The following is a 66,297-nucleotide window of genomic DNA, read 5'->3' on the forward strand; positions in this document are numbered from 1 at the left end:
CCAGGTATGTCCTGTACACAAAAAGCAGGACAAATCCAACCCAGCCAATTACCGCCCCATCAGTCTACTTTCGATCATCAGTTAAGTGATGGAAGGGATCATCAACAGTGCTATCAAGTGGCACTAACTTAGCAATAACCTGCTCACTGACACCCAGTTTGGTTCCGCCAGGGCCACTCAGCTTCTGACCTCATTACAGCCTTGGTTCAAACATGGACAACAGAGCTGAACTCCAGAGGTGAGGTGAGTGTGACAGCCGTTGATATCAAGGCCGCACGTGACCGAGTGTGGCATCAAGGATCCCTAGAAAAACTGGAGTCAATGGGAATCAGGGGGAAAACTCTCCGCTGGTTGGAGTCATACCGAGCACAAAGCAAGATGGTTATGGTTGTGGTTGTGGGAGGTCAGTTATCTCAGCTCCAGGACATCACTGCAGGAGTTCCTCAGGGTAGTGTCCTCGGCCAAACCATCTTCAGCTGCTTCATCAATGACCTTCCTTTCATCATAAGGTCAGAAGTGGGGATGTTCGCTGATGATTGCACAATGTTCAGCACCATTCGTGACTCCTCAGATACTGAAGCAGTCCATGTCCAAATGCAGCAAGACCTGGACAATATCCAGGCTTGGGCTGACAAGTGGTAAGTAATATTCACGCCACACAAGTGTCAGGCAATGACCATCTCCAACAAGAGAAAATCTAACCATCGCCCCTTGACATTCAATGGCATTACCATTACTGAATCCCCCACTATCAACATCCTGGGGGTTATCATTGACCAGAAACTGAACTGGTCTAGCCACATAAATACAGTGGCTACAAGAGCAGGTCAGAGGCTGGGAATCATGCGATGAGTAACTCACCTCCTGACTCCCCAAAGCCTGCCCACCATCTACAAGGCACAAGTCAGGAGTGGGATGGAATACTCTCCACTTGCCTGGATGAGTGCAGCTCCCACAACACTCAAGAAGCTCGACTCCATCCAGGACAAAGCAGCCCCGCTTGATCGGCACCACATCCACATTCACTACCTCCACAACCAACGCACAGTAGCAGCAGTGTGTGTACCATCTACAAGATGCACTGCAGGAATTCACCAAGGCTCCTTAGACAGCACCTTCCAAACCCATGACCACTACCATCTAGAAAGACAAGGGCACATGGGAACACCACCACCTGGAAGTTCACCCTCCAAGCCACTCAGCATCATGACTTGGAAATATATTGGCTATTCCTTCAGTGTCGCTGGGTCAAAATCCTGGAATTCCCTTCCTAACAGCACTGCGGGTGTACCTACACCACATGGACTGCAGTGGTTCAAGAAGACAGCTCACCCACCACCTTCTGAAGGGCAATTAGGGATGGGTAATAAATCTGGCCCAGCCAGCGACACCCATATCCTATGCATTAATAAAAAAAGAAAAAAAACATTATTCCCCATATTCCAAATTTCTGCCAACTCACATAACCTATCCATATTGCTCTTCAGACTCTTTGTATGTTCCTTACAACTTGCGTCCCTACTATCTTTGTATTGACCACACATTTGGCTACAATAGAGTTGGTCCCATCATGCAAGTCATTTTATAGATCATAAATAGATCAAATGCCTTTTTGGAAATCCAAACACATTACATCCACTGATTCCACCCCATTTGTTACATCCTCAAAGAACTGCACTAAATTTGTCAAGCTTGAGTTCCCTTTCACAAAACCATGTTGACTCTGCCTGATTGTATTATGATGTTCTAAATGTCCTCCTACCCCTATAATAATGGATTCCAGCATTTTCCAATGACAGATGTTAGACTAACTGGCCTACAGTTTCCTGCTTTCTGACTCATAGGAACATGGGAGCAGGAGTTTTTGACCCTTCAAGCCTGCTCTGCCATTCAACTAGATCATGGCTGACCTACAACAATGATATTTTCCCACACTATCCCCATATCCCTTGATATCCTTAATACCTAGAAACGTATTGATCTGCCTTGAGCACACTCAATGACTGACCCGCCACAGCTCTCTGGAGTAGAGAATTCCAAAAATTCACCACCTTCTGTGTGAAGAAATTCCTCCTCATCTTGGTCCTAAATGGCCGACCCTTATTCTAAGACTGTGTCCCCTGGTTCGAAAACCACCCCCCACCCCTCCACCCCTCCACCAACAGCTGGGGGAAACATCCTTCCTGCAATTACCCTGTCGAGCCCTGTAAGAATTTTGTAAACTTCAACGAGGTCACCTCTCAATCTGCTAAGCTGTAGAGAATACAGGCCCAGTCTCCTCAATCCCTCCTGATAGGACAGTCCCACCATCCCAGGGATTAGCCATTGTTGCACTCCCTCTATGTACGCAATACTCCAGATGTAGTCTGACCAAGGATCTGTACAACTGCAGCCAGACTTGGTTTACTCCTGCCCTCAAATCTTCTTGCAATAAAGACCAACATACCCTTTGCCTTCCTCGTTGCTTGTTGCACCTGCATGTTAACTTTCAGTGACTTCTGAATAAGAATACCCAAGTCCTTTTGGACATCAATACTTCCCAATCTCTTATCATTTAAGAAATACACTATTTCTCTTTTTCCTACCAAAATGGATAACTTCATATTTTTCCACATTATATGTCATCTGCCATGCTCTTGCCCACTCACTTAGAGTGTCTAAACCCCTTTGCATCCTCCTCACGTTTCCACTAAGTTTTGTGCTATCAGCAAACTTGGAAATATTAAATTTGGTGCCCACATTCAGATCATTGATAAAGATCGTGAATAGCTGGGGTCCCAGCACTGAGCCTTGTGATATCCCACTAGTCACAACTTGCCAACCTGAGAATGACCCGTTTATTCCTACTCTCTGCTTTCTGCCCATTAACCAATCCTCAGTCCATGCCAGTATATTCCCCAATCCCATGTGCTCTAATTTTGCTTACTAACCTCTTTTGTGGGACTTAATCAAAAGCCTTCTGAAAACCAAATACATTACATCCACTGACTCTCCCTTATCTATTCTGCCCGTTATATCCTCAAAAACTTGAACTGATTTGTCAAATATGATTTCTCTTTCAATAAATCCAATCCATATTAAGTCTGCCCAATCCTCTCATTATTTTCTAAGTGTCCAGTTATCACATCCTTTGAAATAGATTTTAGCATTTCCCCTGTGACTGGTGGCAGTCTCCCTGCTTTCTTGAACAGAAGTGCTACATTTTCAGTTTTCCAATCTGCTGGGACCAGAATCTGTGGAATTTTGTAAAATTACAATCAATTCTTCCACTATTTCTTTTAAGACTCTTGGATGCAGATGGTCAGATCGAGGGTATGTGTCAGCCTCAAGTCCCATTCCTTTTTCTCTAGCGATGCTGATTTTTCTAAGTTCCTCACTCTCTTTTGCCTCTTAAGGAAATCAATCCCAGCTTCTCCAATCTATCCTTGTAACTAAAGTCCCTCTTCCCTGGAACCATTCTTGTAAATCTTTCCTGCACCCTGTCTCATGCTTTCATATCCTTCCTAAAACATGGGGCCCAGAATTGGACATAACACTCCAGTTGAGGCTGGACCAGTGTTTTATAAAGGTTCACCACAACATCCTTGCTTTTGTGAACCCTGCCTCTATATATAAAGTCCAGGATACCATAGGCCTTATTAACCACTTTGCTAACCTACTCTTTCACCTTCAACAATTTGTGCATATACCCCCCAGGTCCTTCTGCTCCTCTTTAGAATTGTATGTTTTATTTTAAATCGCATCTCCTTGTTCTTCATGCCAAAATGCATCATTTCACACTTCTCTGCATTAAATTGCATCTTCCGCACGTACCCCACTGTCCCCCCTCCTTTCTACCAGCCTGCCCATGTCCCTTGAAGTCTACCACTGTCCTTCTCACAGTTCACAGCATTTCCAAGTTTGTGCCAACTGCAAATATTGAGTGCCTGTTCCATGGAGAAGCAGGTAGATAAGGAAGAGGACAGTGTAGATTCAAACCCACAAAGGTAAAAGGATGGCTGCTGGAGCCCCTCCCCTCCCTGATGGGAGCTCAACAGAAACCAAATAAAATCCACAGCAAATCATCCAGTATGTTCTTTCCCAGCGATTCACAGCATAACTGAGCTGTACTGACCAGGAGGGTTTTGGATTTCACGTCAGATCTCTGCAGTTAGCTGATCTCAGCTGGGACAATTCTTAAGGCACTAATATTGTGCTCATTGCCTTCACATTACAGAGGGATGAAACCTTCTGATTTCTATCCAGGAACCCTACTGGTGGCTGGGTACATGATCTGTCAGCACTCAGAGCCTAAAGAATGGTCACTTCGAAAGATATTGGATGACAAGCAGATGAACCATATCCTGGCAACACCCGACAATTCCTGGTGAGAGCCAGCGATTATCAGTGATTGCTGGTGAGTGCCTGTGATTAAGGTTGACTGTAGGTGATAGCCAGTATTTGTCGGTGATAGCTGGTGTGTGCCAGTGATTGTCAGTGATTGTTGGTGAGTACTAGTAATTGCTGGTGAGTGCCAGTGATTGACGGTGATTGCCAGTAATTGTCGATGATCGCTGGTGTATGCCAGTGATTGTTGGTGAGTGCCAGTGATTGCTGGTGATTGCTAGTAATTATCAGTGATTGTTGGTGAGTAGCAGTGATTGCTAGTGAGTGCCAGTGATTGACGGTGATTGCCATGAGAACCCGGATTGTTGTTTAATTCTGGTGAGAAGCACTGATCTTGGTAATTGTTGGTGAGAACCATTGATCAGCAGTGAGGCAAGTAGAGACAAATTGAGTTAGTGACAGGCAGTTGAGCAAGTTTGAGTTGAGGAGAGGCAGTTTGAGCTGGTGAGGGGTAAGCAGAGCTGGTAAGAGGCAGTTTGAGCTGGTGAGGGGTAAGCAGAGCTGGTAAGAGGCAGTTTGAGCTGGTGAGGGGTAAGCAGAGCTGGTAAGAGGCAGTTTGAGCTGGTGCCTTCAGCAGAGGGGAGGAGAAAATCAGTTAAAATAAAACTCTTCCCAAAGGCTAAAGCAAAATCCTGCAGAGCTGGAAATCTGAAATGAAGTCAGAAAATGCCAGAAACACGTGGCAGAGAGAAAGACATTTCGGGACAGTGACATTTCGTCAGGACTGATAATGGAAGGTCATTGGCCTCAGGCATTAACTGTATTTCTCTCTCCACAGATGCTGTCAGACCTGCTGAGTATTTCCAGCATTTTCTATTTTTATCTCTGAAGTACTGGTCCTTTCCCCGAGACTGCACTTTGTAAGATTTAGTATTACCAGTTGGGGGAAGTATAAGCATACTTCCTGAGACTTGCTCAGCTCTGGGTCTAAATGTGACTCCACATTTGAAACATGGCTAGCTGACAGCCAACCATCAAGGAACCGGATCTGTTGAGACTTTCTCTGATGTCAGGACTGAGGCCCACCCTCTCTGGGAGAACAGAACACTGGAAACAAATTGTTTTTGAATTATTTACCGCGAAACACCCAACATGGACAAAATGTACCATCGATTTGCCTCTCCTGATGAAAGCATCAGAATCGTAATATAATACCAGCAACATAAGCTTCCCTGGAGTCTCAGTGAATTGATGTAGTCTGGTCACACACACCTGGTAGTTCCCATATAGTGTCTGCCATCTCTCTTCGGTTAACTGATTTCATCTGGGGAGCTGTTGGAACAGCATCTGGGTATGGGAGAAAGGAAATTAGCCAGGGTTCCTGATCCCTCCCCAAGGATCCCTGCTATAGTATGTGTATAGATGGTGAGGACATCAAGGATAGCGTTCAGCTTACCACCCTGGTATGTACTGTCTTAATCTCACAGTTTCCACTCTCCAGGCCAGTTATCTGTGCTCAATGTTCTCTCCTCTGTGCCTGCTGGGCCTATTATAGAACCCTCCTTCTCACCACAGATGAGGTTATCTCAGTTCAGACCAAGAATGAGTGTGGGCATTGCGTCTGCTCCCAGTTATCAGGGAGCTTAGTCTTTGCTGCAAAGGACGTTCCAGGATTTTGACGAAATGATGGTGAAGGAATGATGATATATGTCCAAGTTCCAATGGTGTGTGACTTCGAGGGGAACATGGAGGTGACTAAGTGACTACGTTCCCTTGTGCCTGCTGCCCCTTGCCCCTCTAGGTGCTAGAGATCACAGATTTGGGAGGTGCTGACAAAGAAATTTCTGGGATGAAGAGGCAAGCTCTACAGATAAGGGGGCTCCAATGAATGAAGAGTTATTTTCTAGCTCAATTAACTGCACTTGACTCAAGCAACACTGTGTCTCTGAGAGAAAAGATTGTGGGTGATAGCCAAGAACTTAAGACCATAAGACATAGGAGCAGAAATTAGGCCATTCGGCCCATCGAGTCTGCTCTGCCATTCAATCATGGCTGATAAGTTTCTCAACCACATTCTCCCGCCTTCTCCCCGTAACCTTTGATCCCCTTACTAATCAAGAACCTATCTATCTCGCTCTTAAATACCCTCAATGACCTGGCCTCCACAGCCTTCTGTGGCAATGAATTCCATAGATTCACCACTCTCTGGCTAAAGAAGTTTCTCCTCATCTCTGTTCTAAAAGGTCTTCCCTTTACTCTGAGGCTGTGCCCTCGGGTCCTAGTCTCTCCTACTAATGGAAACATCTTCCCCATTATCCAGACCTTTCAGTATTCTGTAAGTTTCAATCAGATCCCCCCTCAACCTTCTAAACTCCAGCCAGTATAGACCCAGAGTCCTGAAAAGTTCCTCATACATTAAGCCTTTCATTCCTGGGATCGTTCTCGTGAACCTCCTCTGAACCCTCTCCAGGGCCAGCACATCCTTCCTGAGATACGGGGCCCAAAATTGCTCACAATATTCTAAATGTGGTCTGACCAGAGCCTTATAAAGCCTCAGCAGCACATCCCTGCTTTTATATTCTAGTCCTCTAGAAATAAATGCCAACATTGCATTTGCCTTCCTAACTATCGACTCAACCTGCAAGTTAACCTTAAGAGAATCCTGGACTAGGACTCCCAAGTCCCTTTGCACTCCAGATTTCTGAATTCTCTCCCCATTTAGAAAATAGTCCATGCCTCTATTCTTCCTACCAAAGTGCATGACCTCACACTTCCCCACGTTGTATTCCATCTGCCACTTCTTTGCCCATTCTCCTAACCTGTCCAAATCCTTCTGCAGCCTCCCCACCTCCTCAATACTACCTGTCCCTCCACCTATCTTTGTATCATCTGCAAAGTTAGCCAGGGTGCCCTCAGTTCCTTCATCTAGATCATTAATGTATAAAGTGAAAAGTTGTGGTCCCAACACTGACCCCTGCGGAACTCCACTAGTCACCGGCCGCCATCCTGAGAAGGACCCCCTTATCCCCACTCTCTGCCTCCTGCCAGACAGCCTATCTTCTATCCATGCTAGTACCTTGCCTCTAACACCATGGGCTCTTATCTTACTGAGCAGCCTCCTGTGCGGCACCTTGTCAAAGGCCTTCTGGAAGTCCAAGTAGATAACATCCATTAGCTCTCCTTTGTCTAACCTACTTGTTACCTCCTCAAAGAATTCTAACAGATTTGTCAGGCATGACCTCCCCTTGATGAAACCATGCTGACTTTGCCCTATTTTACCATGCACTTCCAAGTATTCTGAAATCTCATCCTTAATAATGGACTCTAAAATCTTACCAACGACCGAGGTCAGGTTAATCGGCCTGTAATTTCCTGTCTTTTGCCTCACTCCCTTCTTAAACAGGGGGGTTACATTAGCGATTTTCCAGTCCTCTGGGACCCTCCCTGATTCCTGAAAGATCACCACTAACGCCTCCACTATCTCTTCAGCTATCTCCTTCACAACTCTGGGTGTAATCCATCTGGTCCAGGTGATTTATCCACCTTCAGACCTTTCAGTTTTCCTAGCACCTTCTCCTTGGTAATGGCCACCATACTCACCTCTGCCCCCCGACTCTCTTGAACTTTGGGGAACTTCCACTGTGAAGACTGATGCAAAGTACCTATTCAGTTCCTCCGCCATTTCTTTGTTCCCCACTACTACTTCTCCAGTGTCATTTTCCAGCGGCCCAATGTCCACTTTTGCCTCTCTCTTACCCTTTATATATCTAAAAAAAAACTCTTGCAATCTTCTTTTATATTACTGGCTAGTTTACCCTCATATTTAATCTTCTCCCTCCTTATTTCTTTTTTAGTTGTCCTCTGTTGGTCTTTGTAGGCTTCCCAATCCCCTGGTTTCCCACTGCTCTTCGCCGCATTGTATGCTTTCTCTTTAGCTTTTATGCTGTCCCTGACTTCCCTTGTCAGCCATGGTTGCCTCGTCCTCCCTTTAGTATGCTTCTTCTTCCTAGGGATGAATTTTTGCTGTGTCTCACAAATTATTCCCAGAAACTCCTGCCATTGCTGTTCCACTGTCTTTCCTGCTAGGCTCATCTCCCAGTCAATTCTGGCCAGCTCCTCCCTCATGCCTCTGTAGTTGCCTTTATTCAACTGTAATACTGTTACATCTGATTCCAGCTTTTTCCTCTCAAATTGCAGGGTAAATTCTATCATATTATGGTCACTTCCTCCTAAGGGATCCTTCACCTTAAGCTCTCTTATCAAATCTGCCTCATTACACATCACTAAATCTAGAATTGCCTGTTCCCTAGTGGGCTCCACCACAAGCTGCTTCAAAAAGCCATCTCGTAGACATTCCACAAATTCCTTTTCTTGGGATCCACTACTAACCTGATTTTCCCTGTCTACCTGCATATTGAAATCCCCCATGTTCACGGTAACCTTGCCTTTCTTACACACCTTTTCTATCTCCTGGTGTATCTTGTGCCCCACATCCTGACTACTGTTCGGAGGCCTGTACATAACTCCCATTATGGTTTTTTTACCTTTGCGGTTCCTCAACTCTACCCACACAGATTCTACACCATCTGACCCTACGTCATTTCTTGCTATCGATTTAATTTCATTTCTTACTAACAAAGCAACCCCAACCCCTCTGCCAACCTGCCTATCTTTTCGATAGGATGTATATCCTTGGATATTTAGCTCCCAGTCCTGATCCCCTTGCAGCCATGTCTCCGTGATGCCCACCACATCATACCTGCCAATTTCAATCTGCGCCACAAGCTCATTTACCTTATTTCATATACTGCGTGCATTCAGATACAACACCTTCAGTCCTGTATTTCCTGTCCCCTTTCTCATTGTTGTCCCTTTATCTGATGTGCTTGAAGTTAGATTCCTAGCTCTTTCCAAACACTCTGTCCTATTTTGTGTTCTGGAGACTTTAATAGCCTCTCCTGGGCTCTCCGTTCTTTTCAGTTTTTTCATAATTTTCCATGAAGTTGAATCCACCCCCCACCTGCTAACCTGCTGCTTTGTTTCCCATTAGTTATACTTCTTGGAGTTTTACCCTTCCCTGCCCCCCACTTTCTAGTTTAAAGTCCTGTTGACCACCCTATTTACCCTTTTCACTAGAATATTGGTCCCAGATCGGTTCAGTTGGAGACCATCCCAACGGTACAGATCCCTCCTGTTCCAATACTGATGCCAGTGCCCCACAAGATAGAACCCCTCTTTCCCACACCACTCCTTTAGTCACGTGTTTATTTCCCTTATTCACACGTCCCTATGCCAATTTGCACGTGGCTCGGGTAGTAATCCAGAGATTATAACCCTTGAGGACCTGTTCTTTAATTTAGTTCCTAGTTCCTGATAATCCCCAAACAGGTCCTCTTTCCTAGTCTTACCGATGTTATTTGTCCCGACGTGAACCACAACAACTGGATCCTCCCCCTCCCTCTCCAAAATCCTTTCAAGCCGGTCAGAGATGTCCCTCACTCTGGCACTGGGCAGGCAACATACCATGCGGGACTCTCGATCCTGCTTACAAAGGAAGCTATCAATTCCCCTAATTATAGAATCCCCTACAACTACCACGTGTCTTTTTGCTCCCCACTCTTGAATGGCCTCCTGTACCACGGTGCTGTGGTCAGCTGTCTCATCCTCCCTACAGCCCTCTTCCTCATCCACACAGGGAGCAAGTACCTCGTACCTGCTGGACAAGGTCAAGAGCTGAGGCTCCTCTGTTCCTGAAACAGGATCCCTCTACCTGCCTCACTTGCAGTCACACCCTGCTGACCCTGACCACTGACCGAACTTGAGGTACTTAATCTACCGGGTGTGACCGCCTCCTGAAACAAAGCGTCCAGGTAACTCTCCCCCTCCCGGATGTGCCGCAGTGTCCGGAGCTCGGACTCCAGCTCATCAATTCTGAGCCGGATTTCCTCCAGCAACAAACACTTGCTGCAGATGTGGTCACTGCGGCTCGCAATGGGATCTGCCTGCTCCCACATCATACAGCTACAGCACATCACCTGCCCAGCCATCTCGACTTAGATAATTCATTTATTCATTAGCTTTGCAGTGTTCTTTTTTCAAATTTGGTGCAGATTTCCTATCAAGCAATGAGGTCACAGCTTTCCTGTGATGTCACTTTTTCAGTTTTGGCTTCAGTTACTCTGTGCCCCGAGGTCACCGCTCCAGTGCTCCTCCCTCTGAGTCTGCTCCCTGGAGACAAGGCTGCCAATCCCCGAGGTGAGCTAGATTTATACACACCACTCCGGTGCTCCTCACTTCGAGTCTGCTCCCTGGAGACAAGTCCGCCAAACCCCGAGGTGATCTAGATTTATAATCACCGCTCTGGTGCTCTCTGTTGGATGCTCTTGCTCCTGTTGAGTGCAAAAGTCCTTCTCCTCGATTCCCTCCTGAGTCACAGTGGCTCTGGTGACTCCTCCCAGAATGCTTCAGTCACTTCTCACCTGTGCCCTCTGTTGGATCCACATATCCTTGCTCACCCCAGTAAGTGAGGGAGTTCCACATTTTCAAAGGTGTTATCTTTTGGATGGACAGTAAACCGATGTCTCCTCCATCCCTCAAATCAATAAAAAAGATCACATGGCCTTATTCAAAAAGAACAACAGGTCCTCCTGGTGTTGTGTCCAACATTCATCTCAACAAACATCACCATTTTATTTTTGCTGGTCTAGGTTGCTATATTAGCTGATAAAATGACAAGCATTTCCCTTCAAATTTACTTCACTGGCTGTAAGGTGTATTGGCAAGACTGAAGAAAGTGAGAGTTGCTTCTGCTACCCATGGATCCACAGACCTGATACTCAGCTGTATTGTAACCAATTGAACTACAGATAGAGTGCAGCCTATAAACAGCGAGTGGTGCAATTCTGCCTGTTTTGTGTCCCTGCATTCTGGAGTGGGTATGATTCTGGTGTGGGTCTGTTCTTGGTATTTGCCTGTTCTTGGTGTGGAGCTGTTCCTGGTGTGCGGCTGCCCCTGGTGTGGGGCTGTTCCTGGGGTGGGGCTGTTCCTGGTGTGTGCCTGTTCCTGGTGTGTGCCTGTACTTGGTGTGGGTCTGTTCCTGGTGTGGGGCTGTTCCTGGGGTGCGTCTGTTCCTGGTGTGTGCCTGTTCCTGGTGTGTGCCTGTACTTGGTGTGGGTCTGTTCCTGGTATGTGCCTGTTCCTCGTGTGGGGCTGTTCCTGGAGTGTGCCTGTACTTGGTGTGGGTCTGCTCCTGGAGTGTGCCTGTATTTGGTGTGGGTCTGCTCCTGGTGTGTGCCTGTACTTGGTGTGGGTCTGTTCCTGGTGTGTGCCTGTACTTGGTGTGGGTCTGTTACTGGTGTGTGCCTGTACTTGGTGTGGGTCTGTTCCTGGTGTGTGCCTGTACTTGGTGTGGGTCTGCTCCTGGTGTGTGCCTGTACTTGGTGTGGGTCTGTTCCCGGTGTGTGCCTGTTCTTGCTGGGGGTCTGCTCCTGGTGTGTGCCTGTACTTGGTGTGGGTCTGTTCCTGGTGTGTGCCTGTTCCTGGTGCGGGGCTGTTCCTGGTGTGTGCCTGTTCTTGGTGTGAGTCTGTTTCTGGTGAGGGTCTGTTCCTGGTTTGGGTCTGTTCCCAGTTTGGGTCTGTTCCTGGTTTGGGTCTGTTCCTGGTTTGGGTCTTTCCTGGTGAGGGACTGTTCCTGGTTTGGGTCTGTTCCTGGTTTGGGTCTGTTCCTGGTGAGGGTCTGTTCCTGGTTTGGGTCTGTTCCTGGTGAGGGTCTGTTCCTGGTTTGGGTCTGTTCCTGGTTTGGGTCAGTTACTGGTTTGGGTCTGTTCCTGGTTTGGGTCTGTTCCTGGTTTGGGTCTGTTCCTGGTTTGGGTCAGTTACTGGTGAGGGTCTGTTCCTGGTGAGGGTCTGTTCCTGGTGAGGGTCTGTTCCTGGTTTGGGTCTGTTCCTGGTGAGGGTCTGTCACTGGTGAGGATCTGTTCCTGGTTTGGGTCTTTCCTGGTGAGGGTCAGATCCTGCTTTGGGTCTGTTCCTGGTGAGGGTCAGTTCCTGGTGAGGGTCTGTTCCTGGTGAGGGTCTGTTCTTGGTTTGGGTCTCTTCCTGGTGAGGGTCTCTTCCTGGTGAGGGTCTATTCCTGGTGAGGGTCTGATCCTGTTGAGCGTCTGTTCCTGGTGAGGGTCAGATCCTGCTTTGGTTCTGTTCCGGGTTTGGGTCTGTTCCTGGTGTGTGTCTGTTCCTGATTTGGGTCTGTTCCTGGTGAGGGTCTGTTCCTGGTTGGGTCTGTTCCTGGTGAGGGTCAGTTGCAGGTTTGGGTCTGTTCCTGGTTTGGGTCTGTTCCAGCTGAGTGTCTGTTCCTGGTTTGGGTCTGTTCATGGATTTGGTCTGTTCCTGGTTTGAGTCTGTTCCTGGTGAGGGTCTGTTCCTGGTTTGGGTCTGTTCCTGGTGAGGGTCTGTTCTTGGTTTGTGTCAGTTCCTGGTGAGGGACCGTTGATGGTGAGGGTCTGTTCCTGGTGAGGGTCTGTTCCTCGTTGGGTCTGTTCCTGGTTTCGGTCTGTTCCTAGTGAGGTTCTGATCCTGGTTTCGGTCAGTTCCTGCTGTGGGTCTGTTCCAGGTGTGTGTCTGTTCCTGGTTTGGGTCTGTTCCTGGTTTGGGTCTGTTCCTGGTTTGGGTCTGTTCCTGTGAGGGTCTGTACCTGGTTTGGGTCTGTTCCTGGTGAGGGTTCTTTCCTGGTTTGGGTCTGGTCCTGGTGAGGGTCTGTTCCTGGTGAGGGTCTGTTCCTGGTTTGGGTCTGTTCCTGGTGAGGGTCTGTTCCTGGTCAGGGTCTATTCCTGCTGAGGGTCTGTTCCTGGTGAGGGTCAGATCCTGCTTTGGGTCTGTTCCTGGTTTGGGTCTGTTCCTGGTGTGGGTCTGTTCCTGGTGAGCGTCTGTTCCTGGTTTGGGACTGGTCCTGTTGAGGGTCTGTTCCTGGTGAGGGTCTGTTCCTGGTTTGGGTCTGTTCCTGGTTTGGGTCTGTTCCTGGTGAGGGTCAGTTGCAGGTTTGGGTCTGTTCCTGGTTTGGGTCTGTTCCTGGTTTGTGTCTGTTCATGGATTTGGTCTCTTCCTGGTTTGAGACAGTTCCTGGTGAGGGTCTGTTCCTGGTTTGGGTCGGTTCCTGGTTTGGGTCTGTTCTTGGTTTGGGTCTGTTCCTGGTTTGGTTATGGTCCTGTTGAGGGTCTGTTCCTGGTGAGGGTCTGTTCCTGGTTTGGGTCTGTTCCTGGTGAGGGTCTGTTCCTGGTGAGGGTCTGTTCCTGGTGAGGGTCTGATCCTGGTTTGGGCCTGTTCCTGGTGAGGGTCTGTCACTGGTGAGGGTCTGTTCTTGGTTTGGGTCTGTTCCTGGTGAGGGTCTCTTCCTGGTGAGGGTCTATTCCTGGTGAGGGTCTGTTCCTGGTTTGGGTCTGTTCCTGGTGAGGGTCTCTTCCTGGTGAGGGTCTATTCCTGGTGAGGGTCTGATCCTGTTGAGCGTCTTTTCCTGGTGAGGGTCAGATCCTTCTTTGGGTCTGTTCCTGGTTTGGGTCTGTTCCTGGTGTGTGTCTGTTGCTGGTTTGGGTCTGTTCCTGGTTTGGGTCTGTTCCTGGTGAGGGTCTGTTCCTGGTTTGGGTCTGGTCCTGTTGAGGGTCTGTTCCTGGTGAGGGTCTGATCCTGGTTTCGGTCTGTTCCTGATTTGGGTCTGTTCCTGGTTTTTGTCTGTTCCTGGTGAGGGTCTGTTCCTGGTTTGGGTCTACTCCTGGTTTGGGTCTGTTCCTGCTTTGGGTCTGTTCCTCACGAGGGTCTGTTCCAGGCGAGGTTCTGTTCCTGGTGAGGGTGTGTTCCTGGTTAGGGTCTGTTCCTGGTTTGGGTCTGTTCCTGGTGAGGGACTGTACCTGGTTTGGGTCTGTTCCTGGTGAGGGTTCTTTCCTGGTTTGGGTCTGTTCCTGGTGAGGGTCAGTTCCTGGTGAGGGTCAGTTCCTGGTTTGGGTCTGTTACTGGTTTGGGTCTGTTCCTGGTGAGGTTCTGTTCCTGGTGAGGGTCTGTTCCTGGTGAGGGTCAGTTCCTGGTTTGGGTCTGTTACTGGTTTGGGTCTGTTCCTGGTGAGGGTCTGTTCCTGGTTTGGATCTGTTCCTGGTGTGTGTCTGTTGCTGGTTTGGGTCTGTTCCTGGTTTGGGTCTGTTCCTGGTTTGGGTCTGTTCCTGGTGAGGGTCTGTTCCTGGTTTGGGTCTGTTCCTGGTGAGGGTCTGTTCCTGGTTTGGGACTGTTCCTGGTGAGGGTCTGTTCCTGGTTTGGGTCTGTTCCTGGTTTGGGTCTGTTCCTGGTTTGGGACTGTTCCTGGTGAGGGTCTGTCACTGGTGAGGGTGTGTTCTTGGTTTGGGTCTCTTCCTGGTGAGGGTGTCTTCCTGGTGAGGGTCTATTCCTGGTGATGGTCTGATCCTGTTGAGGGTCTGTTCCTGGTGAGGGTCAGATCCTGCTTTGGGTCTGTTCCTGGTTTGGGTCTGTTCCTGGTGTGGCTCTGTGCCTGGTTTGGGTCTGTTCCTGGTTTGGGTCTGTTCCTGGTGAGGGTCAGTTGCAGGTTTGGGTCTGTTCCTGGTTTGGGTCTGTTCCTGGTGAGTGTCTGTTCCTGCTTTGGGTCTGTTCCTGGTGAGGGTCTGTTCCTGGTGATGGTCTTTCCTGGTGAGGGTCTGTTCCTGGTGAGGGTCTGTTCCTGGTGAGGGTCTGTTCTTGGTTTGGGTCTCTTCCTGGTGAGGGTCTCTTCCTGGTGAGGGTCTATTCCTGGTGAGTTTCTGATCCTGTTGAGCGTCTGTTCCTGGTGAGGGTCAGATCCTGTTTTGGTTCTGTTCCGGGTTTGGGTCTGTTCCTGGTGTGTGTCTGTTCCTGATTTGGGTCTGTTCATGGTGAGGGTCTGTTCCTGGTTTGGGTCTGTTCCTGGTGAGGGTCAGTTGCAGGTTTGGGTCTGTTCCTGGTTTGGGTCTGTTCCTGCTGAGTGTCTGTTCCTGGTTTGGGTCTGTTCATGGATTTGGTCTGTTCCTGGTTTGGGTCTGTTCCTAGTGAGGTTCTGATCCTGGTTTGGGTCAGTTCCTGGTTTGGGTCTGTACCTGGTTTGGGTCTGTTCCTGGTGAGGGTTCTTTCCTGGTTTGGGTCTGTTCCTGGTGAGGGTCTGTTCCTGGTGAGGGTCTGTTCCTGGTTTGGGTCTGGTCCTGGTGAGGGTCTGTTCCTGGTCAGGGTCTATTCCTGCTGAGGGTCTGTTCCTGGTGAGGGTCAGATCCTGCTTTGGGTCTGTTCCTGGTTTGGGTCTGTTCCTGGTGTGGGTCTGTTCCTGGTGAGCGTCTGTTCCTGGTTTGGGACTGGTCCTGTTGAGGGTCTGTTCCTGGTGAGGGTCTGTTCCTGGTTTGGGTCTGTTCCTGGTGAGGGTCAGTTGCAGGTTTGGGTCTGTTCCTGGTTTGGGTCTGTTCCTGGTTTGCGTCTGTTCCTGCTGAGTGTCTGTTCCTGGTTTGTGTCTGTTCATGGATTTGGTCTCTTCCTGGTTTGAGTCTGTTCCTGGTGAGGGTCTGTTCCTGGTTTGGGTCGGTTCCTGGTGAGGGTCTGTTCTTGGTTTGGGTCTGTTCCTGGTTTGGTTCTGGTCCTGTTGAGGGTCTGTTCCTGGTGAGGGTCTGTTCCTGGTTTGGGTCTGTTCCTGGTGAGGGTCTGTTCCTGGTGAGGGTCTGATCCTGGTTTGGGACTGTTCCTGGTAAGGGTCTGTCACTGGTGAGGGTCTGTTCTTGGTTTGGGTCTGTTCCTGGTTTGGGTCTGTTCCTGGTTTGGGTCTGTTCCTGTTTTGGGTCTGTTCCTGGTTTGGGACTGTTCCTGGTGAGGGTCTGTCACTGGTGAGGGTCTGTTCTTGGTTTGGGTCTCTTCCTGGTGAGGGTGTCTTCCTGGTGAGGGTCTATTCCTGGTGAGGGTCTGATCCTGTTGAGGGTCTGTTCCTGGTGAGGGTCAGATCCTGCTTTGGGTCTGTTCCTGGTTTGGGTCTGTTCCTGGTGTGGGTCTGTTCCTGGTTTGGGTCTGTTCCTGGTGTGGGTCTGTTCCTGGTGAGGGTCTGTTCCTGGTTTGGGTCTGTTCCTGGTGAGGGTCAGTTGCAGGTTTGGGTCTGTTCCTGGTTTGGGTCTGTTCCTGGTGAGGGTCTGTTCCTGCTTTGGGACTGTTCCTGGTGAGGGTCTGTTCCTTGTGAGGGTCTTTCCTGGTGAGGGTCTGTTCCTGGTGAGGGTCAGATCCTGCTTTGGTTCTGTTCCTGGTTTGGGTCTGTTCCTGGTGAGGATCTGTTCTTGGTGATGGTCTGTTCTTGGTTTGGGTCTCTTCCTGGTGAGGGTCTCTTCCTGGTGAGGGTCTATTCCTGGTGAGGGTCTGATCCTGTTGAGCGTCTGTTCCTGGTGAGGATCAGATCCTGCTTTGGTTCTGTTCCGGGTTTGGGTCTGTTCCTGGTGTGTGTTTGTTCCTGATTTGGGTCTGTTCCTGGTGAGGGTCTGTTCCTGGTTTGGGTCTGTTCCTGGTGCGGATCAGTTGCAGGTTTGGGTCTGTTCCTGGTTTGGGTCTGTTCCTGCTGAGTGTCTGTTCCTGGTTTGGGTCTGTTCATGGATTTGGTCTGTTCCTGGTTTGGGTCTGTTCCTGGTGAGGGTCAGTTGCAGGTTTGGGTCTGTTCCTGGTTTGGGTCTGTTCCTGGTTTGGGTCTGTTCCTGGTTTGTGTCTGTTCATGGATTTGGTCTCTTCCTGGTTTGAGACAGTTCCTGGTGAGGGTCTGTTCCTGGTTTGGGTCGGTTCCTGGTTTGGGTCTGTTCTTGGCTTGGGTCTGTTCCTGGTTTGGTTCTGGTCCTGTTGAGGGTCTGTTCCTGGTGAGGGTCTGTTCCTGGTTTGGGTCTGTTCCTGGTGAGGGTCTGTTCCTGGTGAGGGTCTGTTCCTGGTGAGGGTCTGATCCTGGTTTGGGCCTGTTCCTGGTGAGGGTCTGTCACTGGTGAGGGTCTGTTCTTGGTTTGGGTCTGTTCCTGGTGAGGGTCTCTTCCTGGTGAGGGTCTATTCCTGGTGAGGGTCTGTTCCTGGTTTGGGTCTGTTCCTGGTGAGGGTCTCTTCCTGGTGAGGGTCTATTCCTGGTGAGGGTCTGATCCTGTTGAGCGTCTTTTCCTGTTGAGGGACAGATCCTTCTTTGGGTCTGTTCCTGGTTTGGGTCTGTTCCTGGTGTGTGTCTGTTGCTGGTTTGGGTCTGTTCCTGGTTTGGGTCTGTTCCTGGTGAGGGTCTGTTCCTGGTTTGGGTCTGTTCCTGGTTTGGGTCTGTTCCTGGTTTGGGACTGTTCCTGGTGAGGGTCTGTCACTGGTGAGGGTGTGTTCTTGGTTTGGGTCTCTTCCTGGTGAGGGTGTCTTCCTGGTGAGGGTCTATTCCTGGTGATGGTCTGATCCTGTTGAGGGTCTGTTCCTGGTGAGGGTCAGATCCTGCTTTGGGTCTGTTCCTGGTTTGGGTCTGTTCCTGGTGTGGCTCTGTGCCTGGTTTGGGTCTGTTCCTGGTTTGGGTCTGTTCCTGGTGAGGGTCTGTTCCTGGTGATGGTCTTTCCTGGTGAGGGTCTGTTCCTGGTGAGGGTCTGTTCCTGGTGAGGGTCTGTTCCTGGTGAGGGTCTGTTCTTGGTTTGGGTCTCTTCCTGGTGAGGGTCTCTTCCTGGTGAGGGTCTATTCCTGGTGAGTTTCTGATCCTGTTGAGCGTCTGTTCCTGGTGAGGGTCAGATCCTGTTTTGGTTCTGTTCCGGGTTTGGGTCTGTTCCTGGTGTGTGTCTGTTCCTGATTTGGGTCTGTTCATGGTGAGGGTCTGTTCCTGGTTTGGGTCTGTTCCTGGTGAGGGTCAGTTGCAGGTTTGGGTCTGTTCCTGGTTTGGGTCTGTTCCTGCTGAGTGTCTGTTCCTGGTTTGGGTCTGTTCATGGATTTGGTCTGTTCCTGGTTTGGGTCTGTTCCTGGTGAGGTTCTGATCCTGGTTTGGGTCAGTTCCTGGTTTGGGTCTGTACCTGGTTTGGGTCTGTTCCTGGTGAGGGTTCTTTCCTGGTTTGGGTCTGTTCCTGGTGAGGGTCTGTTCCTGGTGAGGGTCTGTTCCTGGTTTGGGTCTGTTCCTGGTGAGGGTCTGTTCCTGGTCAGGGTCTATTCCTGCTGAGGGTCTGTTCCTGGTGAGGGTCAGATCCTGCTTTGGGTCTGTTCCTGGTTTGGGTCTGTTCCTGGTGTGGGTCTGTTCCTGGTGAGCGTCTGTTCCTGGTTTGGGACTGGTCCTGTTGAGGGTCTGTTCCTGGTGAGGGTCTGTTCCTGGTTTGGGTCTGTTCCTGGTGAGGGTCAGTTGCAGGTTTGGGTCTGTTCCTGGTTTGGGTCTGTTCCTGGTTTGCGTCTGTTCCTGCTGAGTGTCTGTTCCTGGTTTGTGTCTGTTCATGGATTTGGTCTCTTCCTGGTTTGAGTCTGTTCCTGGTGAGGGTCTGTTCCTGGTTTGGGTCGGTTCCTGGTGAGGGTCTGTTCTTGGTTTGGGTCTGTTCCTGGTTTGGTTCTGGTCCTGTTGATGGTCTGTTCCTGGTGAGGGTCTGTTCCTGGTTTGGGTCTGTTCCTGGTGAGGGTCTGTTCCTGGTGAGGGTCTGATCCTGGTTTGGGACTGTTCCTGGTAAGGGTCTGTCACTGGTGAGGGTCTGTTCTTGGTTTGGGTCTGTTCCTGGTGAGGGTCTGTTCCTTGTGAGGGTCTTTCCTGGTGAGGGTCTGTTCCTGGTGAGGGTCTGTTCCTTGTGAGGGTCTTTCCTGGTGAGGGTCTGTTCCTGGTGAGGGTCAGATCCTGCTTTGGTTCTGTTCCTGGTTTGGGTCTGTTCCTGGTGAGGGTCTGTTCCTGGTGATGGTCTGTTCTTGGTTTGGGTCTCTTCCTGGTGAGGGTCTCTTCCTGGTGAGGGTCTATTCCTGGTGAGGGTCTGATCCTGTTGAGCGTCTGTTCCTGGTGAGGGTCAGATCCTGCTTTGGTTCTGTTCCGGGTTTGGGTCTGTTCCTGGTGTGTGTCTGTTCCTGATTTGGGTCTGTTCCTGGTGAGGGTCTGTTCCTGGTTTGGGTCTGTTCCTGGTGCGGGTCAGTTGCAGGTTTGGGTCTGTTCCTGGTTTGGGTCTGTTCCTGCTGAGTGTCTGTTCCTGGTTTGGGTCTGTTCATGGATTTGGTCTGTTCCTGGTTTGAGTCTGTTCCTGGTGAGGGTCTGTTCCTGGTTTGGGTCTGTTCCTGGTGAGGGTCTGTTCTTGGTTTGTGTCAGTTCCTGGTGAGGGACCGTTCCTGGTGAGGGTCTGTTCCTGGTTGGGTCTGTTCCTGGTTTGGGTCTGTTCCTAGTGAGTTTCTGATCCTGGTTTGAGTCAGTTCCTGCTGTGGGTCTGTTCCAGGTGTGTGTCTGTTCCTGGTTTGGGTCTGTACCTGGTTTGGGTCTGTTCCTGGTTTGGGTCTGTTCCTGTGAGGGTCTGTACCTGGTTTGGGTCTGTTCCTGGTGAGGGTTCTTTCCTGGTTTGGGTCTGGTCCTGGTGAGGGTGTGTTCCTGGTGAGGGTCTGTTCCTGATGAGGGTCTGTTCCTGGTGAGGGTCAGATCCTGCTTTGGGTCTGTTCCTGGTTTGGGTCTGTTCCTGGTGTGGGTCTGTTCCTGGTGAGCGTCTGTTCCTGGTTTGGGACTGGTCCTGTTGAGGGTCTGTTCCTTGTGAGGGTCTGTTCCTGGTTTGAGTCTGTTCCTGGTGAGGGTCAGTTGCAGGTTTGGGTCTGTTCCTGGTTTGGGTCTGTTCCTGGTTTGGGTCTGTTCCTGCTGAGTGTCTGTTCCTGGTTTGTGTCTGTTCATGGATTTGGTCTCTTCCTGGTTTGAGTCTGTTCCTGGTGAGGGTCTGTTCCTGGTTTGGGTCGGTTCCTGGTGAGGGTCTGTTCTTGGTTTGGGTCTGTTCCTGGTTTGGTTCTGGTCCTGTTGAGGGTCTGTTCCTGGTGAGGGTCTGTTCCTGGTTTGGGTCTGTTCCTGGTGAGGGTCTGTTCCTGGTGAGGGTCTGTTCCTGGTGGGGGTCTGATCCTGGTTTGGGACTGTTCCTGGTAAGGGTCTGTCACTGGTGAGGGTCTGTTCTTGGTTTGGGTCTGTTCCTGGTTTGGGTCTGTTCCTGGTTTGGGTCTGTTCCTGTTTTGGGTCTGTTCCTGGTTTGGGACTGTTCCTGGTGAGGGTCTGTCACTGGTGAGGGTCTGTTCTTGGTTTGGGTCTCTTCCTGGTGAGGGTGTCTTCCTGGTGAGGGTCTATTCCTGGTGAGGGTCTGATCCTGTTGAGGGTCTGTTCCTGGTGAGGGTCAGATCCTGCTTTGGGTCTGTTCCTGGTTTGGGTCTGTTCCTGGTGTGGGTCTGTGCCTGGTTTGGGTCTGTTCCTGGTGTGGGTCTGTTCCTGGTGAGGGTCTGTTCCTGGTTTGGGTCTGTTCCTGGTGAGGGTCAGTTGCAGGTTTGGGTCTGTTCCTGGTTTGGGTCTGTTCCTGGTGAGGGTCTGTTCCTGCTTTGGGTCTGTTCCTGGTGAGGGTCTGTTCCTTGTGAGGGTCTTTCCTGGTGAGGGTCTGTTCCTGGTGAGGGTCAGATCCTGCTTTGGTTCTGTTCCTGGTTTGGGTCTGTTCCTGGTGAGGATCTGTTCTTGGTGATGGTCTGTTCTTGGTTTGGGTCTCTTCCTGGTGAGGGTCTCTTCCTGGTGAGGGTCTATTCCTGGTGAGGGTCTGATCCTGTTGAGCGTCTGTTCCTGGTGAGGATCAGATCCTGCTTTGGTTCTGTTCCGGGTTTGGGTCTGTTCCTGGTGTGTGTTTGTTCCTGATTTGGGTCTGTTCCTGGTGAGGGTCTGTTCCTGGTTTGGGTCTGTTCCTGGTGCGGATCAGTTGCAGGTTTGGGTCTGTTCCTGGTTTGGGTCTGTTCCTGCTGAGTGTCTGTTCCTGGTTTGGGTCTGTTCATGGATTTGGTCTGTTCCTGGTTTGGGTCTGTTCCTGGTGAGGGTCAGTTGCAGGTTTGGGTCTGTTCCTGGTTTGGGTCTGTTCCTGGTTTGGGTCTGTTCATGGATTTGGTCTCTTCCTGGTTTGAGACAGTTCCTGGTGAGGGTCTGTTCCTGGTTTGGGTCGGTTCCTGGTTTGGGTCTGTTCTTGGCTTGGGTCTGTTCCTGGTTTGGTTCTGGTCCTGTTGAGGGTCTGTTCCTGGTGAGGGTCTGTTCCTGGTTTGGGTCTGTTCCTGGTGAGGGTCTGTTCCTGGTGAGGGTCTGTTCCTGGTGAGGGTCTGATCCTGGTTTGGGCCTGTTCCTGGTGAGGGTCTGTCACTGGTGAGGGTCTGTTCTTGGTTTGGGTCTGTTCCTGGTGAGGGTCTCTTCCTGGTGAGGGTCTATTCCTGGTGAGGGTCTGTTCCTGGTTTGGGTCTGTTCCTGGTGAGGGTCTCTTCCTGGTGAGGGTCTATTCCTGGTGAGGGTCTGATCCTGTTGAGCGTCTTTTCCTGTTGAGGGTCAGATCCTTCTTTGGGTCTGTTCCTGGTTTGGGTCTGTTCCTGGTGTGTGTCTGTTGCTGGTTTGGGTCTGTTCCTGGTTTGGGTCTGTTCCTGGTGAGGGTCTGTTCCTGGTTTGGGTCTGTTCCTGGTTTGGGTCTGTTCCTGGTTTGGGACTGTTCCTGGTGAGGGTCTGTCACTGGTGAGGGTGTGTTCTTGGTTTGGGTCTCTTCCTGGTGAGGGTGTCTTCCTGGTGAGGGTCTATTCCTGGTGATGGTCTGATCCTGTTGAGGGTCTGTTCCTGGTGAGGGTCAGATCCTGCTTTGGGTCTGTTCCTGGTTTGGGTCTGTTCCTGGTGTGGCTCTGTGCCTGGTTTGGGTCTGTTCCTGGTTTGGGTCTGTTCCTGGTGAGGTTCTGTTCCTGGTGATGGTCTTTCCTGGTGAGGGTCTGTTCCTGGTGAGGGTCTGTTCCTGGTGAGGGTCTGTTCCTGGTGAGGGTCTGTTCTTGGTTTGGGTCTCTTCCTGGTGAGGGTCTCTTCCTGGTGAGGGTCTATTCCTGGTGAGTTTCTGATCCTGTTGAGCGTCTGTTCCTGGTGAGGGTCAGATCCTGTTTTGGTTCTGTTCCGGGTTTGGGTCTGTTCCTGGTGTGTGTCTGTTCCTGATTTGGGTCTGTTCATGGTGAGGGTCTGTTCCTGGTTTGGGTCTGTTCCTGGTGAGGGTCAGTTGCAGGTTTGGGTCTGTTCCTGGTTTGGGTCTGTTCCTGCTGAGTGTCTGTTCCTGGTTTGGGTCTGTTCATGGATTTGGTCTGTTCCTGGTTTGGGTCTGTTCCTAGTGAGGTTCTGTTCCTGGTTTGGGTCAGTTCCTGGTTTGGGTCTGTACCTGGTTTGGGTCTGTTCCTGGTGAGGGTTCTTTCCTGGTTTGGGTCTGTTCCTGGTGAGGGTCTGTTCCTGGTGAGGGTCTGTTCCTGGTTTGGGTCTGTTCCTGGTGAGGGTCTGTTCCTGGTCAGGGTCTATTCCTGCTGAGGGTCTGTTCCTGGTGAGGGTCAGATCCTGCTTTGGGTCTGTTCCTGGTTTGGGTCGGTTCCTGGTGTGGGTCTGTTCCTGGTGAGCGTCTGTTCCTGGTTTGGGACTGGTCCTGTTGAGGGTCTGTTCCTGGTGAGGGTCTGTTCCTGGTTTGGGTCTGTTCCTGGTGAGGGTCAGTTGCAGGTTTGGGTCTGTTCCTGGTTTGGGTCTGTTCCTGGTTTGCGTCTGTTCCTGCTGAGTGTCTGTTCCTGGTTTGTGTCTGTTCATGGATTTGGTCTCTTCCTGGTTTGAGTCTGTTCCTGGTGAGGGTCTGTTCCTGGTTTGGGTCGGTTCCTGGTGAGGGTCTGTTCTTGGTTTGGGTCTGTTCCTGGTTTGGTTCTGGTCCTGTTGAGGGTCTGTTCCTGGTGAGGGTCTGTTCCTGGTTTGGGTCTGTTCCTGGTGAGGGTCTGTTCCTGGTGAGGGTCTGTTCCTGGTGAGGGTCTGATCCTGGTTTGGGACTGTTCCTGGTAAGGGTCTGTCACTGGTGAGGGTCTGTTCTTGGTTTGGGTCTGTTCCTGGTGAGGGTCTGTTCCTTGTGAGGGTCTTTCCTGGTGAGGGTCTGTTCCTGGTGAGGGTCTGTTCCTTGTGAGGGTCTTTCCTGGTGAGGGTCTGTTCCTGGTGAGGGTCAGATCCTGCTTTGGTTCTGTTCCTGGTTTGGGTCTGTTCCTGGTGAGGGTCTGTTCCTGGTGATGGTCTGTTCTTGGTTTGGGTCTCTTCCTGGTGAGGGTCTCTTCCTGGTGAGGGTCTATTCCTGGTGAGGGTCTGATCCTGTTGAGCGTCTGTTCCTGGTGAGGGTCAGATCCTGCTTTGGTTCTGTTCCGGGTTTGGGTCTGTTCCTGGTGTGTGTCTGTTCCTGATTTGGGTCTGTTCCTGGTGAGGGTCTGTTCCTGGTTTGGGTCTGTTCCTGGTGCGGGTCAGTTGCAGGTTTGGGTCTGTTCCTGGTTTGGGTCTGTTCCTGCTGAGTGTCTGTTCCTGGTTTGGGTCTGTTCATGGATTTGGTCTGTTCCTGGTTTGAGTCTGTTCCTGGTGAGGGTCTGTTCCTGGTTTGGGTCTGTTCCTGGTGAGGGTCTGTTCTTGGTTTGTGTCAGTTCCTGGTGAGGGACCGTTCCTGGTGAGGGTCTGTTCCTGGTTGGGTCTGTTCCTGGTTTGGGTCTGTTCCTAGTGAGTTTCTGATCCTGGTTTGAGTCAGTTCCTGCTGTGGGTCTGTTCCAGGTGTGTGTCTGTTCCTGGTTTGGGTCTGTACCTGGTTTGGGTCTGTTCCTGGTTTGGGTCTGTTCCTGTGAGGGTCTGTACCTGGTTTGGGTCTGTTCCTGGTGAGGGTTCTTTCCTGGTTTGGGTCTGGTCCTGGTGAGGGTGTGTTCCTGGTGAGGGTCTGTTCCTGATGAGGGTCTGTTCCTGGTGAGGGTCAGATCCTGCTTTGGGTCTGTTCCTGGTTTGGGTCTGTTCCTGGTGTGGGTCTGTTCCTGGTGAGCGTCTGTTCCTGGTTTGGGACTGGTCCTGTTGAGGGTCTGTTCCTTGTGAGGGTCTGTTCCTGGTTTGAGTCTGTTCCTGGTGAGGGTCAGTTGCAGGTTTGGGTCTGTTCCTGGTTTGGGTCTGTTCCTGGTTTGGGTCTGTTCCTGCTGAGTGTCTGTTCCTGGTTTGTGTCTGTTCATGGATTTGGTCTCTTCCTGGTTTGAGTCTGTTCCTGGTGAGGGTCTGTTCCTGGTTTGGGTCGGTTCCTGGTGAGGGTCTGTTCTTGGTTTGGGTCTGTTCCTGGTTTGGTTCTGGTCCTGTTGAGGGTCTGTTCCTGGTGAGGGTCTGTTCCTGGTTTGGGTCTGTTCCTGGTGAGGGTCTGTTCCTGGTGAGGGTCTGTTCCTGGTGGGGGTCTGATCCTGGTTTGGGACTGTTCCTGGTAAGGGTCTGTCACTGGTGAGGGTCTGTTCTTGGTTTGGGTCTGTTCCTGGTTTGGGTCTGTTCCTGGTTTGGGTCTGTTCCTGTTTTGGGTCTGTTCCTGGTTTGGGACTGTTCCTGGTGAGGGTCTGTCACTGGTGAGGGTCTGTTCTTGGTTTGGGTCTCTTCCTGGTGAGGGTGTCTTCCTGGTGAGGGTCTATTCCTGGTGAGGGTCTGATCCTGTTGAGGGTCTGTTCCTGGTGAGGGTCAGATCCTGCTTTGGGTCTGTTCCTGGTTTGGGTCTGTTCCTGGTGTGGGTCTGTGCCTGGTTTGGGTCTGTTCCTGGTGTGGGTCTGTTCCTGGTGAGGGTCTGTTCCTGGTTTGGGTCTGTTCCTGGTGAGGGTCAGTTGCAGGTTTGGGTCTGTTCCTGGTTTGGGTCTGTTCCTGGTGAGGGTCTGTTCCTGCTTTGGGTCTGTTCCTGGTGAGGGTCTGTTCCTTGTGAGGGTCTTTCCTGGTGAGGGTCTGTTCCTGGTGAGGGTCAGATCCTGCTTTGGTTCTGTTCCTGGTTTGGGTCTGTTCCTGGTGAGGATCTGTTCTTGGTGATGGTCTGTTCTTGGTTTGGGTCTCTTCCTGGTGAGGGTCTCTTCCTGGTGAGGGTCTATTCCTGGTGAGGGTCTGATCCTGTTGAGCGTCTGTTCCTGGTGAGGATCAGATCCTGCTTTGGTTCTGTTCCGGGTTTGGGTCTGTTCCTGGTGTGTGTTTGTTCCTGATTTGGGTCTGTTCCTGGTGAGGGTCTGTTCCTGGTTTGGGTCTGTTCCTGGTGCGGATCAGTTGCAGGTTTGGGTCTGTTCCTGGTTTGGGTCTGTTCCTGCTGAGTGTCTGTTCCTGGTTTGGGTCTGTTCATGGATTTGGTCTGTTCCTGGTTTGGGTCTGTTCCTGGTGAGGGTCAGTTGCAGGTTTGGGTCTGTTCCTGGTTTGGGTCTGTTCCTGGTTTGGGTCTGTTCCTGGTTTGTGTCTGTTCATGGATTTGGTCTCTTCCTGGTTTGAGACAGTTCCTGGTGAGGGTCTGTTCCTGGTTTGGGTCGGTTCCTGGTTTGGGTCTGTTCTTGGCTTGGGTCTGTTCCTGGTTTGGTTCTGGTCCTGTTGAGGGTCTGTTCCTGGTGAGGGTCTGTTCCTGGTTTGGGTCTGTTCCTGGTGAGGGTCTGTTCCTGGTGAGGGTCTGTTCCTGGTGAGGGTCTGATCCTGGTTTGGGCCTGTTCCTGGTGAGGGTCTGTCACTGGTGAGGGTCTGTTCTTGGTTTGGGTCTGTTCCTGGTGAGGGTCTCTTCCTGGTGAGGGTCTATTCCTGGTGAGGGTCTGTTCCTGGTTTGGGTCTGTTCCTGGTGAGGGTCTCTTCCTGGTGAGGGTCTATTCCTGGTGAGGGTCTGATCCTGTTGAGCGTCTTTTCCTGTTGAGGGTCAGATCCTTCTTTGGGTCTGTTCCTGGTTTGGGTCTGTTCCTGGTGTGTGTCTGTTGCTGGTTTGGGTCTGTTCCTGGTTTGGGTCTGTTCCTGGTGAGGGTCTGTTCCTGGTTTGGGTCTGTTCCTGGTTTGGGTCTGTTCCTGGTTTGGGACTGTTCCTGGTGAGGGTCTGTCACTGGTGAGGGTGTGTTCTTGGTTTGGGTCTCTTCCTGGTGAGGGTGTCTTCCTGGTGAGGGTCTATTCCTGGTGATGGTCTGATCCTGTTGAGGGTCTGTTCCTGGTGAGGGTCAGATCCTGCTTTGGGTCTGTTCCTGGTTTGGGTCTGTTCCTGGTGTGGCTCTGTGCCTGGTTTGGGTCTGTTCCTGGTTTGGGTCTGTTCCTGGTGAGGTTCTGTTCCTGGTGATGGTCTTTCCTGGTGAGGGTCTGTTCCTGGTGAGGGTCTGTTCCTGGTGAGGGTCTGTTCCTGGTGAGGGTCTGTTCTTGGTTTGGGTCTCTTCCTGGTGAGGGTCTCTTCCTGGTGAGGGTCTATTCCTGGTGAGTTTCTGATCCTGTTGAGCGTCTGTTCCTGGTGAGGGTCAGATCCTGTTTTGGTTCTGTTCCGGGTTTGGGTCTGTTCCTGGTGTGCGTCTGTTCCTGATTTGGGTCTGTTCATGGTGAGGGTCTGTTCCTGGTTTGGGTCTGTTCCTGGTGAGGGTCAGTTGCAGGTTTGGGTCTGTTCCTGGTTTGGGTCTGTTCCTGCTGAGTGTCTGTTCCTGGTTTGGGTCTGTTCATGGATTTGGTCTGTTCCTGGTTTGGGTCTGTTCCTAGTGAGGTTCTGTTCCTGGTTTGGGTCAGTTTCTGGTTTGGGTCTGTACCTGGTTTGGGTCTGTTCCTGGTGAGGGTTCTTTCCTGGTTTGGGTCTGTTCCTGGTGAGGGTCTGTTCCTGGTGAGGGTCTGTTCCTGGTTTGGGTCTGTTCCTGGTGAGGGTCTGTTCCTGGTCAGGGTCTATTCCTGCTGAGGGTCTGTTCCTGGTGAGGGTCAGATCCTGCTTTGGGTCTGTTCCTGGTTTGGGTCGGTTCCTGGTGTGGGTCTGTTCCTGGTGAGCGTCTGTTCCTGGTTTGGGACTGGTCCTGTTGAGGGTCTGTTCCTGGTGAGGGTCTGTTCCTGGTTTGGGTCTGTTCCTGGTGAGGGTCAGTTGCAGGTTTGGGTCTGTTCCTGGTTTGGGTCTGTTCCTGGTTTGCGTCTGTTCCTGCTGAGTGTCTGTTCCTGGTTTGTGTCTGTTCATGGATTTGGTCTCTTCCTGGTTTGAGTCTGTTCCTGGTGAGGGTCTGTTCCTGGTTTGGGTCGGTTCCTGGTGAGGGTCTGTTCTTGGTTTGGGTCTGTTCCTGGTTTGGTTCTGGTCCTGTTGAGGGTCTGTTCCTGGTGAGGGTCTGTTCCTGGTTTGGGTCTGTTCCTGGTGAGGGTCTGTTCCTGGTGAGGGTCTGTTCCTGGTGAGGGTCTGATCCTGGTTTGGGACTGTTCCTGGTAAGGGTCTGTCACTGGTGAGGGTCTGTTCTTGGTTTGGGTCTGTTCCTGGTGAGGGTCTGTTCCTTGTGAGGGTCTTTCCTGGTGAGGGTCTGTTCCTGGTGAGGGTCTGTTCCTTGTGAGGGTCTTTCCTGGTGAGGGTCTGTTCCTGGTGAGGGTCAGATCCTGCTTTGGTTCTGTTCCTGGTTTGGGTCTGTTCCTGGTGAGGGTCTGTTCCTGGTGATGGTCTGTTCTTGGTTTGGGTCTCTTCCTGGTGAGGGTCTCTTCCTGGTGAGGGTCTATTCCTGGTGAGGGTCTGATCCTGTTGAGCGTCTGTTCCTGGTGAGGGTCAGATCCTGCTTTGGTTCTGTTCCGGGTTTGGGTCTGTTCCTGGTGTGTGTCTGTTCCTGATTTGGGTCTGTTCCTGGTGAGGGTCTGTTCCTGGTTTGGGTCTGTTCCTGGTGCGGGTCAGTTGCAGGTTTGGGTCTGTTCCTGGTTTGGGTCTGTTCCTGCTGAGTGTCTGTTCCTGGTTTGGGTCTGTTCATGGATTTGGTCTGTTCCTGGTTTGAGTCTGTTCCTGGTGAGGGTCTGTTCCTGGTTTGGGTCTGTTCCTGGTGAGGGTCTGTTCTTGGTTTGTGTCAGTTCCTGGTGAGGGACCGTTCCTGGTGAGGGTCTGTTCCTGGTTGGGTCTGTTCCTGGTTTGGGTCTGTTCCTAGTGAGTTTCTGATCCTGGTTTGAGTCAGTTCCTGCTGTGGGTCTGTTCCAGGTGTGTGTCTGTTCCTGGTTTGGGTCTGTACCTGGTTTGGGTCTGTTCCTGGTTTGGGTCTGTTCCTGTGAGGGTCTGTACCTGGTTTGGGTCTGTTCCTGGTGAGGGTTCTTTCCTGGTTTGGGTCTGGTCCTGGTGAGGGTGTGTTCCTGGTGAGGGTCTGTTCCTGATGAGGGTCTGTTCCTGGTGAGGGTCAGATCCTGCTTTGGGTCTGTTCCTGGTTTGGGTCTGTTCCTGGTGTGGGTCTGTTCCTGGTGAGCGTCTGTTCCTGGTTTGGGACTGGTCCTGTTGAGGGTCTGTTCCTTGTGAGGGTCTGTTCCTGGTTTGAGTCTGTTCCTGGTGAGGGTCAGTTGCAGGTTTGGGTCTGTTCCTGGTTTGGGTCTGTTCCTGGTTTGGGTCTGTTCCTGCTGAGTGTCTGTTCCTGGTTTGTGTCTGTTCATGGATTTGGTCTCTTCCTGGTTTGAGTCTGTTCCTGGTGAGGGTCTGTTCCTGGTTTGGGTCGGTTCCTGGTGAGGGTCTGTTCTTGGTTTGGGTCTGTTCCTGGTTTGGTTCTGGTCCTGTTGAGGGTCTGTTCCTGGTGAGGGTCTGTTCCTGGTTTGGGTCTGTTCCTGGTGAGGGTCTGTTCCTGGTGAGGGTCTGTTCCTGGTGGGGGTCTGATCCTGGTTTGGGACTGTTCCTGGTAAGGGTCTGTCACTGGTGAGGGTCTGTTCTTGGTTTGGGTCTGTTCCTGGTTTGGGTCTGTTCCTGGTTTGGGTCTGTTCCTGTTTTGGGTCTGTTCCTGGTTTGGGACTGTTCCTGGTGAGGGTCTGTCACTGGTGAGGGTCTGTTCTTGGTTTGGGTCTCTTCCTGGTGAGGGTGTCTTCCTGGTGAGGGTCTATTCCTGGTGAGGGTCTGATCCTGTTGAGGGTCTGTTCCTGGTGAGGGTCAGATCCTGCTTTGGGTCTGTTCCTGGTTTGGGTCTGTTCCTGGTGTGGGTCTGTGCCTGGTTTGGGTCTGTTCCTGGTGTGGGTCTGTTCCTGGTGAGGGTCTGTTCCTGGTTTGGGTCTGTTCCTGGTGAGGGTCAGTTGCAGGTTTGGGTCTGTTCCTGGTTTGGGTCTGTTCCTGGTGAGGGTCTGTTCCTGCTTTGGGTCTGTTCCTGGTGAGGGTCTGTTCCTTGTGAGGGTCTTTCCTGGTGAGGGTCTGTTCCTGGTGAGGGTCAGATCCTGCTTTGGTTCTGTTCCTGGTTTGGGTCTGTTCCTGGTGAGGATCTGTTCTTGGTGATGGTCTGTTCTTGGTTTGGGTCTCTTCCTGGTGAGGGTCTCTTCCTGGTGAGGGTCTATTCCTGGTGAGGGTCTGATCCTGTTGAGCGTCTGTTCCTGGTGAGGATCAGATCCTGCTTTGGTTCTGTTCCGGGTTTGGGTCTGTTCCTGGTGTGTGTTTGTTCCTGATTTGGGTCTGTTCCTGGTGAGGGTCTGTTCCTGGTTTGGGTCTGTTCCTGGTGCGGATCAGTTGCAGGTTTGGGTCTGTTCCTGGTTTGGGTCTGTTCCTGCTGAGTGTCTGTTCCTGGTTTGGGTCTGTTCATGGATTTGGTCTGTTCCTGGTTTGGGTCTGTTCCTGGTGAGGGTCAGTTGCAGGTTTGGGTCTGTTCCTGGTTTGGGTCTGTTCCTGGTTTGGGTCTGTTCCTGGTTTGTGTCTGTTCATGGATTTGGTCTCTTCCTGGTTTGAGACAGTTCATGGTGAGGGTCTGTTCCTGGTTTGGGTCGGTTCCTGGTTTGGGTCTGTTCTTGGCTTGGGTCTGTTCCTGGTTTGGTTCTGGTCCTGTTGAGGGTCTGTTCCTGGTGAGGGTCTGTTCCTGGTTTGGGTCTGTTCCTGGTGAGGGTCTGTTCCTGGTGAGGGTCTGTTCCTGGTGAGGGTCTGATCCTGGTTTGGGCCTGTTCCTGGTGAGGGTCTGTCACTGGTGAGGGTCTGTTCTTGGTTTGGGTCTGTTCCTGGTGAGGGTCTCTTCCTGGTGAGGGTCTATTCCTGGTGAGGGTCTGTTCCTGGTTTGGGTCTGTTCCTGGTGAGGGTCTCTTCCTGGTGTGGGTCTTTTCCTGGTGAGGGTCTGATCCTGTTGAGCGTCTTTTCCTGTTGAGGGTCAGATCCTTCTTTGGGTCTGTTCCTGGTTTGGGTCTGTTCCTGGTGTGTGTCTGTTGCTGGTTTGGGTCTGTTCCTGGTTTGGGTCTGTTCCTGGTGAGGGTCTGTTCCTGGTTTGGGTCTGTTCCTGGTTTGGGTCTGTTCCTGGTTTGGGACTGTTCCTGGTGAGGGTCTGTCACTGGTGAGGGTGTGTTCTTGGTTTGGGTCTCTTCCTGGTGAGGGTGTCTTCCTGGTGAGGGTCTATTCCTGGTGATGGTCTGATCCTGTTGAGGGTCTGTTCCTGGTGAGGGTCAGATCCTGCTTTGGGTCTGTTCCTGGTTTGGGTCTGTTCCTGGTGTGGCTCTGTGCCTGGTTTGGGTCTGTTCCTGGTTTGGGTCTGTTCCTGGTGAGGTTCTGTTCCTGGTGATGGTCTTTCCTGGTGAGGGTCTGTTCCTGGTGAGGGTCTGTTCCTGGTGAGGGTCTGTTCCTGGTGAGGGTCTGTTCTTGGTTTGGGTCTCTTCCTGGTGAGGGTCTCTTCCTGGTGAGGGTCTATTCCTGGTGAGTTTCTGATCCTGTTGAGCGTCTGTTCCTGGTGAGGGTCAGATCCTGTTTTGGTTCTGTTCCGGGTTTGGGTCTGTTCCTGGTGTGTGTCTGTTCCTGATTTGGGTCTGTTCATGGTGAGGGTCTGTTCCTGGTTTGGGTCTGTTCCTGGTGAGGGTCAGTTGCAGGTTTGGGTCTGTTCCTGGTTTGGGTCTGTTCCTGCTGAGTGTCTGTTCCTGGTTTGGGTCTGTTCATGGATTTGGTCTGTTCCTGGTTTGGGTCTGTTCCTAGTGAGGTTCTGATCCTGGTTTGGGTCAGTTCCTGGTTTGGGTCTGTACCTGGTTTGGGTCTGTTCCTGGTGAGGGTTCTTTCCTGGTTTGGGTCTGTTCCTGGTGAGGGGCTGTTCCTGGTGAGGGTCTGTTCCTGGTTTGGGTCTGTTCCTGGTGAGGGTCTGTTCCTGGTCAGGGTCTATTCCTGCTGAGGGTCTGTTCCTGGTGAGGGTCAGATCCTGCTTTGGGTCTGTTCCTGGTTTGGGTCTGTTCCTGGTGTGGGTCTGTTCCTGGTGAGCGTCTGTTCCTGGTTTGGGACTGGTCCTGTTGAGGGTCTGTTCCTGGTGAGGGTCTGTTCCTGGTTTGGGTCTGTTCCTGGTGAGGGTCAGTTGCAGGTTTGGGTCTGTTCCTGGTTTGGGTCTGTTCCTGGTTTGCGTCTGTTCCTGCTGAGTGTCTGTTCCTGGTTTGTGTCTGTTCATGGATTTGGTCTCTTCCTGGTTTGAGTCTGTTCCTGGTGAGGGTCTGTTCCTGGTTTGGGTCGGTTCCTGGTGAGGGTCTGTTCTTGGTTTGGGTCTGTTCCTGGTGAGGGTCTGTTCCTAGTTTGGGTCTGTTCCTGGTGAGGGTCTGTTCCTGGTGAGGGTCTGTTCCTGGTGAGGGTCTGATCCTGGTTTGGGACTGTTCCTGGTAAGGGTCTGTCACTGGTGAGGGTCTGTTCTTGGTTTGGGTCTGTTCCTGGTGAGGGTCTGTTCCTTGTGAGGGTCTTTCCTGGTGAGGGTCTGTTCCTGGTGAGGGTCTGTTCCTTGTGAGGGTCTTTCCTGGTGAGGGTCTGTTCCTGGTGAGGGTCAGATCCTGCTTTGGTTCTGTTCCTGGTTTGGGTCTGTTCCTGGTGAGGGTCTGTTCCTGGTGATGGTCTGTTCTTGGTTTGGGTCTCTTCCTGGTGAGGGTCTCTTCCTGGTGAGGGTCTATTCCTGGTGAGGGTCTGATCCTGTTGAGCGTCTGTTCCTGGTGAGGGTCAGATCCTGCTTTGGTTCTGTTCCGGGTTTGGGTCTGTTCCTGGTGTGTGTCTGTTCCTGATTTGGGTCTGTTCCTGGTGAGGGTCTGTTCCTGGTTTGGGTCTGTTCCTGGTGCGGGTCAGTTGCAGGTTTGGGTCTGTTCCTGGTTTGGGTCTGTTCCTGCTGAGTGTCTGTTCCTGGTTTGGGTCTGTTCATGGATTTGGTCTGTTCCTGGTTTGAGTCTGTTCCTGGTGAGGGTCTGTTCCTGGTTTGGGTCTGTTCCTGGTGAGGGTCTGTTCTTGGTTTGTGTCAGTTCCTGGTGAGGGACCGTTCCTGGTGAGGGTCTGTTCCTGGTTGGGTCTGTTCCTGGTTTGGGTCTGTTCCTAGTGAGTTTCTGATCCTGGTTTGAGTCAGTTCCTGCTGTGGGTCTGTTCCAGGTGTGTGTCTGTTCCTGGTTTGGGTCTGTACCTGGTTTGGGTCTGTTCCTGGTTTGGGTCTGTTCCTGTGAGGGTCTGTACCTGGTTTGGGTCTGTTCCTGGTGAGGGTTCTTTCCTGGTTTGGGTCTGGTCCTGGTGAGGGTGTGTTCCTGGTGAGGGTCTGTTCCTGATGAGGGTCTGTTCCTGGTGAGGGTCAGATCCTGCTTTGGGTCTGTTCCTGGTTTGGGTCTGTTCCTGGTGTGGGTCTGTTCCTGGTGAGCGTCTGTTCCTGGTTTGGGACTGGTCCTGTTGAGGGTCTGTTCCTTGTGAGGGTCTGTTCCTGGTTTGAGTCTGTTCCTTGTGAGGGTCAGTTGCAGGTTTGGGTCTGTTCCTGGTTTGGGTCTGTTCCTGGTTTGGGTCTGTTCCTGCTGAGTGTCTGTTCCTGGTTTGTGTCTGTTCATGGATTTGGTCTCTTCCTGGTTTGAGTCTGTTCCTGGTGAGGGTCTGTTCCTGGTTTGGGTCGGTTCCTGGTGAGGGTCTGTTCTTGGTTTGGGTCTGTTCCTGGTTTGGTTCTGGTCCTGTTGAGGGTCTGTTCCTGGTGAGGGTCTGTTCCTGGTTTGGGTCTGTTCCTGGTGAGGGTCTGTTCCTGGTGAGGGTCTGTTCCTGGTGAGGGTCTGATCCTGGTTTGGGACTGTTCCTGGTAAGGGTCTGTCACTGGTGAGGGTCTGTTCTTGGTTTGGGTCTGTTCCTGGTGAGGGTCTGTTCCTTGTGAGGGTCTTTCCTGGTGAGGGTCTGTTCCTGGTGAGGGTCTGTTCCTTGTGAGGGTCTTTCCTGGTGAGGGTCTGTTCCTGGTGAGGGTCAGATCCTGCTTTGGTTCTGTTCCTGGTTTGGGTCTGTTCCTGGTGAGGGTCTGTTCCTGGTGATGGTCTGTTCTTGGTTTGGGTCTCTTCCTGGTGAGGGTCTCTTCCTGGTGAGGGTCTATTCCTGGTGAGGGTCTGATCCTGTTGAGCGTCTGTTCCTGGTGAGGGTCAGATCCTGCTTTGGTTCTGTTCCGGGTTTGGGTCTGTTCCTGGTGTGTGTCTGTTCCTGATTTGGGTCTGTTCCTGGTGAGGGTCTGTTCCTGGTTTGGGTCTGTTCCTGGTGCGGGTCAGTTGCAGGTTTGGGTCTGTTCCTGGTTTGGGTCTGTTCCTGCTGAGTGTCTGTTCCTGGTTTGGGTCTGTTCATGGATTTGGTCTGTTCCTGGTTTGAGTCTGTTCCTGGTGAGGGTCTGTTCCTGGTTTGGGTCTGTTCCTGGTGAGGGTCTGTTCTTGGTTTGTGTCAGTTCCTGGTGAGGGACCGTTCCTGGTGAGGGTCTGTTCCTGGTTGGGTCTGTTCCTGGTTTGGGTCTGTTCCTAGTGAGTTTCTGATCCTGGTTTGAGTCAGTTCCTGCTGTGGGTCTGTTCCAGGTGTGTGTCTGTTCCTGGTTTGGGTCTGTACCTGGTTTGGGTCTGTTCCTGGTTTGGGTCTGTTCCTGTGAGGGTCTGTACCTGGTTTGGGTCTGTTCCTGGTGAGGGTTCTTTCCTGGTTTGGGTCTGGTCCTGGTGAGGGTGTGTTCCTGGTGAGGGTCTGTTCCTGATGAGGGTCTGTTCCTGGTGAGGGTCAGATCCTGCTTTGGGTCTGTTCCTGGTTTGGGTCTGTTCCTGGTGTGGGTCTGTTCCTGGTGAGCGTCTGTTCCTGGTTTGGGACTGGTCCTGTTGAGGGTCTGTTCCTTGTGAGGGTCTGTTCCTGGTTTGACTCTGTTCCTGGTGAGGGTCAGTTGCAGGTTTGGGTCTGTTCCTGGTTTGGGTCTGTTCCTGGTTTGGGTCTGTTCCTGCTGAGTGTCTGTTCCTGGTTTGTGTCTGTTCATGGATTTGGTCTCTTCCTGGTTTGAGTCTGTTCCTGGTGAGGGTCTGTTCCTGGTTTGGGTCGGTTCCTGGTGAGGGTCTGTTCTTGGTTTGGGTCTGTTCCTGGTTTGGTTCTGGTCCTGTTGAGGGTCTGTTCCTGGTGAGGGTCTGTTCCTGGTTTGGGTCTGTTCCTGGTGAGGGTCTGTTCCTGGTGAGGGTCTGTTCCTGGTGAGGGTCTGATCCTGGTTTGGGCCTGTTCCTGGTGAGGGTCTGTCACTGGTGAGGGTCTGTTCTTGGTTTGGGTCTGTTCCTGGTGAGGGTCTCTTCCTGGTGAGGGTCTATTCCTGGTGAGGGTCTGATCCTGTTGAGCGTCTGTTCCTGGTGAGGGTCAGATCCTGCTTTGGGTCTGTTCCTGGTTTGGGTCTGTTCCTGGTGTGTGTCTGTTGCTGGTTTGGGTCTGTTGCTGGTTTGGGTCTGTTCCTGGTTTGGGTCTGTTCCTGGTGAGGGTCTGGTCCTGGTTTGGGTCTGGTCCTGTTGAGGGTCTGTTCCTGGTGAGGGTCTGATCCTGGTTTCGGTCTGTTCCTGATTTGGGTCTGTTCCTGGTTTTTGTCTGTTCCTGGTGAGGGTCTGTTCCTGGTTTGGGTCTACTCCTGGTTTGGGTCTGTTCCTGCTTTGGGTCTGTTCCTCACGAGGGTCTGTTCCAGGCGAGGGTCTGTTCCTGGTGAGTGTGTGTTGCTGGTTAGGGTCTGTTCCTGGTTTGGGTCTGTTCCTGGTGAGGGTCTGTTCCTGATTTGGGTCTGTTCCTGGTGAGGGACTGTACCTGGTTTGGGTCTGTTCCTGGTAAGGGTTCTTTCCTGGTTTGGGTCTGTTCCTGGTGAGGGTCAGTTCCTGGTGAGGGTCTCTTACTGGTGAGGGTCAGTTCCTGGTTTGGGTCTGTTACTGGTTTGGGTCTGTTCCTGGTGAGGGTCTTTTCCTGGTGAGGGTCTGTTCCTGGTTTGGGTCTGTTCCTGGTGAGGGTCTGTTCCTGGTGAGGGTCTATTCCTGGCGAGGGTCATTTCCTGGTTTGGGTCTGTTACTGGTTTGGGTCTGTTCCTGGTGAGGGTCTGTTCCTGGTGAGGGTCTGTTCCTGGTTTGGATCTGTTCCTGGTGTGTGTCTGTTGCTGGTTTGGGTCTGTTCCTGGTTTGGGTCTGTTCCTGGTTTGGGTCTGTTCCTGGTGAGGGTCTGTTCCTGGTTTGGGTCTGTTCCTGGTGAGGGTCTGTTCCTGGTTTGGGTCTGTTCCTGGATTGGGACTGTTCCTGGTTTGGGTCTGTTCCTGGTTTGGGTCTGTTCCTGTTTTGGGTCTGTTCCTGGTTTGGGTCTGTTCCTGGTTTGGGACTGTTCCTGGTGAGGGTCTGTCACTGGTGAGGGTCTGTTCTTGGTTTGGGTCTCTTCCTGGTGAGGGTGTCTTCCTGGTGAGTGTCTATTCCTGGTGAGGGTCTGATCCTGTTGAGGGTCTGTTCCTGGTGAGGGTCAGATCCTGCTTTGGGTCTGTTCCTGGTTTGGGTCTGTTCCTGGTGTGTGTCTGTTCCTGGTTTGGGTCTGTTCCTGGTGTGGGTCTGTTCCTGGTGAGGGTCTGTTCCTGGTTTGGGTCTGTTCCTGGTGAGGGTCAGTTGCAGGTTTGGGTCTGTTCCTGGTTTGGGTCTATTCCTGGTGAGGGTCTGATCCTGGTTTCATTCTGTTCCTGATTTGGGTCTGTTCCTGGTTTTTGTCTGTTCCTGGTTTGGGTCTACTCCTGGTTTGGGTGTGTTCCTGCTTTGGGTCTGTTCCTGGTGAGGGTGTGTTCCTGGTGAGGGTGTTTTCCTGGTTTGGGTCTGTTCCTGGTTTGGGTCTGTTCCTGGTTTGGGTCTGTTCCTGGTGGGGACTGTACCTGGTTTGGGTCTGTTCCTGGTGAGGGTTCTTTCCTGGTTTGGGTCTGGTCCTGGTGAGGGTCTGTTCCTGGTGAGGGTCAGTTCCTGGTTTGGGTCTGTTCCTGGTTTGGGTCTGTTCCTGGGGAGGGTCTGTACCTGGTTTGGATCTGTTTCTGGTTTGGGTCTGTTCCTGGTGTGGGTCTGTTCCTGGTGAGGGTCTGTTCCTGGTTTGTGTCTGTTTCTGGTTTGGGTCTGTTCCTGGTGAGGGTCTGTTCCTGGTGAGGGTCTGTTCCTGGTGAGGGTCTGTTCCTGGTGTGGGTCTGTTCCTGGTGAGGGTCTGTTCCTGGTTTGGGTCTGTTCCTGGTGATGGTCCGTTGCAGGTTTGGGTCTGTTCCTGGTTTGGGTCTGTTCCTGGTGAGGGTCTGTTCCTGGTGAGGGACCGTTCCTGGTGAGGGTCTGTTCCTGGTTTGGGTCTGTTCCTGGTTTGGGTCTGTTCCTGGTGAGGGTCCGTTGCAGGTTTGGGTCTGTTCCTGGTTTGGGTCTGTTACTGGTGAGGGTCTGTTCCTGGTTTGTGTCTGTTCCTGGTTTGGGTCAGTTCCTGGTGTGGGTCAGTTCCTGGTGAGGGTCTGTTCCTGGTGAGGGTCTGTTCCTGGTGAGGGTCTGATCCTGGTTTGGGCCTGTTCCTGGTGAGGGTCTGTCACTGGTGAGGGTCTGTTCTTGGTTTGGGTCTCTTCCTGGTGAGGGTCTCTTCCTGGTGAGGGTCTATTCCTGGTGAGGGTCTGATCCTGTTGAGCGTCTGTTCCTGATGAGGGTCAGATCCTGCTTTGGTTCTGTTCCGGGTTTGGGTCTGTTCCTGGTGTGTGTCTGTTCCTGATTTCGGTCTGTTCCTGGTTTGGGTCTGTTACTGGTGAGGGTCTGTTCCTGGTTTGGGTCTGGTCCTGTTGAGGGTCTGTTCCTGGTGAGGGTCTGTTCCTGGTTTGGGTCTGGTCCTGTTCAGGGCCTGTTCCTGGTGAGGGTCTGTTCCTGGTTTGGGTCTGTACCTGGTTTGGGTCTGTTCCAGGTGAGGGTTCTTTCCTGTTGAGGGTCTGTTCCTGGTGAGTGTCTGTTCCTGGTTTGGGTCTGATCCTGGTTTGGGTCTGGTCCTGGTGAGGGTCTGGTCCTGGTGAGGGTCTGTTCCTGGTGAGGGTCTGTTCCTGGTTTGGGTCTGTTCCTGGATTTGGTCTCTTCCTGGTTTGAGTCTGTTCCTGGTGAGGGTCTGTTCCTGGTGAGGGTCTGTTCCTGGTGAGGGTCTGTTCCTGTTTTGAGTCTGTTCCTGGTGAGTGTCTGTTCCTGGTTTTGGTCAGTTCCTGGTGAGGGCCTGTTCCTGGTTTGGGTCTGTTCCTGGTTTGGTTCTGGTCCTGTTGAGGGTCTGTTCCTGGTTCGGGTCTGTTCCTGGTTTGGGTCTGTTCTTGGTTTGGGTCTCTTCCTGGTGAGGGTCTCTTCCTGGTGAGGGTCTATTCCTGGTGTGGGTCAGATCCTGCTTTGGGTCTGTCCTGGTTTGAGTCTGTTCCTGCTGTGTGTCTGTTCCTGGTTTGGGTCTGTTCCTGGTTTGAGTCTGTTCCTGGTGTGTGTCTGTTCCTGGTGTGGGTCTGTTCCTGGTGAAGGTCTATTCCTGGTTTGGGTCTGATCCTGGTTTCGGTCTGTTCCTGATTTGGATCTGTTCCTCATGAGGGTCTGTTCCAGGTGAGGGTCTGTTCCAGGTTTGGGTCTGTTCCTGGTGAGGGTCTGTTCCTGGTTAGGGTCTGTTCCTGGTTTGGGTCTGTTCCTGGTGAGGGTCTGTTCCTGATTTGGGTCTGTTCCTGGTGAGGGTCTGTTCCTAGTGAGGTTCTGATCCTGGTTTGGGTCAGTTCCTGCTGTGGGTCTGTTCCAGGTGTGTGTCTGTTCCTGGATTGAGTCTGTTCCTCGTTTGGGTCTGTTCCTGGTTTGGGTCTGTTCCTGGTTTGGGTCTGTTCCTGGTTTGGGTCTGTTCCTGGTGGGGACTGTACCTGGTTTGGGTCTGTTCCTGGTGAGGGTTCTTTCCTGGTTTGGGTCTGGTCCTGGTGAGGGTCTGTTCCTGGTGAGGGTCAGTTCCTGGTTTGGGTCTGTTCCTGGTTTGGGTCTGTTCCTGGTGAGGGTCAGTTCCTGGTTTGGGTCTGTTCCTGGTTTGGGTCTGTTCCTGGTGAGGGTCTGTACCTGGTTTGGATCTGTTTCTGGTTTGGGTCTGTTCCTGGTATGGGTCTGTTCCTGGTGAGGGTCTGTTCCTGGTTTGGGTCTGTTCCTGGTTTGGGTCTGATCCTGGTTTGGGACTGTTCCTGGTAAGGGTCTGTCACTGGTGAGGGTCTGTTCTTGGTTTGGGTCTGTTCCTGGTGAGGGTCTGTTCCTTGTGAGGGTCTTTCCTGGTGAGGGTCTGTTCCTGGTGAGGGTCTGTTCCTTGTGAGGGTCTTTCCTGGTGAGGGTCTGTTCCTGGTGAGGGTCAGATCCTGCTTTGGTTCTGTTCCTGGTTTGGGTCTGTTCCTGGTGAGGGTCTGTTCCTGGTGATGGTCTGTTCTTGGTTTGGGTCTCTTCCTGGTGAGGGTCTCTTCCTGGTGAGGGTCTATTCCTGGTGAGGGTCTGATCCTGTTGAGCGTCTGTTCCTGGTGAGGGTCAGATCCTGCTTTGGTTCTGTTCCGGGTTTGGGTCTGTTCCTGGTGTGTGTCTGTTCCTGATTTGGGTCTGTTCCTGGTGAGGGTCTGTTCCTGGTTTGGGTCTGTTCCTGGTGCGGGTCAGTTGCAGGTTTGGGTCTGTTCCTGGTTTGGGTCTGTTCCTGCTGAGTGTCTGTTCCTGGTTTGGGTCTGTTCATGGATTTGGTCTGTTCCTGGTTTGAGTCTGTTCCTGGTGAGGGTCTGTTCCTGGTTTGGGTCTGTTCCTGGTGAGGGTCTGTTCTTGGTTTGTGTCAGTTCCTGGTGAGGGACCGTTCCTGGTGAGGGTCTGTTCCTGGTTGGGTCTGTTCCTGGTTTGGGTCTGTTCCTAGTGAGTTTCTGATCCTGGTTTGAGTCAGTTCCTGCTGTGGGTCTGTTCCAGGTGTGTGTCTGTTCCTGGTTTGGGTCTGTACCTGGTTTGGGTCTGTTCCTGGTTTGGGTCTGTTCCTGTGAGGGTCTGTACCTGGTTTGGGTCTGTTCCTGGTGAGGGTTCTTTCCTGGTTTGGGTCTGGTCCTGGTGAGGGTGTGTTCCTGGTGAGGGTCTGTTCCTGATGAGGGTCTGTTCCTGGTGAGGGTCAGATCCTGCTTTGGGTCTGTTCCTGGTTTGGGTCTGTTCCTGGTGTGGGTCTGTTCCTGGTGAGCGTCTGTTCCTGGTTTGGGACTGGTCCTGTTGAGGGTCTGTTCCTTGTGAGGGTCTGTTCCTGGTTTGAGTCTGTTCCTGGTGAGGGTCAGTTGCAGGTTTGGGTCTGTTCCTGGTTTGGGTCTGTTCCTGGTTTGGGTCTGTTCCTGCTGAGTGTCTGTTCCTGGTTTGTGTCTGTTCATGGATTTGGTCTCTTCCTGGTTTGAGTCTGTTCCTGGTGAGGGTCTGTTCCTGGTTTGGGTCGGTTCCTGGTGAGGGTCTGTTCTTGGTTTGGGTCTGTTCCTGGTTTGGTTCTGGTCCTGTTGAGGGTCTGTTCCTGGTGAGGGTCTGTTCCTGGTTTGGGTCTGTTCCTGGTGAGGGTCTGTTCCTGGTGAGGGTCTGTTCCTGGTGAGGGTCTGATCCTGGTTTGGGCCTGTTCCTGGTGAGGGTCTGTCACTGGTGAGGGTCTGTTCTTGGTTTGGGTCTGTTCCTGGTGAGGGTCTCTTCCTGGTGAGGGTCTATTCCTGGTGAGGGTCTGATCCTGTTGAGCGTCTGTTCCTGGTGAGGGTCAGATCCTGCTTTGGGTCTGTTCCTGGTTTGGGTCTGTTCCTGGTGTGTGTCTGTTGCTGGTTTGGGTCTGTTGCTGGTTTGGGTCTGTTCCTGGTTTGGGTCTGTTCCTGGTGAGGGTCTGGTCCTGGTTTGGGTCTGGTCCTGTTGAGGGTCTGTTCCTGGTGAGGGTCTGATCCTGGTTTCGGTCTGTTCCTGATTTGGGTCTGTTCCTGGTTTTTGTCTGTTCCTGGTGAGGGTCTGTTCCTGGTTTGGGTCTACTCCTGGTTTGGGTCTGTTCCTGCTTTGGGTCTGTTCCTCACGAGGGTCTGTTCCAGGCGAGGGTCTGTTCCTGGTGAGGGTGTGTTGCTGGTTAGGGTCTGTTCCTGGTTTGGGTCTGTTCCTGGTGAGGGTCTGTTCCTGATTTGGGTCTGTTCCTGGTGAGGGACTGTACCTGGTTTGGGTCTGTTCCTGGTAAGGGTTCTTTCCTGGTTTGGGTCTGTTCCTGGTGAGGGTCAGTTCCTGGTGAGGGTCTCTTACTGGTGAGGGTCAGTTCCTGGTTTGGGTCTGTTACTGGTTTGGGTCTGTTCCTGGTGAGGGTCTTTTCCTGGTGAGGGTCTGTTCCTGGTTTGGGTCTGTTCCTGGTGAGGGTCTGTTCCTGGTGAGGGTCTATTCCTGGCGAGGGTCATTTCCTGGTTTGGGTCTGTTACTGGTTTGGGTCTGTTCCTGGTGAGGGTCTGTTCCTGGTGAGGGTCTGTTCCTGGTTTGGATCTGTTCCTGGTGTGTGTCTGTTGCTGGTTTGGGTCTGTTCCTGGTTTGGGTCTGTTCCTGGTTTGGGTCTGTTCCTGGTGAGGGTCTGTTCCTGGTTTGGGTCTGTTCCTGGTGAGGGTCTGTTCCTGGTTTGGGTCTGTTCCTGGATTGGGACTGTTCCTGGTTTGGGTCTGTTCCTGGTTTGGGTCTGTTCCTGTTTTGGGTCTGTTCCTGGTTTGGGTCTGTTCCTGGTGAGGGTCTGTCACTGGTGAGGGTCTGTTCTTGGTTTGGGTCTCTTCCTGGTGAGGGTGTCTTCCTGGTGAGTGTCTATTCCTGGTGAGGGTCTGATCCTGTTGAGGGTCTGTTCCTGGTGAGGGTCAGATCCTGCTTTGGGTCTGTTCCTGGTTTGGGTCTGTTCCTGGTGTGTGTCTGTTCCTGGTTTGGGTCTGTTCCTGGTGTGGGTCTGTTCCTGGTGAGGGTCTGTTCCTGGTTTGGGTCTGTTCCTGGTGAGGGTCAGTTGCAGGTTTGGGTCTGTTCCTGGTTTGGGTCTATTCCTGGTGAGGGTCTGATCCTGGTTTCATTCTGTTCCTGATTTGGGTCTGTTCCTGGTTTTTGTCTGTTCCTGGTTTGGGTCTACTCCTGGTTTGGGTGTGTTCCTGCTTTGGGTCTGTTCCTGGTGAGGGTGTGTTCCTGGTGAGGGTGTTTTCCTGGTTTGGGTCTGTTCCTGGTTTGGGTCTGTTCCTGGTTTGGGTCTGTTCCTGGTGGGGACTGTACCTGGTTTGGGTCTGTTCCTGGTGAGGGTTCTTTCCTGGTTTGGGTCTGGTCCTGGTGAGGGTCTGTTCCTGGTGAGGGTCAGTTCCTGGTTTGGGTCTGTTCCTGGTTTGGGTCTGTTCCTGGGGAGGGTCTGTACCTGGTTTGGATCTGTTTCTGGTTTGGGTCTGTTCCTGGTGTGGGTCTGTTCCTGGTGAGGGTCTGTTCCTGGTTTGTGTCTGTTTCTGGTTTGGGTCTGTTCCTGGTGAGGGTCTGTTCCTGGTGAGGGTCTGTTCCTGGTGAGGGTCTGTTCCTGGTGTGGGTCTGTTCCTGGTGAGGGTCTGTTCCTGGTTTGGGTCTGTTCCTGGTGATGGTCCGTTGCAGGTTTGGGTCTGTTCCTGGTTTGGGTCTGTTCCTGGTGAGGGTCTGTTCCTGGTGAGGGACCGTTCCTGGTGAGGGTCTGTTCCTGGTTTGGGTCTGTTCCTGGTTTGGGTCTGTTCCTGGTGAGGGTCCGTTGCAGGTTTGGGTCTGTTCCTGGTTTGGGTCTGTTACTGGTGAGGGTCTGTTCCTGGTTTGTGTCTGTTCCTGGTTTGGGTCAGTTCCTGGTGTGGGTCAGTTCCTGGTGAGGGTCTGTTCCTGGTGAGGGTCTGTTCCTGGTGAGGGTCTGATCCTGGTTTGGGCCTGTTCCTGGTGAGGGTCTGTCACTGGTGAGGGTCTGTTCTTGGTTTGGGTCTCTTCCTGGTGAGGGTCTCTTCCTGGTGAGGGTCTATTCCTGGTGAGGGTCTGATCCTGTTGAGCGTCTGTTCCTGATGAGGGTCAGATCCTGCTTTGGTTCTGTTCCGGGTTTGGGTCTGTTCCTGGTGTGTGTCTGTTCCTGATTTCGGTCTGTTCCTGGTTTGGGTCTGTTACTGGTGAGGGTCTGTTCCTGGTTTGGGTCTGGTCCTGTTGAGGGTCTGTTCCTGGTGAGGGTCTGTTCCTGGTTTGGGTCTGGTCCTGTTCAGGGCCTGTTCCTGGTGAGGGTCTGTTCCTGGTTTGGGTCTGTACCTGGTTTGGGTCTGTTCCAGGTGAGGGTTCTTTCCTGTTGAGGGTCTGTTCCTGGTGAGTGTCTGTTCCTGGTTTGGGTCTGATCCTGGTTTGGGTCTGTTCCTGGTGAGGGTCTGGTCCTGGTGAGGGTCTGTTCCTGGTGAGGGTCTGTTCCTGGTTTGGGTCTGTTCCTGGATTTGGTCTCTTCCTGGTTTGAGTCTGTTCCTGGTGAGGGTCTGTTCCTGGTGAGGGTCTGTTCCTGGTGAGGGTCTGTTCCTGTTTTGAGTCTGTTCCTGGTGAGTGTCTGTTCCTGGTTTTGGTCAGTTCCTGGTGAGGGCCTGTTCCTGGTTTGGGTCTGTTCCTGGTTTGGTTCTGGTCCTGTTGAGGGTCTGTTCCTGGTTCGGGTCTGTTCCTGGTTTGGGTCTGTTCTTGGTTTGGGTCTCTTCCTGGTGAGGGTCTCTTCCTGGTGAGGGTCTATTCCTGGTGTGGGTCAGATCCTTTTTTGGGTCTGTCCTGGTTTGAGTCTGTTCCTGCTGTGTGTCTGTTCCTGGTTTGGGTCTGTTCCTGGTTTGAGTCTGTTCCTGGTGTGTGTCTGTTCCTGGTGTGGGTCTGTTCCTGGTGAAGGTCTATTCCTGGTTTGGGTCTGATCCTGGTTTCGGTCTGTTCCTGATTTGGATCTGTTCCTCATGAGGGTCTGTTCCAGGTGAGGGTCTGTTCCAGGTTTGGGTCTGTTCCTGGTGAGGGTCTGTTCCTGGTTAGGGTCTGTTCCTGGTTTGGGTCTGTTCCTGGTGAGGGTCTGTTCCTGATTTGGGTCTGTTCCTGGTGAGGGTCTGTTCCTAGTGAGGTTCTGATCCTGGTTTGGGTCAGTTCCTGCTGTGGGTCTGTTCCAGGTGTGTGTCTGTTCCTGGATTGAGTCTGTTCCTCGTTTGGGTCTGTTCCTGGTTTGGGTCTGTTCCTGGTTTGGGTCTGTTCCTGGTTTGGGTCTGTTCCTGGTGGGGACTGTACCTGGTTTGGGTCTGTTCCTGGTGAGGGTTCTTTCCTGGTTTGGGTCTGGTCCTGGTGAGGGTCTGTTCCTGGTGAGGGTCAGTTCCTGGTTTGGGTCTGTTCCTGGTTTGGGTCTGTTCCTGGTGAGGGTCAGTTCCTGGTTTGGGTCTGTTCCTGGTTTGGGTCTGTTCCTGGTGAGGGTCTGTACCTGGTTTGGATCTGTTTCTGGTTTGGGTCTGTTCCTGGTATGGGTCTGTTCCTGGTGAGGGTCTGTTCCTGGTTTGGGTCTGTTCCTGGTTTGGGTCTGATCCTGGTTTGGGACTGTTCCTGGTAAGGGTCTGTCACTGGTGAGGGTCTGTTCTTGGTTTGGGTCTGTTCCTGGTGAGGGTCTGTTCCTTGTGAGGGTCTTTCCTGGTGAGGGTCTGTTCCTGGTGAGGGTCTGTTCCTTGTGAGGGTCTTTCCTGGTGAGGGTCTGTTCCTGGTGAGGGTCAGATCCTGCTTTGGTTCTGTTCCTGGTTTGGGTCTGTTCCTGGTGAGGGTCTGTTCCTGGTGATGGTCTGTTCTTGGTTTGGGTCTCTTCCTGGTGAGGGTCTCTTCCTGGTGAGGGTCTATTCCTGGTGAGGGTCTGATCCTGTTGAGCGTCTGTTCCTGGTGAGGGTCAGATCCTGCTTTGGTTCTGTTCCGGGTTTGGGTCTGTTCCTGGTGTGTGTCTGTTCCTGATTTGGGTCTGTTCCTGGTGAGGGTCTGTTCCTGGTTTGGGTCTGTTCCTGGTGCGGGTCAGTTGCAGGTTTGGGTCTGTTCCTGGTTTGGGTCTGTTCCTGCTGAGTGTCTGTTCCTGGTTTGGGTCTGTTCATGGATTTGGTCTGTTCCTGGTTTGAGTCTGTTCCTGGTGAGGGTCTGTTCCTGGTTTGGGTCTGTTCCTGGTGAGGGTCTGTTCTTGGTTTGTGTCAGTTCCTGGTGAGGGACCGTTCCTGGTGAGGGTCTGTTCCTGGTTGGGTCTGTTCCTGGTTTGGGTCTGTTCCTAGTGAGTTTCTGATCCTGGTTTGAGTCAGTTCCTGCTGTGGGTCTGTTCCAGGTGTGTGTCTGTTCCTGGTTTGGGTCTGTACCTGGTTTGGGTCTGTTCCTGGTTTGGGTCTGTTCCTGTGAGGGTCTGTACCTGGTTTGGGTCTGTTCCTGGTGAGGGTTCTTTCCTGGTTTGGGTCTGGTCCTGGTGAGGGTGTGTTCCTGGTGAGGGTCTGTTCCTGATGAGGGTCTGTTCCTGGTGAGGGTCAGATCCTGCTTTGGGTCTGTTCCTGGTTTGGGTCTGTTCCTGGTGTGGGTCTGTTCCTGGTGAGCGTCTGTTCCTGGTTTGGGACTGGTCCTGTTGAGGGTCTGTTCCTTGTGAGGGTCTGTTCCTGGTTTGAGTCTGTTCCTGGTGAGGGTCAGTTGCAGGTTTGGGTCTGTTCCTGGTTTGGGTCTGTTCCTGGTTTGGGTCTGTTCCTGCTGAGTGTCTGTTCCTGGTTTGTGTCTGTTCATGGATTTGGTCTCTTCCTGGTTTGAGTCTGTTCCTGGTGAGGGTCTGTTCCTGGTTTGGGTCGGTTCCTGGTGAGGGTCTGTTCTTGGTTTGGGTCTGTTCCTGGTTTGGTTCTGGTCCTGTTGAGGGTCTGTTCCTGGTGAGGGTCTGTTCCTGGTTTGGGTCTGTTCCTGGTGAGGGTCTGTTCCTGGTGAGGGTCTGTTCCTGGTGAGGGTCTGATCCTGGTTTGGGCCTGTTCCTGGTGAGGGTCTGTCACTGGTGAGGGTCTGTTCTTGGTTTGGGTCTGTTCCTGGTGAGGGTCTCTTCCTGGTGAGGGTCTATTCCTGGTGAGGGTCTGATCCTGTTGAGCGTCTGTTCCTGGTGAGGGTCAGATCCTGCTTTGGGTCTGTTCCTGGTTTGGGTCTGTTCCTGGTGTGTGTCTGTTGCTGGTTTGGGTCTGTTGCTGGTTTGGGTCTGTTCCTGGTTTGGGTCTGTTCCTGGTGAGGGTCTGGTCTTGGTTTGGGTCTGGTCCTGTTGAGGGTCTGTTCCTGGTGAGGGTCTGATCCTGGTTTCGGTCTGTTCCTGATTTGGGTCTGTTCCTGGTTTTTGTCTGTTCCTGGTGAGGGTCTGTTCCTGGTTTGGGTCTACTCCTGGTTTGGGTCTGTTCCTGCTTTGGGTCTGTTCCTCACGAGGGTCTGTTCCAGGCGAGGGTCTGTTCCTGGTGAGGGTGTGTTGCTGGTTAGGGTCTGTTCCTGGTTTGGGTCTGTTCCTGGTGAGGGTCTGTTCCTGATTTGGGTCTGTTCCTGGTGAGGGACTGTACCTGGTTTGGGTCTGTTCCTGGTAAGGGTTCTTTCCTGGTTTGGGTCTGTTCCTGGTGAGGGTCAGTTCCTGGTGAGGGTCTCTTACTGGTGAGGGTCAGTTCCTGGTTTGGGTCTGTTACTGGTTTGGGTCTGTTCCTGGTGAGGGTCTTTTCCTGGTGAGGGTCTGTTCCTGGTTTGGGTCTGTTCCTGGTGAGGGTCTGTTCCTGGTGAGGGTCTATTCCTGGCGAGGGTCATTTCCTGGTTTGGGTCTGTTACTGGTTTGGGTCTGTTCCTGGTGAGGGTCTGTTCCTGGTGAGGGTCTGTTCCTGGTTTGGATCTGTTCCTGGTGTGTGTCTGTTGCTGGTTTGGGTCTGTTCCTGGTTTGGGTCTGTTCCTGGTTTGGGTCTGTTCCTGGTGAGGGTCTGTTCCTGGTTTGGGTCTGTTCCTGGTGAGGGTCTGTTCCTGGTTTGGGTCTGTTCCTGGATTGGGACTGTTCCTGGTTTGGGTCTGTTCCTGGTTTGGGTCTGTTCCTGTTTTGGGTCTGTTCCTGGTTTGGGTCTGTTCCTGGTGAGGGTCTGTCACTGGTGAGGGTCTGTTCTTGGTTTGGGTCTCTTCCTGGTGAGGGTGTCTTCCTGGTGAGTGTCTATTCCTGGTGAGGGTCTGATCCTGTTGAGGGTCTGTTCCTGGTGAGGGTCAGATCCTGCTTTGGGTCTGTTCCTGGTTTGGGTCTGTTCCTGGTGTGTGTCTGTTCCTGGTTTGGGTCTGTTCCTGGTGTGGGTCTGTTCCTGGTGAGGGTCTGTTCCTGGTTTGGGTCTGTTCCTGGTGAGGGTCAGTTGCAGGTTTGGGTCTGTTCTTGGTTTGGGTCTATTCCTGGTGAGGGTCTGATCCTGGTTTCATTCTGTTCCTGATTTGGGTCTGTTCCTGGTTTTTGTCTGTTCCTGGTTTGGGTCTACTCCTGGTTTGGGTGTGTTCCTGCTTTGGGTCTGTTCCTGGTGAGGGTGTGTTCCTGGTGAGGGTGTTTTCCTGGTTTGGGTCTGTTCCTGGTTTGGGTCTGTTCCTGGTTTGGGTCTGTTCCTGGTGGGGACTGTACCTGGTTTGGGTCTGTTCCTGGTGAGGGTTCTTTCCTGGTTTGGGTCTGGTCCTGGTGAGGGTCTGTTCCTGGTGAGGGTCAGTTCCTGGTTTGGGTCTGTTCCTGGTTTGGGTCTGTTCCTGGGGAGGGTCTGTACCTGGTTTGGATCTGTTTCTGGTTTGGGTCTGTTCCTGGTGTGGGTCTGTTCCTGGTGAGGGTCTGTTCCTGGTTTGTGTCTGTTTCTGGTTTGGGTCTGTTCCTGGTGAGGGTCTGTTCCTGGTGAGGGTCTGTTCCTGGTGAGGGTCTGTTCCTGGTGTGGGTCTGTTCCTGGTGAGGGTCTGTTCCTGGTTTGGGTCTGTTCCTGGTGATGGTCCGTTGCAGGTTTGGGTCTGTTCCTGGTTTGGGTCTGTTCCTGGTGAGGGTCTGTTCCTGGTGAGGGACCGTTCCTGGTGAGGGTCTGTTCCTGGTTTGGGTCTGTTCCTGGTTTGGGTCTGTTCCTGGTGAGGGTCCGTTGCAGGTTTGGGTCTGTTCCTGGTTTGGGTCTGTTACTGGTGAGGGTCTGTTCCTGGTTTGTGTCTGTTCCTGGTTTGGGTCAGTTCCTGGTGTGGGTCAGTTCCTGGTGAGGGTCTGTTCCTGGTGAGGGTCTGTTCCTGGTGAGGGTCTGATCCTGGTTTGGGCCTGTTCCTGGTGAGGGTCTGTCACTGGTGAGGGTCTGTTCTTGGTTTGGGTCTCTTCCTGGTGAGGGTCTCTTCCTGGTGAGGGTCTATTCCTGGTGAGGGTCTGATCCTGTTGAGCGTCTGTTCCTGATGAGGGTCAGATCCTGCTTTGGTTCTGTTCCGGGTTTGGGTCTGTTCCTGGTGTGTGTCTGTTCCTGATTTCGGTCTGTTCCTGGTTTGGGTCTGTTACTGGTGAGGGTCTGTTCCTGGTTTGGGTCTGGTCCTGTTGAGGGTCTGTTCCTGGTGAGGGTCTGTTCCTGGTTTGGGTCTGGTCCTGTTCAGGGCCTGTTCCTGGTGAGGGTCTGTTCCTGGTTTGGGTCTGTACCTGGTTTGGGTCTGTTCCAGGTGAGGGTTCTTTCCTGTTGAGGGTCTGTTCCTGGTGAGTGTCTGTTCCTGGTTTGGGTCTGATCCTGGTTTGGGTCTGGTCCTGGTGAGGGTCTGGTCCTGGTGAGGGTCTGTTCCTGGTGAGGGTCTGTTCCTGGTTTGGGTCTGTTCCTGGATTTGGTCTCTTCCTGGTTTGAGTCTGTTCCTGGTGAGGGTCTGTTCCTGGTGAGGGTCTGTTCCTGGTGAGGGTCTGTTCCTGTTTTGAGTCTGTTCCTGGTGAGTGTCTGTTCCTGGTTTTGGTCAGTTCCTGGTGAGGGCCTGTTCCTGGTTTGGGTCTGTTCCTGGTTTGGTTCTGGTCCTGTTGAGGGTCTGTTCCTGGTTCGGGTCTGTTCCTGGTTTGGGTCTGTTCTTGGTTTGGGTCTCTTCCTGGTGAGGGTCTCTTCCTGGTGAGGGTCTATTCCTGGTGTGGGTCAGATCCTGCTTTGGGTCTGTCCTGGTTTGAGTCTGTTCCTGCTGTGTGTCTGTTCCTGGTTTGGGTCTGTTCCTGGTTTGAGTCTGTTCCTGGTGTGTGTCTGTTCCTGGTGTGGGTCTGTTCCTGGTGAAGGTCTATTCCTGGTTTGGGTCTGATCCTGGTTTCGGTCTGTTCCTGATTTGGATCTGTTCCTCATGAGGGTCTGTTCCAGGTGAGGGTCTGTTCCAGGTTTGGGTCTGTTCCTGGTGAGGGTCTGTTCCTGGTTAGGGTCTGTTCCTGGTTTGGGTCTGTTCCTGGTGAGGGTCTGTTCCTGATTTGGGTCTGTTCCTGGTGAGGGTCTGTTCCTAGTGAGGTTCTGATCCTGGTTTGGGTCAGTTCCTGCTGTGGGTCTGTTCCAGGTGTGTGTCTGTTCCTGGATTGAGTCTGTTCCTCGTTTGGGTCTGTTCCTGGTTTGGGTCTGTTCCTGGTTTGGGTCTGTTCCTGGTTTGGGTCTGTTCCTGGTGGGGACTGTACCTGGTTTGGGTCTGTTCCTGGTGAGGGTTCTTTCCTGGTTTGGGTCTGGTCCTGGTGAGGGTCTGTTCCTGGTGAGGGTCAGTTCCTGGTTTGGGTCTGTTCCTGGTTTGGGTCTGTTCCTGGTGAGGGTCAGTTCCTGGTTTGGGTCTGTTCCTGGTTTGGGTCTGTTCCTGGTGAGGGTCTGTACCTGGTTTGGATCTGTTTCTGGTTTGGGTCTGTTCCTGGTATGGGTCTGTTCCTGGTGAGGGTCTGTTCCTGGTTTGGGTCTGTTCCTGGTTTGGGTCTGTTCCTGGTGGGGACTGTACCTGGTTTGGGTCTGTTCCTGGTGAGGGTTCTTTCCTGGTTTGGGTCTGGTCCTGGTGAGGGTCTGTTCCTGGTGAGGGTCAGTTCCTGGTTTGGGTCTGTTGCTGGTTTGGGTCTGTTCCTGGTGAGGGTCAGTTCCTGGTTTGGGTCTGTTCCTGGTTTGGGTCTGTTCCTGGTGAGGGTCTGTACCTGGTTTGGATCTGTTTCTGGTTTGGGTCTGTTCCTGGTGTGGGTCTGTTCCTGGTGAGGGTCTGTTCCTGGTTTGTGTCTGTTTCTGGTTTGGGTCTGTTCCTGGTGAGGGTCTGTTCCTGGTGAGGGTCTGATCCTGGTTTGGGCCTGTTCCTGGTGAGGGTCTGTCACTGGTGAGGGTCTGTTCTTGGTTTGGGTCTCTTCCTGGTGAGGGTCTCTTCCTGGTGAGGGTCTATTCCTGGTGAGGGTCTGATCCTGTTGAGCGTCTGTTCCTGATGAGGGTCAGATCCTGCTTTGGTTCTGTTCCGGGTTTGGGTCTGTTCCTGGTGTGTGTCTGTTCCTGATTTCGGTCTGTTCCTGGTTTGGGTCTGTTACTGGTGAGGGTCTGTTCCTGGTTTGGGTCTGGTCCTGTTGAGGGTCTGTTCCTGGTGAGGGTCTGTTCCTGGTTTGGGTCTGGTCCTGTTCAGGGCCTGTTCCTGGTGAGGGTCTGTTCCTGGTTTGGGTCTGTACCTGGTTTGGGTCTGTTCCAGGTGAGGGTTCTTTCCTGGTGAGGGTCTGTTCCTGGTGAGTGTCTGTTCCTGGTTTGGGTCTGATCCTGGTTTGGGTCTGGTCCTGGTGAGGGTCTGGTCCTGGTGAGGGTCTGTTCCTGGTGAGGGTCTGTTCCTGGTTTGGGTCTGTTCCTGGATTTGGTCTCTTCCTGGTTTGAGTCTGTTCCTGGTGAGGGTCTGTTCCTGGTGAGGGTCTGTTCCTGGTGAGGGTCTGTTCCTGTTTTGAGTCTGTTCCTGGTGAGTGTCTGTTCCTGGTTTTGGTCAGTTCCTGGTGAGGGCCTGTTCCTGGTTTGGGTCTGTTCCTGGTTTGGTTCTGGTCCTGTTGAGGGTCTGTTCCTGGTTCGGGTCTGTTCCTGGTTTGGGTCTGTTCTTGGTTTGGGTCTCTTCCTGGTGAGGGTCTCTTCCTGGTGAGGGTCTATTCCTGGTGTGGGTCAGATCCTGCTTTGGGTCTGTCCTGGTTTGAGTCTGTTCCTGCTGTGTGTCTGTTCCTGGTTTGGGTCTGTTCCTGGTTTGAGTCTGTTCCTGGTGTGTGTCTGTTCCTGGTGTGGGTCTGTTCCTGGTGAGGGTCTATTCCTGGTTTGGGTCTGATCCTGGTTTCGGTCTGTTCCTGATTTGGGTCTGTTCCTCATGAGGGTCTGTTCCAGGTGAGGGTCTGTTCCAGGTTTGGGTCTGTTCCTGGTGAGGGTCTGTTCCTGGTTAGGGTCTGTTCCTGGTTTGGGTCTGTTCCTGGTGAGGGTCTGTTCCTGATTTGGGTCTGTTCCTGGTGAGGGTCTGTTCCTAGTGAGGTTCTGATCCTGGTTTGGGTCAGTTCCTGCTGTGGGTCTGTTCCAGGTGTGTGTCTGTTCCTGGATTGAGTCTGTTCCTCGTTTGGGTCTGTTCCTGGTTTGGGTCTGTTCCTGGTTTGGGTCTGTTCCTGGTTTGGGTCTGTTCCTGGTGGGGACTGTACCTGGTTTGGGTCTGTTCCTGGTGAGGGTTCTTTCCTGGTTTGGGTCTGGTCCTGGTGAGGGTCTGTTCCTGGTGAGGGTCTGTTCCTGGTGAGGGTCAGTTCCTGGTTTGGGTCTGTTCCTGGTTTGGGTCTGTTCCTGGTGAGGGTCAGTTCCTGGTTTGGGTCTGTTCCTGGTTTGGGTCTGTTCCTGGTTTGGGTCTGTTCCTGGTTTGGATCTGTTTCTGGTTTGGGTCTGTTCCTGGTGTGGGTCTGTTCCTGGTGAGGGTCTGTTCCTGGTTTGGGTCTGTTCCTGGTTTGGGTCTGTTCCTGGTGGGGACTGTACCTGGTTTGGGTCTGTTCCTGGTGAGGGTTCTTTCCTGGTTTGGGTCTGGTCCTGGTGAGGGTCTGTTCCTGGTGAGGGTCAGTTCCTGGTTTGGGTCTGTTCCTGGTTTGGGTCTGTTCCTGGTGAGGGTCAGTTCCTGGTTTGGGTCTGTTCCTGGTTTGGGTCTGTTCCTGGTGAGGGTCTGTACCTGGTTTGGATCTGTTTCTGGTTTGGGTCTGTTCCTGGTGTGGGTCTGTTCCTGGTGAGGGTCTGTTCCTGGTTTGTGTCTGTTTCTGGTTTGGGTCTGTTCCTGGTGAGGGTCTGTTCCTGGTGAGGGTCTGTTCCTAGTTTGGGTCTGTTCCTGGTGAGGGTCTGTTCCTGGTGAGGGTCTGTTCCTGGTTTGGGTCTGTTCCTGGTTTGGGTCTGTTCCTGGTGTGGGTCTGTTCCTGGTGAGGGTCTGTTCCTGGTTTGGGTCTGTTCCTGGTGATGGTCCGTTGCAGGTTTGGGTCTGTTCCTGGTTTGGGTCCGTTCCTGGTGAGCGTCTGTTCCTGGTTTGGGACCGTTCCTGGTGAGGGTCTGTTCCTGGTTTGGGTCTGTTCCTGGTTTGGGTCTGTTCCTGGTGAGGGTCCGTTGCAGGTTTGGGTCTGTTCCTGGTTTGGGTCTGTTACTGGTGAGGGTCTGTTCCTGGTTTGTGTCTGTTCCTGGTTTGGGTCAGTTCCTGGTGTGGGTCAGTTCCTGGTGAGGGTCTGTTCCTGGTGAGGGTCTGTTCCTGGTGAGGGTCTGATCCTGGTTTGGGCCTGTTCCTGGTGAGGGTCTGTCACTGGTGAGGGTCTGTTCTTGGTTTGGGTCTCTTCCTGGTGAGGGTCTCTTCCTGGTGAGGGTCTATTCCTGGTGAGGGTCTGATCCTGTTGAGCGTCTGTTCCTGATGAGGGTCAGATCGTGCTTTGGTTCTGTTCCGGGTTTGGGTCTGTTCCTGGGGTGTGTCTGTTCCTGATTTCGGTCTGTTCCTGGTTTGGGTCTGTTACTGGTGAGGGTCTGTTCCTGGTTTGGGTCTGGTCCTGTTGAGGGTCTGTTCCTGGTGAGGGTCTGTTCCTGGTTTGGGTCTGTACCTGGTTTGTGTCTGTTCCAGGTGAGGGTTCTTTCCTGGTTTGGGACTGGTCCTGGTGAGGGTCTTTTCCTGGTGAGTGTCTGTTCCTGGTTTGGGTCTGATCCTGGTTTGGGTCTGGCCCTGGTGAGGGTCTGTTCCTGGTTTGGGTCTGTTCCTGGATTTGGTCTCTTCCTGGTTTGAGTCTGTTCCTGGTGAGGGTCTGTTCCTGGTTTGGGTCTGTTCCTGGTGAGGGTCTGTTCCTGGTGAGGGTCTGTTCCTGGTGAGGGTCTGTTCCTGGTGTGTGTCTGTTCCTGGTTTGGGTCTGATCCTGGTGTGGGTCTGTTCCTGGTGAGGGTCTGTTCCTGGTTTGGGTCTGGTCCTGGTGAGGGTCAGTTGGAGTTTTGGGTCTGTTCCTGGTTTGGGTCAGTTCCTGGTGAGGGTCAGTTCCTGGTTTGGGTCTGTTCCTGGTTTGGGACTGTTCCTGGTGAGGGTCTGTCACTGGTGAGGGTCTGTTCTTGGTTTGGGTCTCTTCCTGGTGAGGGTGTCTTCCTGGTTTGGGTCTGTTCCTGGTCAGGGTCAGATCCTGCTTTGGGTCTATTCCTGGTTTGGGTCTGTTCCTGGTGTGTGTCTGTTCCTGGTTTGGGTCTGTTCCTGGTGTGGGTCTGTTCCTGGTGAGGGTCTGTTCCTGGTTTGGGTCTGTTCCTGGTGAGGGTCAGTTGCAGGTTTGGGTCAGTTCCTGGTTTGGGTCTGTTCCTGGAGAGTGTCTGTTCCTGTTGAGGGTCTGATCCTGGTTTGGGTCTACTCCTGGTTTGGGTGTGTTCCTGCTTTGTGTCTGTTCCTCACGAGGGTCTGTTCCTGGTGAGGGTGTGTTCCTGGTGAGGGTGTGTTCCTGGTTAGGGTCTGTTCCTGGTTTGGGTCTGTTCCTGGTGAGGGTCTGTTCCTGGTGAGTGTCAGTTGCAGGTTTGGGTCTGTTCCTGGTTTGGGTCTGTTCCTGCTGAGTGTCTGTTCCTGGTTTGGGTCTGTTCATGGATTTGGTCTGTTCCTGGTTTGAGTCTGTTCCTGGTGAGGGTCTGTTCCTGGTTTGGGTCTGGTCCTGGTGAGGGTGTGTTCCTGGTGAGGGTCTGTTCCTGATGAGGGTCTGTTCCTGGTGAGGGTCAGATCCTGCTTTGGGTCTGTTCCTGGTTTGGGTCTGTTCCTGGTGTGGGTCTGTTCCTGGTGAGCGTCTGTTCCTGGTTTGGGTCTGTTCCTGGTGTGGGTCTGTTCCTGGTGAGGGTCTGTTCCTGGTTTGGGTCTGTTCCTGGTGAGGGTCAGTTGCAGGTTTGGGTCAGTTCCTGGTTTGGGTCTGTTCCTGGAGAGTGTCTGTTCCTGTTGAGGGTCTGATCCTGGTTTGGGTCTACTCCTGGTTTGGGTGTGTTCCTGCTTTGTGTCTGTTCCTCACGAGGGTCTGTTCCTGGTGAGGGTGTGTTCCTGGTGAGGGTGTGTTCCTGGTTAGGGTCTGTTCCTGGTTTGGGTCTGTTCCTGGTGAGGGTCTGTTCCTGGTGAGTGTCAGTTGCAGGTTTGGGTCTGTTCCTGGTTTGGGTCTGTTCCTGCTGAGTGTCTGTTCCTGGTTTGGGTCTGTTCATGGATTTGGTCTGTTCCTGGTTTGAGTCTGTTCCTGGTGAGGGTCTGTTCGTGGTTTGGGTCTGTTCCTGGTGAGGGACTGTTCTTGGTTTGTGTCAGTTCCTGGTGAGGGACCGTTCCTGGTGAGGGGCTGTTCCTGGTTGGGTCTGTTCCTGGTTTGGGTCTGTTCCTAGTGAGTTTCTGATCCTGGTTTGGGTCAGTTCCTGCTGTGGGTCTGTTCCAGGTGTGTGTCTGTTCCCGGTTTGGGTCTGTACCTGGTTTGGGTCTGTTCCTGGTTTGGGTCTGTTCCTGTGAGGGTCTGTACCTGGTTTGGGTCTGTTCCTGGTGAGGTTTCTTTCCTGGTTTGGGTCTGGTCCTGGTGAGGGTCTGTTCCTGGTGAGGGTCTGTTCCTGATGAGGGTCTGTTCCTGGTGAGGGTCAGATCCTGCTTTGGGTCTGTTCCTGGTTTGGGTCTGTTCCTGGTGTGGGTCTGTTCCTGGTGAGCGTCTGTTCCTGGTTTGGGACTGGTCCTGTTGAGGGTCTGTTCCTGGTGAGGGTCTGTTCCTGGTTTGGGTCTGTTCCTGGTGAGGGTCAGTTGCAGGTTTGGGTCTGTTCCTGGTTTGGGTCTGTTCCTGGTTTGGGTCTGTTCCTGCTGAGTGTCTGTTCCTGGTTTGTGTCTGTTCATGGATTTGGTCTCTTCCTGGTTTGAGTCTGTTCCTGGTGAGGGTCTGTTCCTGGTTTGGGTCGGTTCCTGGTGAGGGTCTGTTCTTGGTTTGGGTCTGTTCCTGGTTTGGTTCTGGTCCTGTTGAGGGTCTGTTCCTGGTGAGGGTCTGTTCCTGGTTTGGGTCTGTTCCTGGTGAGGGTCTGTTCCTGGTGAGGGTCTGTTCCTGGTGAGGGTCTGATCCTGGTTTGGGCCTGTTCCTGGTGAGGGTCTGTCACTGGTGAGGGTCTGTTCTTGGTTTGGGTCTCTTCCTGGTGAGGGTCTCTTCCTGGTGAGGGTCTATTCCTGGTGAGGGTCTGATCCTGTTGAGCGTCTGTTCCTGGTGAGGGTCAGATCCTGCTTTGGGTCTGTTCCTGGTTTGGGTCTGTTCCTGGTGTGTGTCTGTTGCTGGTTTGGGTCTGTTGCTGGTTTGGGTCTGTTGCTGGTTTGGGTCTGTTCCTGGTTTGGGTCTGTTCCTGGTGAGGGTCTGGTCCTGGTTTGGGTCTGGTCCTGTTGAGGGTCTGTTCCTGGTGAGGGTCTGATCCTGGTTTCGGTCTGTTCCTGATTTGGGTCTGTTCCTGGTTTTTGTCTGTTCCTGGTGAGGGTCTGTTCCTGGTTTGGGTCTACTCCTGGTTTGGGTCTGTTCCTGCTTTGGGTCTGTTCCTCACGAGGGTCTGTTCCAGGCGAGGGTCTGTTCCTGGTGAGGGTGTGTTCCTGGTTAGGGTCTGTTCCTGGTTTGGGTCTGTTCCTGGTGAGGGTCTGTTCCTGATTTGGGTCTGTTCCTGGTGAGGGACTGTACCTGGTTTGGGTCTGTTCCTGGTGAGGGTTCTTTCCTGGTTTGGGTCTGTTCCTGGTGAGGGTCAGATCCTGGTGAGGGTCTGTTACTAGTGAGGGTCAGTTCCTGGTTTGGGTCTGTTACTGGTTTGGGTCTGTTCCTGGTGAGGGTCTGTTCCTGGTGAGGGTCTGTTCCTGGTTTGGGTCTGTTCCTGGTGAGGGTCTGTTCCTGGTTTGGATCTGTTCCTGGTGTGTGTCTGTTGCTGGTTTGGGTCTGTTCCTGGTTTGGGTCTGTTCCTGGTTTGGGTCTGTTCCTGGTGAGGGTCTGTTCCTGGTTTGGGTCTGTTCCTGGTGAGGGTCTGTTCCTGGTTTGGGTCTGTTCCTGGATTGGGACTGTTCCTGGTTTGGGTCTGTTCCTGGTTTGGGTCTGTTCCTGTTTTGGGTCTGTTCCTGGTTTGGGTCTGTTCCTGGTTCAGGGTCTGTCACTGGTGAGGGTCTGTTCTTGGTTTGGGTCTCTTCCTGGTGAGGGTGTCTTCCTGGTGAGTGTCTATTCCTGGTGAGGGTCTGATCCTGTTGAGGGTCTGTTCCTGGTGAGGGTCAGATCCTGCTTTGGGTCTGTTCCTGGTTTGGGTCTGTTCCTGGTGTGTGTCTGTTCCTGGTTTGGGTCTGTTCCTGGTGTGGGTCTGTTCCTGGTGAGGGTCTGTTCCTGGTTTGGGTCTGTTCCTGGTGAGGGTCAGTTGCAGGTTTGGGTCTGTTCCTGGTTTGGGTCTATTCCTGGTGAGGGTCTGATCCTGGTTTCGTTCTGTTCCTGATTTGGGTCTGTTCCTGGTTTTTGTCTGTTCCTGGTTTGGGTCTACTCCTGGTTTGGGTGTGTTCCTGCTTTGGGTCTGTTCCTGGTGAGGGTGTGTTCCTGGTGAGGGTGTGTTCCTGGTTTGGGTCTGTTCCTGGTTTGGGTCTGTTCCTGGTTTGGGTCTGTTCCTGGTTTGGGTCTGTTCCTGGTTTGGGTCTGTTCCTGGTGGGGACTATACCTGGTTTGGGTCTGTTCCTGGTGAGGGTTCTTTCCTGGTTTGGGTCTGGTCCTGGTGAGGGTCTGTTCCTGGTGAGGGTCAGTTCCTGGTTTGGGTCTGTTTTTGTTTTGGGTCTGTTCCTGGTGAGGGTCTGTTCCTGGTTTGGATCTGTTTCTGGTTTGGGTCTGTTCCTGGTGTGGGTCTGTTCCTGGTGAGGGTCTGTTCCTGGTTTGTGTCTGTTTCTGGTTTGGGTCTGTTCCTGGTGAGGGTCTGTTCCTGGTGAGGGTCTGTTCCTAGTTTGGGTCTGTTCCTGGTGTGGGTCTGTTCCTTGTGAGGGTCTGTTCCTGGTTTGGGTCTGTTCCTGGTTTGGGTCTGTTCCTGGTGTGGGTCTGTTCCTGGTGAGGGTCTGTTCCTGGTTTGGGTCTGTTCCTGGTGATGGTCCGTTGCATGTTTGGGTCTGTTCCTGGTTTGGGTCTGTTCCTGGTGAGGGTCTGTTCCTGGTGAGGGACCGTTCCTGGTGAGGGTCTGTTCCTGGTTTGGGTCTGTTCCTGGTGAGGGTCCGTTGCAGGTTTGGGTCTGTTCCTGGTTTGGGTCTGTTACTGGTGAGGGTCTGTTCCTGGTTTGTGTCTGTTCCTGGTTTGGGTCAGTTCCTGGTGTGGGTCAGTTCCTGGTGAGGGTCTGTTCCTGGTGAGGGTCTGTTCCTGGTGAGGGTCTGATCCTGGTTTGGGTCTCTTCCTGGTGAGGGTCTCTTCCTGGTGAGGGTCTATTCCTGGTGAGGGTCTGATCCTGTTGAGCGTCTGTTCCTGATGAGGGTCAGATCCTGCTTTGGTTCTGTTCCGGGTTTGGGTCTGTTCCTGGTGTGTGTCTGTTCCTGATTTCGGTCTGTTCCTGGTTTGGGTCTGTTACTGGTGAGGGTCTGTTCCTGGTTTGGGTCTGGTCCTGTTGAGGGTCTGTTCCTGGTGAGGGTCTGTTCCTGGTTTGGGTCTGTACCTGGTTTGTGTCTGTTCCAGGTGAGGGTTCTTTCCTGGTTTGGGACTGGTCCTGGTGAGGGTCTTTTCCTGGTGAGTGTCTGTTCCTGGTTTGGGTCTGATCCTGGTTTGGGTCTGGCCCTGGTGAGGGTCTGTTCCTGGTTTGGGTCTGTTCCTGGATTTGGTCTCTTCCTGGTTTGAGTCTGTTCCTGGTGAGGGTCTGTTCCTGGTTTGGGTCTGTTCCTGGTGAGGGTCTGTTCCTGGTGAGGGTCTGTTCCTGTTTTGAGTCTGTTCCTGGTGAGTGTCTGTTCCTGGTTTTGGTCAATTCCTGGTGAGGGTCTGTTCCTGGTTTGGGTCTGTTCCTGGTTTGGTTCTGGTCCTGTTGAGGGTCTGTTCCTGGTTTGGGTCTGTTCCTGGTTTGAGTCTGTTCCTGGTGTGTGTCTGTTCCTGGTGTGGGTCTGTTCCTGGTTTGGTTCTGATCCTGGTTTCGGTCTGTTCCTGATTTGGGTCTGTTCCTCATGATGGTCTGTTCCAGGTGAGGGTCTGTTCCTGGTTTGGGTCTGTTCCTGGTGAGGGTCTGTTCCTGGTTAGGGTCTGTTCCTGGTTTGGGTCTGTTCCTGGTGAGGGTCTGTTCCTGATTTGGGTCTGTTCCCGGTGAGGGTCTGTTCCTAGTGAGGTTCTGATCCTGGTTTGGGTCAGTTCCTGCTGTGGGTCTGTTCCAGGTGTGTGTCTGTTCCTGGATTGGGTCTGTTCCTGGTTTGGGTCTGGTCCTGTTGAGGGTCTGTTCCTGGTGAGGGTCTGTTCTTGGTTTGTGTCAGTTCCTGGTGAGGGATCGTTCCTGGTGAGGGTCTGTTCCTGGTTGGGTCTGTTCCTGGTTTGGGTCTGTTCCTAGTGAGGTTCTGATCCTGGTTTGGGTCTGTTCCTGCTGTGGGTCTGTTCCAGGTGTGTGTCTGTTCCTGGTTTGGGTCTGTTCCTGGTTTGGGTCTGTTCCTGGTGAGGGTCTGTTCCTAGTTTGGGTCTGTTCCTGTTGAGGGTTAGTGGCAGTTTCGGGTCAGTTCCTGGTGAGGGTCTGTTCCTGGTTTGGGTCTGATCCTGGTTTGGGTCTGTTCCTGGTGAGGGTCTGTTCCTGGTGAGGGTCTGTTCCTGGTTTGGGTCTCTTCCTGGTGAGGGTCTCTTCCTGGTGAGGGTCTATTCCTGGTGAGGTTCTGATACTGGTTTGGGTCTGTTCCTGGTGAGGGTCTGTTCCTGGTGAGGGTCTGTTCCTGGTGTGTGTCTGTTCCTGGTTTGGGTCTGATCCTGGTGTGGGTCTGTTCCTGGTGAGGGTCTGTTCCTGGTTTGGGTCTGGTCCTGGTGAGGGTCAGTTGGAGTTTTGGGTCTGTTCCTGGTTTGGGTCAGTTCCTGGTGAGGGTCAGTTCCTGGTTTGGGTCTGTTCCTGGTTTGGGACTGTTCCTGGTGAGGGTCTGTCACTGGTGAGGGTCTGTTCTTGGTTTGGGTCTCTTCCTGGTGAGGGTGTCTTCCTGGTTTGGGTCTGTTCCTGGTCAGGGTCAGATCCTGCTTTGGGTCTACTCCTGGTTTGGGTCTGTTCCTGGTGTGTGTCTGTTCCTGGTTTGGGTCTGTTCCTGGTGTGGGTCTGTTCCTGGTGAGGGTCTGTTCCTGGTTTGGGTCTGTTCCTGGTGAGGGTCAGTTGCAGGTTTGGGTCAGTTCCTGGTTTGGGTCTGTTCCTGGAGAGTGTCTGTTCCTGTTGAGGGTCTGATCCTGGTTTGGGTCTACTCCTGGTTTGGGTGTGTTCCTGCTTTGTGTCTGTTCCTCACGAGGGTCTGTTCCTGGTGAGGGTGTGTTCCTGGTGAGGGTGTGTTCCTGGTTAGGGTCTGTTCCTGGTTTGGGTCTGTTCCTGGTGAGGGTCTGTTCCTGGTGAGTGTCAGTTGCAGGTTTGGGTCTGTTCCTGGTTTGGGTCTGTTCCTGCTGAGTGTCTGTTCCTGGTTTGGGTCTGTTCATGGATTTGGTCTGTTCCTGGTTTGAGTCTGTTCCTGGTGAGGGTCTGTTCCTGGTTTGGGTCTGTTCCTGGTGAGGGACTGTTCTTGGTTTGTGTCAGTTCCTGGTGAGGGACCGTTCCTGGTGAGGGGCTGTTCCTGGTTGGGTCTGTTCCTGGTTTGGGTCTGTTCCTAGTGAGTTTCTGATCCTGGTTTGGGTCAGTTCCTGCTGTGGGTCTGTTCCAGGTGTGTGTCTGTTCCCGGTTTGGGTCTGTACCTGGTTTGGGTCTGTTCCTGGTTTGGGTCTGTTCCTGTGAGGGTCTGTACCTGGTTTGGGTCTGTTCCTGGTGAGGGTTCTTTCCTGGTTTGGGTCTGGTCCTGGTGAGGGTCTGTTCCTGGTGAGGGTCTGTTCCTGATGAGGGTCTGTTCCTGGTGAGGGTCAGATCCTGCTTTGGGTCTGTTCCTGGTTTGGGTCTGTTCCTGGTGTGGGTCTGTTCCTGGTGAGCGTCTGTTCCTGGTTTGGGACTGGTCCTGTTGAGGGTCTGTTCCTGGTGAGGGTCTGTTCCTGGTTTGGGTCTGTTCCTGGTGAGGGTCAGTTGCAGGTTTGGGTCTGTTCCTGGTTTGGGTCTCTTCCTGGTTTGGGTCTGTTCCTGCTGAGTGTCTGTTCCTGGTTTGTGTCTGTTCATGGATTTGGTCTCTTCCTGGTTTGAGTCTGTTCCTGGTGAGGGTCTGTTCCTGGTTTGGGTCGGTTCCTGGTGAGGGTCTGTTCTTGGTTTGGGTCTGTTCCTGGTTTGGTTCTGGTCCTGTTGAGGGTCTGTTCCTGGTGAGGGTCTGTTCCTGGTTTGGGTCTGTTCCTGGTGAGGGTCTGTTCCTGGTGAGGGTCTGTTCCTGGTGAGGGTCTGATCCTGGTTTGGGCCTGTTCCTGGTGAGGGTCTGTCACTGGTGAGGGTCTGTTCTTGGTTTGGGTCTCTTCCTGGTGAGGGTCTCTTCCTGGTGAGGGTCTATTCCTGGTGAGGGTCTGATCCTGTTGAGCGTCTGTTCCTGGTGAGGGTCAGATCCTGCTTTGGGTCTGTTCCTGGTTTGGGTCTGTTCCTGGTGTGTGTCTGTTGCTGGTTTGGGTCTGTTGCTGGTTTGGGTCTGTTCCTGGTTTGGGTCTGTTCCTGGTGAGGGTCTGGTCCTGGTTTGGGTCTGGTCCTGTTGAGGGTCTGTTCCTGGTGAGGGTCTGATCCTGGTTTCGGTCTGTTCCTGATTTGGGTCTGTTCCTGGTTTTTGTCTGTTCCTGGTGAGGGTCTGTTCCTGGTTTGGGTCTACTCCTGGTTTGGGTCTGTTCCTGCTTTGGGTCTGTTCCTCACGAGGGTCTGTTCCAGGCGAGGGTCTGTTCCTGGTGAGGGTGTGTTCCTGGTTAGGGTCTGTTCCTGGTTTGGGTCTGTTCCTGGTGAGGGTCTGTTCCTGATTTGGGTCTGTTCCTGGTGAGGGACTGTACCTGGTTTGGGTCTGTTCCTGGTGAGGGTTCTTTCCTGGTTTGGGTCTGTTCCTGGTGAGGGTCAGATCCTGGTGAGGGTCTGTTACTAGTGAGGGTCAGTTCCTGGTTTGGGTCTGTTACTGGTTTGGGTCTGTTCCTGGTGAGGGTCTGTTCCTGGTGAGGGTCTGTTCCTGGTTTGGGTCTGATCCTGGTGAGGGTCTGTTCCTGGTTTGGATCTGTTCCTGGTGTGTGTCTGTTGCTGGTTTGGGTCTGTTCCTGGTTTGGGTCTGTTCCTGGTTTGGGTCTGTTCCTGGTGAGGGTCTGTTCCTGGTTTGGGTCTGTTCCTGGTGAGGGTCTGTTCCTGGTTTGGGTCTGTTCCTGGATTGGGACTGTTCCTGGTTTGGGTCTGTTCCTGGTTTGGGTCTGTTCCTGTTTTGGGTCTGTTCCTGATTTGGGTCTGTTCCTGGTTCAGGGTCTGTCACTGGTGAGGGTCTGTTCTTGGTTTGGGTCTCTTCCTGGTGAGGGTGTCTTCCTGGTGAGTGTCTATTCCTGGTGAGGGTCTGATCCTGTTGAGGGTCTGTTCCTGGTTTGGGTCTGTTCCTGGTGTGTGTCTGTTCCTGATTTGGGTCTGTTCCTGGTGTGTGTCTGTTCCTGGTTTGGGTCTGTTCCTGGTGAGGGTCTGTTCCTGGTTTGGGTCTGTTCCTGGTGAGGGTCAGTTGCAGGTTTGGGTCTGTTCCTGGTTTGGGTCTATTCCTGGTGAGGGTCTGATCCTGGTTTCGTTCTGTTCCTGATTTGGGTCTGTTCCTGGTTTTTGTCTGTTCCTGGTTTGGGTCTACTCCTGGTTTGGGTGTGTTCCTGCTTTGGGTCTGTTCCTGGTGAGGGTGTGTTCCTGGTGAGGGTGTGTTCCTGGTTTGGGTCTGTTCCTGGTTTGGGTCTGTTCCTGGTTTGGGTCTGTTCCTGGTGGGGACTGTACCTGGTTTGGGTCTGTTCCTGGTGAGGGTTCTTTCCTGGTTTGGGTCTGGTCCTGCTGAGGGTCTGTTCCTGGTGAGGGTCAGTTCCTGGTTTGGGTCTGTTTTTGGTTTGGGTCTGTTCCTGGTGAGGGTCTGTTCCTGGTTTGGATCTGTTTCTGGTTTGGGTCTGTTCCTGGTGTGGGTCTGTTCCTGGTGAGGGTCTGTTCCTGGTTTGTGTCTGTTTCTGGTTTGGGTCTGTTCCTGGTGAGGGTCTGTTCCTGGTGAGGGTCTGTTCCTAGTTTGGGTCTGTTCCTGGTGTGGGTCTGTTCCTTGTGAGGGTCTGTTCCTGGTTTGGGTCTGTTCCTGGTTTGGGTCTGTTCCTGGTGTGGGTCTGTTCCTGGTGAGGGTCTGTTCCTGGTTTGGGTCTGTTCCTGGTGATGGTCCGTTGCATGTTTGGGTCTGTTCCTGGTTTGGGTCTGTTCCTGGTGAGGGTCTGTTCCTGGTGAGGGACCGTTCCTGGTGAGGGTCTGTTCCTGGTTTGGGTCTGTTCCTGGTGAGGGTCTGTTCCAGGTTTGGGTCTGTTCCTGGTTTGGGTCTGTTACTGGTGAGGGTCTGTTCCTGGTTTGTGTCTGTTCCTGGTTTGGGTCAGTTCCTGGTGTGGGTCAGTTCCTGGTGAGGGTCTGTTCCTGGTGAGGGTCTGTTCCTGGTGAGGGTCTGATCCTGGTTTGGGCCTGTTCCTGGTGAGGGTCTGTCACTGGTGAGGGTCTGTTCTTGGTTTGGGTCTCTTCCTGGTGAGGGTCTCTTCCTGGTGAGGGTCTATTCCTGGTGAGGGTCTGATCCTGTTGAGCGTCTGTTCCTGATGAGGGTCAGATCGTGCTTTGGTTCTGTTCCGGGTTTGGGTCTGTTCCTGGTGTGTGTCTGTTCCTGATTTCGGTCTGTTCCTGGTTTGGGTCTGTTACTGGTGAGGGTCTGTTCCTGGTTTGGGTCTGGTCCTGTTGAGGGTCTGTTCCTGGTGAGGGTCTGTTCCTGGTTTGGGTCTGTACCTGGTTTGTGTCTGTTCCAGGTGAGGGTTCTTTCCTGGTTTGGGACTGGTCCTGGTGAGGGTCTTTTCCTGGTGAGTGTCTGTTCCTGGTTTGGGTCTGATCCTGGTTTGGGTCTGGCCCTGATGAGGGTCTGTTCCTGGTTTGGGTCTGTTCCTGGATTTGGTCTCTTCCTGGTTTGAGTCTGTTCCTGGTGAGGGTCTGTTCCTGGTTTGGGTCTGTTCCTGGTGAGGGTCTGTTCCTGGTGAGGGTCTGTTCCTGTTTTGAGTCTGTTCCTGGTGAGTGTCTGTTCCTGGTTTTGGTCAGTTCCTGGTGAGGGTCTGTTCCTGGTTTGGGTCTGTTCCTGGTTTGGTTCTGGTCCTGTTGAGGGTCTGTTCCTGGTTCGGGTCTGTTCCTGGTTTGGGTCTGTTCCTGGTTTGGGTCTGTTCCTGGTGAGGGTCTGTCACTGGTGAGGGTCTGTTCTTTGTTTGGGTCTCTTCCTGGTGAGGGTCTCTTCCTGGTGAGGGTCTATTCCTGGTGAGGGTCAGATCCTGCTTTGGGTCTGTTCCTGGTTTGAGTCTGTTCCTGGTGTGTGTCTGTTCCTGGTTTGGGTCTGTTCCTGGTTTGGGTCTGTTCCTGGTTTGAGTCTGTTCCTGGTGTGTGTCTGTTCCTGGTGTGGGTCTGTTCCTGGTTTGGTTCTGATCCTGGTTTCGGTCTGTTCCTGATTTGGGTCTGTTCCTCATGATGGTCTGTTCCAGGTGAGGGTCTGTTCCTGGTTTGGGTCTGTTCCTGGTGAGGGTCTGTTCCTGGTTAGGGTCTGTTCCTGGTTTGGGTCTGTTCCTGGTGAGGGTCTGTTCCTGATTTGGGTCTGTTCCCGGTGAGGGTCTGTTCCTAGTGAGGTTCTGATCCTGGTTTGGGTCAGTTCCTGCTGTGGGTCTTTTCCAGGTGTCTGTCTGTTCCTGGATTGGGTCTGTTCCTCGTTTGGGTCTGTTCCTGGTTTGGGTCTGGTCCTGTTGAGGGTCTGTTCCTGGTGAGGGTCTGTTCTTGGTTTGTGTCAGTTCCTGGTGATGGATCGTTCCTGGTGAGGGTCTGTTCCTGGTTGGGTCTGTTCCTGGTTTGGGTCTGTTCCTAGTGAGGTTCTGATCCTGGTTTGGGTCTGTTCCTGCTGTGGGTCTGTTCCAGGTGTGTGTCTGTTCCTGGTTTGGGTCTGTTCCTGGTTTGGGTCTGTTCCTGTTGAGGGTTAGTGGCAGGTTCGGGTCTGTTCCTGGTGAGGGTCTGTTCCTGGTTTGGGTCTGATCCTGGTTTGGGTCTGTTCCTGGTGAGGGTCTGTTCCTGGTGAGGGTCTGTTCCTGGTTTGGGTCTCTTCCTGGTGAGGGTCTCTTCCTGGTGAGGGTCTATTCCTGGTGAGGTTCTGATACTGGTTTGGGTCTGTTCCTGGTGAGGGTCTGTTCCTGGTGAGGGTCTGTTCCTGGTGTGTGTCTGTTCCTGGTTTGGGTCTGATCCTGGTGTGGGTCTGTTCCTGGTGAGGGTCTGTTCCTGGTTTGGGTCTGGTCCTGGTGAGGGTCAGTTGGAGTTTTGGGTCTGTTCCTGGTTTGGGTCAGTTCCTGGTGAGGGTCAGTTCCTGGTTTGGGTCTGTTCCTGGTTTGGGACTGTTCCTGGTGAGGGTCTGTCACTGGTGAGGGTCTTTTCTTGGTTTGGGTCTCTTCCTGGTGAGGGTGTCTTCCTGGTTTGGGTCTGTTCCTGGTCAGGGTCAGATCCTGCTTTGGGTCTATTCCTGGTTTGGGTCTGTTCCTGGTTTGGGTCTGGTCCTGGTTTGGGTCTGTTCCTGGTGTGGGTCTGTTCCTGGTGAGGGTCTGTTCCTGGTTTGGGTCTGTTCCTGGTGAGGGTCAGTTGCAGGTTTGGGTCAGTTCCTGGTTTGGGTCTGTTCCTGGAGAGGGTCTGTTCCTGGTGAAGGTCTGATCCTGGTTTGGGTCTACTCCTGGTGAGGGTGTGTTCCTGCTTTGTGTCTGTTCCTGGTGAGGGTGTGTTCCTGGTGAGGGTGTGTTCCTGGTGAGGGTGTGTTCCTGGTTAGGGTCTGTTCCTGGTTTGGGTCTGTTCCTGGTGAGGGTCTGTTCCTGGTTTGGGTCTGGTCCTGTTGAGGGTCTCTTCCTGGTTTGGGTCTGTTCCTGGTGAGGGTCAGTTCCTGGTTTGGGTCTGTTACTGGTTTGGGTCTGTTCCTGGTGAGGGTCTGTTCCTGGTGAGGGTCTGTTCCTGGTTTGGGTCTGTTCCTGGAGAAGGTCTGTTCCTGGTTTGGGTCTGTTCATGGATTTGGTCTGTTCCTGGTTTGAGTCTGTTCCTGGTGAGGGTCTGTTCCTGGTGAGGGTCTGTACCTGGTGAGGGTCTGTTCCTGGTGAGGGTCTGATCCTGGTTTGGGTCTGTTCCTGCTGTGGGTCTGTTCCTGGTGTGGGTCTGTTCCTGGTTTGGGTCTGTTCCTGGTGAGTGTTCTTTCCTGGTTTGGGTCTCTTCCTGGTGAGGGTCTATTCCTGGTGATGTTCTGATACTGGTTTGTGTCTGTTCCTGGTGAGGGTCTGTTCCTGGTGAGGGTCTGTTCCTGGTGTGTGTCTGTTCCTGGTTTGGGTCTGATCCTGGTGTGGGTCTGTTCCTGGTGAGGGTCTGTTCCTGGTTTGGGTCTGGTCCTGGTGAGGGTCAGTTGGAGTTTTGGGTCTGTTCCTGGTTTGGGTCAGTTCCTGGTGAGGGTCAGTTCCTGGTTTGGGTCTGTTCCTGGTTTGGGACTGTTCCTGGTGAGGGTCTGTCACTGGTGAGGGTCTGTTCTTGGTTTGGGTCTCTTCCTGGTGAGGGTGTCTTCCTGGTTTGGGTCTGTTCCTGGTCAGGGTCAGATCCTGCTTTGGGTCTATTCCTGGTTTGGGTCTGTTCCTGGTGTGTGTCTGTTCCTGGTTTGGGTCTGTTCCTGGTGTGGGTCTGTTCCTGGTGGGGGTCTGTTTCTGGTTTGAGTCTCTTCCTCTTAGGGTCTGTTCTTGGTGAGGGTCTGTTCCTGGTTTGGGTCTGTTCCTGGTTTGGGTCTGTTCCTAGTTTGGGTCTGTTCCTGGTGAGGGTCTGTTCCTGGTTTGTTTCTGTTCCTGGTTTGGGTCTGTTCCTGGTTTGGGTCTGTTCCTAGTTTGGGTCTGTCCCAGGTGAGGGTCAATTCCTGGTGAGTGTCTGTTCCAGGTGAGGGTCTGTTCCTAGTTTGGG

This window comes from Carcharodon carcharias, chromosome 36 (assembly GCF_017639515.1).
Source record: "Carcharodon carcharias isolate sCarCar2 chromosome 36, sCarCar2.pri, whole genome shotgun sequence".
NCBI classification, from domain to species: Eukaryota; Metazoa; Chordata; class Chondrichthyes; order Lamniformes; family Lamnidae; genus Carcharodon; species Carcharodon carcharias.